General features: G+C 44.9%; 2 protein-coding genes and 1 long non-coding RNA gene across 3 annotated transcripts in view; all 3 read right to left on the bottom strand.

Moving 5' to 3' along the window:
* Positions 1-5282, bottom strand: part of LOC113408165 (E3 ubiquitin-protein ligase RNF213-like) — a 19919-nt gene extending 14637 nt beyond the window's left edge. The window contains exons 1-5 of the mRNA XM_029913785.1: positions 5141-5282; positions 4778-4943; positions 4146-4237; positions 2930-3178; positions 904-1045 (exon numbers count right to left, since the gene is read on the bottom strand). Coding sequence (XP_029769645.1) covers positions 904-1045; positions 2930-3178; positions 4146-4237; positions 4778-4943; positions 5141-5170 — 679 coding nt within the window. The 5' untranslated portion in view covers positions 5171-5282. The remainder of the gene's footprint in view (positions 1-903; positions 1046-2929; positions 3179-4145; positions 4238-4777; positions 4944-5140) is intronic.
* Positions 5283-5574: 292 nt separating this feature from the next.
* Positions 5575-11801, bottom strand: LOC115271397. Its single transcript, XR_003899949.1, has 4 exons — positions 11718-11801; positions 9440-9524; positions 8792-8826; positions 5575-5663 (listed from the first exon to the last, which is right to left on the bottom strand). It is a non-coding gene; the product is annotated as an uncharacterized LOC115271397 (long non-coding RNA).
* A 6827-nt stretch (positions 11802-18628) lies between these two features.
* LOC115271396 (E3 ubiquitin-protein ligase RNF213-like) lies at positions 18629-26921 on the bottom strand. Its single transcript, XM_029913784.1, has 5 exons — positions 26916-26921; positions 26196-26296; positions 24601-24774; positions 20706-20881; positions 18629-18804 (listed from the first exon to the last, which is right to left on the bottom strand). Exons 1-5 carry the CDS (start codon positions 26919-26921, stop codon positions 18629-18631), a joined length of 633 nt encoding a protein of 210 aa, XP_029769644.1.
* Between the last annotated feature and the right edge of the window lie 44949 nt (positions 26922-71870).

Raw genomic sequence — 71870 nt, 5'->3', positions numbered from 1 at the left:
AGCACTTTTGCTGGTTTGACTTATTCCTGCCTCCCTGAGCAAAATAAGTTGTCCCGGCTAAAGCACAGTGCAGCTGGTATAACTATCTCTGCACTAGGAGCTTTTGCCATCAAGCTCCGTCAATCACAAAATTGCACCTCATCACATCTGACCAGCCTGGCTATGCTGTCACAAGTCTGTAGTGTGGACCTGGCCACAGTCTTATTGAAAGCCAACGGCTCTTAGGCTCCTCAGACACTGAGGCATTTTGACTGATTGCTCTCATTGGCTTCTTTGACGGATGTTTACAATTTGCAAATAATTGCAGAACTGCAGGTGTTCTCCTTGGTCCACAGGCCGGATCCAAAGCCCACTGCAGCAAATGGGAGTTTTTCCCTTGATCGCCACAGTATCTGGCTCAAGCCCCAGGCATGTCAGTATTATTCCTTGTACAGAGACCATGCCTAGCTCAGCCATGAAGTTCCTTGGGTTCTTTATTGCTGCTCAAGAAACAGGGTCGTACAGATTCTTAAATAAATGGAGATATCCTATCTCCTAGAACTGGAAGAGACCTTGAAAAGTCATCGAGTCCAGCCCCCTGCCTTCACTAGCAGGCCCCAGATCCCTAAGTGGCCCTCTCAAGGATTGAACTCATAACCCTGAGTTTAGCAGGCCAATGCTCAAACCACTGAGCTATCCCTCCCCTCTAATTCTTGCATGCATTGAGGCTGCCAGGGGTTGTCCCCACAATGCAAAGCTGCCCTAAAGCCCCAAGAAGATCCCTACAGCACTGAGGGATCCACAGGTGTGTAGGATCAGTGCACAGTGATGATTCACACCAGCTGTAGATCTGGCCCCACTGACTCCAATACAGCTGCACCAAGAGTGGATTTGGTACCATAACCCTAGAAGCATGAAGTGTACCTGAGAGGTTGTCCCGTTCCAAGAACTTTCTCACAGAAAGCCTTTCACCTTCATGGATATCGCCATTTTGGAAAAAGTGGATCAGAGAGCGCTGCAAAGTGAGAATTTCAGGCAGGTGCCGTATGTGTCGGATATGCTGGTGCTGTAAGAGAAAAGTAACTACCTCTTTAACATGATGCCTATGTTCAGTGGGAGAGAAAAGATGCTATCAGGACAAAGGTTGCGTGGTTCTGATGTTCCTGCAAACTTTATAGTTATGTGGGTGTCTGGCTGCTTTGCATCACCGGAGCAATGCAAAGCAGCCAGCGGGAACTGGTCCATCTGTCTCCAAGCCCTTTTGGACTTTTTAATAGTTATCTACTTTATCCCTACAGTCCTCTATGGGACCCTAGGAAAGCTATGCAAAGATCCTGCTACCTGCCAAACCCCTGCCAACTGCCTAGCATTTCATACTGGTCATTGCTAGCACACCTGTTGTAATGCAAACTCAAATTGTCCATAGGCATGTGCTGCAATCAACTGAAGCTGCCTGACTGGAATGGAAGTAGCGGATCACACCTGCCTTGTTTCTTTGGGACAGATTAAGAGGTGTAAAAAATAATGGTGTAAATTAACCCCCTTGTGAGGATAGCTGTCCTATTTCTTTACATGTGTAGCAGGAAGCCTGTCAGAAGGGGAGGAGTTAAAAGCAGGAAAAAATGGTGCTTTTTAAAGTCAGCTAAAATGTATTGAATCATAGAATGTCATCTAGTCTAACCCCCTGCTCAAAGCAATCCCCAGACAGATTTTTACCCCACATCCCTAAATGGCCCCCTCAAGGATTGAATTCACAACCCTGGGTTTAGCAGGCCAATGCTCAAACCACTGAGCTATCCCTCCTCCCGCAAGTGCTGTTCATAAGACATGTGAAACTCTGCCTACACTAGGTTTTTTTCCTACTCTGGACAAAGAACTTTAGGATTAGAGAGAGACCGCGGGCTACAGGCAAACTATTATTTTCTTTATTCTAATAAAGTTCTTTGTTCCGTGTTTGGCGAAATCAGCCATCGTCACATGACTCCCTTGCACATTGGTCAGCGAGTGTGAGTCGGCATGAGAGAGTCCAAATGAGAGTAAGGGAGTAAATCTTACACATCATCTCGGAATCTGGCTTTATGGGCATAACTTAAACCTGAACGTTCATGTTTAAATACAGACATGATGGAAGACCTAGCATAATTATCTCCTGTCTTTAAATCAAGACCTTAACGTAACTGTAAGTAAAAGCCGCATCTAAGACAAAAGACACGTGTGAACCTGCCCAGGAGCTTTTGGCTGAGTATTGTTTTGAGTAGCTGTGTGTTAATGGGAAGAGAGATCACACTGGGCTACACCAGAAAATTAGGTCTGTTTAATTATATCAGCCAGAGGTACTGAAAATCCACCCCCCTGAGCGGTGTAGTTATAATGACCTAAGGCTCTGTGTAGACATTGCTAGGTTAACAGAAGAATTCTTCCATCAACCTAACTACAGCCTCTCGGGGAGGTGGATCACCTACACCACTGGGAGAAACACTCCCGTCAACGTAGGTAGCATCTATACTGAAGCGCTACAGTGGCACAGCATTGTAAGTGTAGACAAGCCCACAGAAACAGAGGTCAGACAAGAACAGGATAAGAGGGAGAGACTGCCAAAAGGAGGGAGCAGCTGCAAGATGGTGGGTGACCTGGGAAGAGGTCAGGGTGCAGACTCAAAGATTGCTCTTGGTGCTGTGAGCAACAAAAGCTGTTTCCTGCTAGTTGATTCCCCGTGTTCAGAGACATGAGTCTTTGTTCATTATTTGTAAATAAACAAAACTGCAGTAAAGAAAATACCAGACTCCATCAATTTCTATGTCCAACTGGAACATCCACAAGGCCCCAAACTGTGACTAGCCTGTTGGGCTGAAAAGGGGTTACAATGTATTCACATCTCTGTATATGTGTGTGCTGTTCTAACCCATGTGCTGTTTGTGTGTGCACATTACTTCAAAGCATCCCAGATCACCTTAGACAGTAGTTCCAGGAGCACAGGGAACGGGTTTGCTCCATTTTCTTGTTGCACCAGATGGGTCAGGCGCTGGACTGTCATCCTCTGTTCAAATCTCCACATGCAGGGCATGTTGATCGGCCCGCAGCTCGGCAGGTGGCTGAAAGGTGGGGACTGGCCGTAGGCTACTTTCAGGAGAACATTTGAACTGTGAGCTCCCTCCTCTACAATCTGCTGCTTTGCAGAAGCAAGTTTCTGCTCCAGCACCTGTGGAAGTGAGAAGTCAGTTAGGAATCGAGTCTGGTTATAAAGGGGCCTGGCTCTTCTCATTGGTCTGAGAGGCAGCCCGGGCTGGCTCAGGGTTAAGGCACCAGACTAGAGATCTGGGTTCAATTCTTGGCTCTGCCACCGACTCCTTGTGTGATCTCAGAGAAGCTATTTCATGATTCTGTGTCTCCATTTCTCATCTGTAAAAAGGGACAATAACCCTGCCCTTGTCTATTTAGACTGCGAGCTCTTTGGGGCAGGGACTGATTTCCACTGTGTGTCTGTGCAACACCCAGCTAGGGACTACGGAAACTCCATAAAAGTGGAGGGGCCACTGGCATCCGAAATATGGCTCCATTCTAACCCCTTCCCCCAAGGACCCGCGCCGAGCTGCCCATTCCCCCATGGCTACACCCCCTGCTCACTTCTCTCCACCCCCTCGCCCTTATAGCGAGTAAAAAGTGGGAGGACCATGGCCCCTTCACCCCACCCACAGACTTTGTGTGTGTCTGTGAATTGCCTGGCAAAATGGGGCCCTGATCTTGGTTTAAGCCAATAGGCCCTACCATTAATAATAATAATGAAATGCCACCAGAACTCTTGGAAATGTAGACTGGCAGGCAGTTTAATATCAGGTTCGTAGACACTCAAACACACAGGAGTTTCCTCTCTAGTGTGCTGAACACAATGAACAAGTTTTTGCATTGAAAAAATGAACCAGGCTTAATATAGTCTATGTTGTCCTATCAGGTTCTTATAACGCGCCCATCACTGTGGCATCTGAGCACCAAGGGGTTCTTTGGAGGCAAAACAATGGCATTTTAGAAATGTTTTGTGTGACTTCTGGTTTCATACAGTGGCATGGAAGTCTCAGGTGGGCTTTTTCTGTCTCTCTCTCTCTTACCCTGAGTAAACAGCTGGTTTATTTGTGATATTTACCATGTATAGAAAACTGGTTCTCACATACCTGGAAGAACGACTGAGTTACGGCTTTTAAGCAGCTTTCCCATTGTACTCTGTCTTCTTTTTCATGCATACATTTAATGGTCATCTTTGTGTCTGTAAGAAATATACAATTACACATCAGGTTTCATCATTTAACATACAATAACGTGCAGATCTAAAGTACAGCAATTGCAGTAAATATTGTTATTCATAATAGTGAAATGAATTACAGTGTTATCAGACAACTGGACTTTTTAATCATAAGATATAGGAGCCCATTCAAATATTAGCCAGTTAAAAATCAGTTTATTGATAGGTTCATAGAATAAGGCCAGAAGAGAGCGTTGTGATCATCTGGTCCTACCTCCTGCATAACTCTGGCCATAGAACCTCAGCCAGTGATTTCTACACCATGCCCATCACCTCTGTATGAGCTATAGCAGATCTTTTAGAAGAGATATCACATCTTAAGGTCAAGACTCCAAGTGCTGGAGAATCCACCTCATCCCTACATGAGGGGTCCTGATGGCTCATTCCCCTCTCTGATAAACATTTTGAACCTAATTTTAGTCTGAATTTGTCTCACTTTGTCATAAATACAGCAGCAAAAAACAAAACAAAAAAACCAGTCCCTAAAACGAGGCGTTTCTTTACCGGCTGTGCTGTCGAGGATGTATCCGAGGAATAGGTGGACTGTCATCGTTGCATCGTCTATGTTGCCACTAAGTGACTCCGCTAGGAACTGGATGTCTTTTTCAAGGTGGTCACAAAAGAACTTTACTGCATCCTGGGGCTTCACTTTCATTAGCTCCAAAATGGACTAGAAGGCAAAGTATTTCCATAGCTTAGCTCTGAGGAAGCATTTCCCCATATAATTGTACAGACACTTCTCTAAAGGCAATGTATAACTCAGTCAAAGTTACCATTACAAGTTATAGCTGGTTAGTGGTGTACAACCCTGATCAGTTACGAGAGACAGACAGACAGAAGTGTTATTGGGCATAATTGTTTTCCCACCTGTCTATCGGTAAAAGTCCCCAGGAGCATTGAAGAATGGAGCAGTGCTCTGGCGATGCAGACTGAGGTTGCGGGCAGATCCCTTTCTGTCTCATTGTTCCGTGAGGACGGACTCCCCAGCACGTAGCCTCTCTCTGTTCTATCCTTCGTGCTGTATTAAGAAACCATAATTTGACAGTCATAGAGGTCAGAGTTTTCTCCCAAACCTTGTATTTTTTTGGTGTTTCACCTTAACCAGTTCACAACTATAGTGACCGTGGGGTCACACTGGGGTGGGGAAAAGGATTGGAATTTTGAACTTTCAATGAAATTTCCCCTAAAATTGGCACCTATAGTTCACCCCAGTAGACAATTCCCAGCTGTGTGGGTTTAAGTTGACACAGTCTCATTCATTCCTTTTACATTACATGCAATGATTTTAAACTTACATATCTACTTCCTCAAATCCCTCCACGGGGTTGTGATTAGTCCCACCGACCTCGGAGCCACACCGACACTTGATAATAACCCAGGGCCGTCCACACTGTTGTCACAGGAATAATGTCAGCATTAGTCACTTCTTAAAGAACCAGCAGTGCAACAATTGTACAATGGTTTGCTCAGCTGCTAGCCAGACAGCATCACTCTCTCCAGCTGAGCAAGAAACAGACTTTGCACAAACCGCTGGAGGCAGAAATGTTCCGAAGAGTGAACAGGAAAGACAGTAAGTGTGCAACACACTGGCCTTGTGCATAGGATCATGTTCTCAAAGTAGCCTAGTGGAGTTAGGGCTTGTCTACACAGCCCCTCAGTGCACGGCAAGTCGAGGTGTGAATGTACACGAACCAACTGTCTGTGTGGCACCTGCTCCCGCACGCTAAAAGTGCTACTGAATCAGCAGTACGTCCAAGTGCAATACGGAACTTTAGTGCACAGGACGCAGCAGTGTCCACACAGTGATTTAGTGCACAAGACAGTGTGCTGTAGTTCACACCGTGGCTTGTCGCACACAAAGTGGCCATGTAGACAAGCCCAATGGCTCCCCAAACATGCTGAAGTTTGGGGGGGGATGGGTGCCCTAACTCGCTTTGTGTGTATAAACTTGTGGTCTCACGAAATGTATGCAGAATCAGTATGATTGATAATGGCAAGGCAAAACCACATCGGTCACTGTTTAAAACCACGTTGCTAGAACGGAGGAGGAGGATTAGGTGCAGGGTACTCAGACCTCCAGTTGGGAAGGCCCAGATCCACCAAGGTACTTCGTGGCTAAGCCCCAATTTCAGGCATCACTGCGAGCCACAAAACTCCTGCTCTGTTACCTCCTAACCCTGTAGCATCTACGCTCACTCCGCGCCTCTGTTTTCAGGGTACACGTTCCCTCAGTGCTGAAGTTTCTGCCTCTGGGCATGTGCATTGCTGCCTCCCTCTAGGTGTCCAAATGCCGATCTCTTGCCTCAGCCCCAGAGCAACCCACGAACCAGGGGAAGACAAGAAAAGGAGCCCGTTGAAAACCAAGCCAGAGGAGAAGGTTCCTTCACACCTTTCAGCCCAGTGGTTTGAGCACTCACCCCGGGTGTGGGAAGTTCAGGTTTCATTGCCCCCTTGGCCCAAGGGGGACTAAGAATTTGAACTGGGGGCTCCCAGGAGGGTGCCCTAGCTACAGAGCTATGGGATAATCTGATGGGGCTAACTTCATCTTGAAAGAAAGAGACGTAGGCATCTAAGCCCCCTGACTCTATGGGAGGGGTTCCCATTCGTGGATCACTAGGCAGAGCCAGCCACCTCCCTGGAGCCTGGACTCAGGTGCCTACCTCTCTGAAGGGGGCAGGGCTTAGCACATACCCCAGTGATTGGTATCTCCCATTGGCTAGCTTAAACAGCTCCCTGCCTAGTGTGCTGGCTTGGTGTGTCACATTGTCAAGTGCCTGTCTCTGCCCAGGCATTGGGCAATGGTGCCTAACTCAGGCTCTGTGGATCCCATTGCTGTTCCAGTGCTTTTCTAAGCAACTAGAAGTTAGGTGTTGCCATGTGCAGCGTCACAACGCCTATCTAAGCAGAGGCTGAATGAGCTCTCCCCTGACATCTAGTGGTGAGCTGTGGAAAAGGACTTCAGGAGCTGATCTCATTTGCATGGGCACACCCACCCTGCCTAGGTGCTCAGCATGATGGGATTGCTTGCCCAAATGATCACTTTTTGGCTGGTGTGGAATCCCCAGTCTCCTTGTCATTGGGGCCGGAGTTATAAAGACTTGTTATCCTTGTTGTGTGAATCCAGGGAAGCAGAACTGTACTTGGCATTTCCTGATTGAGGGACTCACTCTCAACTAAATGACACTCGTTAGGCAGGGGGACTTGTGTTCCAAAGCCCAATGAGTTGAGAGAGAGGGTGGGAATTGTCACTTGTACCTGGTAGTGTGGGCCTTACCTAAGGGCTCCAGACACCATTTGATCCTTCCTCTCTCTACTGTGTAATAAGAGAGAGTCTTATTACACAAGACAGGGTAATAAGCAGAGTGGTGCTGGGGCAGCAAAGCAAGTAAAGTGCCTTCTTACCCTCCACCCAGGGTGGGAGATGAACTCTGCAGATGCAACTCTGCCCCCTGGGTCTGCACGTACCAAGGACAACAACTGTGAATGGGGTGCAGAGAAGGGACGGGCATGTTAAAGGGACTTTTGGTTGCTGGACTTAAGAACTTGATGGAAGAGGACACTGCCCAACTTACTCATGCGTTGGTCTTTTGGGCATGGTTTATGTTTATGAACCCTGTTTGTGGTGTTTTCCCAAATTAATGCTGGGCTACTTCCCTCCTGTTATTAAGTTTCTTTTCTACATTCAGACTCTGTGCTGGTAAGAGGGGAAGTATTGCCTCTTAGAGGCGCCCAGAGGGTGGTGTGTCCCATGTCACTGGGTCGGGGCTTGAGCTGGTTTTGTGTTGTATTGTTGAAGAGGAACCCCTAGATATTGAACCCGGCCCTTGTTGCTGCCAATTCCAACAGGCAGAAGGGTTACACCTCACCCCTTTGTGAATCTGGGCCTAAGGCATTTGCAGTGGAAAACAACTACCTCTACAAATACCGCTCGCTTTACTCTTACAGGCCATGCCATGGAACTCTTCATATTCTGTAACTGTCTCCACAGACACATCTACACATGGAACCCACACTTACCAGTGTGGTGCCCAGCCCAGCTCTAGGGATGGCCAGGCCGTACATAGAGGTTGATGAGCCTGCTACAGCCTGGGCTAAGAGAGGTGGGTCTTTCGGCTCAGGCAGGAAAGAACTGTGCTCTTAGCTCTGGAGGAGGCAGGTTCAGCCCCCACCCAGGGGCTCTACCGCCCTTTCGGGGCTGTCCCAGGAAGGGGCTACATGCGGATACAGCTTCCGATATGAAACTTTCGTATCACAGGAGACTAGCATGGGGATGCACAGCAATGAAATTCTCAAGCCCAGACATTACATCTGCCCTAACGTGAAGGTTTAGGTGCAATTTAAGTGCATAGTTCTAGGTAGGGAGATCAGGTCTGGAGTCAGCTTGGGCCTCTGATCCTTGTGTCAGTGGCAGGTAATCCTGTCCTGAGAAATCCGACATGTACATTCCAGAGACATGGAGATGAAGCAAGAGGCTGAAGATACACCCGCAACGAACAACAGCTATGAAGAGACACTTACATTTTCAATGCTCCAGTACTGCCCGCATTGGCATCCTGTGTGAGAGGGAATCAGACCAATCAGCTACTGATACAGTCACAAAAACAACAGTAATGATAATACACCAGAACCTCAGCTCGGGTGGATCAGCACAGCCCCAGTGACTCCAATGGAGTGACAACCAATTCTCCCCAGCTGTGGATCTGGTCCAATCGAATTGGAGCTAGAGCCCATTTACATCAGCTGGGGACCTGGTCCCAAACTTCCTGCTTCCGTAAAAAATGACCTTGTGAATCAACATTCTAAACCAGATTTCTGGTCAGTCTGAAATGTAATCAGTGCAGGACCAGACTGGAGGGACATAGTTGGCTTTACGTAGCCTTTACTCATCCCTTGTACCAAGGCTGCCAGATCCTGCCCCAACCTTGCTTTAATTTAAGACCAGTTCCTACAGACTCGGGGTACCTTTCAGTCCAACAAAGTTCAGCTGGACTTGGCTGTGTCCCAGTCATGCCCCGTTTTTCTCAGCCACATCTCCACCCGGAGGCTTGGAAAGGAAGATTGTCTTTGTATGTATACACCACTAGGGGAAGCACACCTAGTATTATGATAGTGGGGTGTTTAAAAGCATCCAGAAAAATACTGATATAAAGTTTTTCTGACACTTACTCCACAGTGTATCTGCCGTGGCAGTGTTTTTCCAATTCGTCACATCAAAGAGAAGGTCGCTTGGCATGGTCGGAAGGTAGCTCGCCTGGTAAACAAACCACAGTTGGACACCTTTACTACAGCACCGGGGCAGAGCGGAAGGAAGGGCTTGTGCATAGAGCATTGGATGGGGATTTGGGAGATACAGGTTTGGTTCCTGGCAACTTCCAGACTAAGCTCAGAACCTCATTGCACCAAGTGCTGCACAGACACACAGTTACTGAGATCAGGGCCCCATCATGTCCCCATCAGAGTCCTGCACTTAGGAAGGAAGAATCCCATGCACCGCTACAGGCTGGGAACCAACTGGCTAAGCAGCAGTTCTGCAGAAAAAGACCTGGGGATTACAGTGGACGAGAAGCTGGATATGAGTCTGGAGTGTGCCGCTGTTGCCAAGAAAGCCAATGGCATATTGGGCTGTATTAGTAGGAGCATTGCCAGCAGATTGAGGGAAGTGATTATTCCCCTCTATTCGGCACTGATGAGGCCAGACCTGGAGTATTGCGTCCAGTTTTGATCCCCCCACTACAGAAAGGATGTGGACAAATTGGAGACAGTCCAGCGGAGGGCAACGAAAACAATTAGGGGGCTGGGACACATGACTTACGAGGAGAGGCTGAGGGAACTGGGCTTGTTTAGTCTGCAGAAGAGAAGAGTGAGGGGGGGATTTGATAGCAGCCTTCAACTACCTGAAGGGCGGTTCCAAAGAGGATGGAGCTAGGCTGTTCTCAGTGGTGGTAGATGACAGAACAAGGAGCAATGGTCTCAAGTTGCAGTGGGGGAGGTCTACGTTGGATATTAGGAAACACTATTTCACTAGGAGGGTGGTGAAGCACTGGAATGGGTTACCTAGGGAGGTGGTGGAATCTCTATCCTTAGAGGTTTTTAGGGCCCGACTTGACAAAGCCCTGGCTGGGATGATTTAGTTGGGGTTGGTCCTGCTTTGAGAAGGGGATTGGACTAGATGACCTCCTGAGGTCTCTTCCAACCCTAATATTCTATGATTCTATGCCAGGCACTGCTCGGACACACAGTGACCGAGATCAGGGTCCTGTTGTGCCCAGCACCATACAGACGCATAATGAGACAATCCCTGCCCCAACGAGTTACAATATAAATAGACAAGAGGTGGGAGGAGAAAGGTTCAGTGACTTGCCCAAGTCACCCAGGGAGAGGTGGGAACAGAACCCAGGAAACCTGAGTATTAGTCCAGTGCCTGATCCCCCCAAGGACACAGCCTCTCTAAATGAGTAATAAAATACTGGTACGGAATCATAAAGCCAAAATGGGCCTATAAAAGTGCTCAGCCTCCAAAGCAGGCTGCCAGCTAGGCCAGATCAATTCTCACATGAGGTGTTTGTGCTACGCCGACCCAGCTTCATGCCAAATTCTCCCCCTTCGTCCCAGGTACAGGTTTTCATTTCCTTGTGCTAGGTGGCTTTCTCTGCCTGAACAAAGACAGTATTCTTCCTCTGGGAATTTGGTGCTATAACTTGGGAAACTAGCCACATGAGCACAAAGGGAAAGAGTCATCGATGTCAAGGCCAGAAGGAACCTTTCTGACCATCTAGCCTGGTCTCCTGCATATCACAATCCAGAGAATCTCACCCAGCGATTCCTGCATCCAGCCCAATGACTTGTGGAAACTTTGATTTCCTTTTTGATTTCAACAGGAAAATCTAACTTTATCAGCTGACATTAAGATAACGAGTCACTGCAAACAGACACACACAGATGGACAGACAGCCAGGTGGATAATTCAGGGCTCCGAACAATGGTAACTGAGTGAGATTCTCTGGCCTGGGTTATGCAGGGGGTTATAATGGTTCTTCCCGGCCTTAAATTCTTTCGGTACTATTTCCCTGGAGCCCTCAGAACCTCAGGCAGGTGCTGTCGTGCACATATCCCCGGCATTCGTCACTGGAGAAAGGGGGAAAGTCAAATAGTGACTTGGGGGGTTTTGGACTAAAAAATCCAAAGTCTCTGGTTAGCAACTGAGTTAACAGAACGGGACGAGACCCAGAAGCAAAGTGCAGGTGGGATGTGGCACGATGGCCATGATTTTGGATTATTGTAAATATATCTGTATTTATAGGGACAGATCTTAAGTTCCTCCCACACCCAAAAGCTGCTGTAACTGACACTGCAGACAGAAAGGGGCATAAAGGGGATGATGTCAGTGGCACACAGAGCTGCTGGGGCCGAGGAGGAATACAATGGCTCTTTGCTTTAGACTCACCTTGACAGCACTGGGCTGGAAGCAGATGGATTTGAATAGCTCGGTGAGCGGGTTCTGGGACAGGGTCAGCGTGAGAGCAGTATGCAGCACCACTTCCAGCAAGGCTGCGTTTTCCTGGCTGCTCACGTCACTCATGATCTTTTCCAATTTGTTTTCCATGGATTCTTCTGATGGCCGCGATGCCTGTAGGAGCCTCTCCATGTGCTTTGTGATGGCCTAAATGACAATCAAATAAAACAGAGAGAGGTTTATGGTCTCCACTTTGCACATTTCACTCCAGAGGGTCACACCGATCTCTATTGTGTTTCATAATCAGAATGAAATTCACCCCTGTGCAGAGAAGCCAGTGCAAGACCGTGGTGTTCAGTGATGGCTCAGTGCATAGAAGCTTGCAAAGAGATCTGCTTTGTTCTGTTTCCAACTGGCTGTAATAACAAGAGATTCACAGCACCCCACCTGACTGTCTGTCTGGGAAGCTCAGACCTTAAAGGCACATTCCCTATAATTACAGTAGGCACCAGTTAAGTCCCATTAAGTCCCTTTGCCCACAAGAGCAAACTATCCCACTGCGTAGGAAAGACAGGAAGTGTGGCTAGAGACCACCCTGGCTTAACCAGGAGATCTTCAATGATCTAAAAAATAAAAAATAAAAGAGTCCTACAAAAAGTGGAAACGAGGTCAAATTACAAAGGATGAATATAAACAAATAACACAGGTATGTAGGGACAAAATTAGAAAGACCAGGTACAAAATGAGATCAAACTAGCTAGAGTCATAAAGGCTAACAACAAAACATTCTACAAATTTATCAGAAGCAAGAGGAAGACCAAGGACAGGGTAGGCCGGTTACTCAATGCGGGGTGATGGTGGGAGGGAAACAACAACAGAAAATGTGGAAATGGCAGAGGTGCTTAATGACTTCTTTGTTTCGGTTTTCACCAAGAAGGTTGGTGGTGATTGGGCACTTAACATAGTGAATGCCAGTGAAACTAAGGTAGGATCAGAAGAGGCTAAAATAGGGAAAAAACAAGTTAAAAATTACTTGGACAAATTATATGTCCTCTAGTCACCAGGGCCTGATGAAATGCGTCCTAGAATACTCAAGGAGCTGACTGAGTAGATATCTGAGCCATTAGCGATTATCTTTGAAAAGTCATGGAAGACGCGAGAGATTCCAGAAGATTGGAAAAGGGCAAATATAGTGGGAAATAAGGACAACCCGGGGAATTACAGACCAGTCAGCTTAACTTCTGTACCCGGAAAGATAATGGAGCAAATAATTAAGCAATCAGTTTGCAAACATCTAAAAGATAATAAGATGATAAGTAACAGCCAGCATGGATTTGTCAAAACCAAATTGTGTCAAACCAACCTGATAGCTTTGGTATATCTTGACTTTAATAAGGCTTTTGACACTGTCTCGCATGACCTTCTCATAAACAAAACTAGGGAAATGCAACCTAGATGTAGCTACTATAAGGTGGGTGCATAACTGATTGGAAAACCGTTCCCAGAGAATAGTTATCTGTGGTTCACAGTCATGCTGGAAGGGCATAACGAGTGGGGTCCCACAGAGAGCAGTTTTGGGTCCGGTTCTGTTCAATATCTTCATCAATGATTTAGATAATGGCATAGAGAGTATGCTTATAAAGTTTGTGGACGATACCAAGCTGGGAGGGGTTGCAAGTGCTTTGGAGGATAGGATTAAAATTCAAAATGATCTGGACAAACTGGAGAAATGGTCTGAGGTAAATAGGATGAAATTCAGTAAGGACAAATGCAAAGTACTCCACTTAGGAAGGAACAATCAGTTGCACACATACAGAATGGGAAATGACTGCCTAGGAAGGAGTACTGCGGAAAGGGATCTGGGGGTCATAGTGGACCACAAGCTAAATATGAGTCATTCAACAGTGTAACGCTGTTGCAAAAAAAGCAACCCCTTCTGGGCTGCATTAGCAGGAGTGCTGAAAGCAAGACACAAGAAGTAATTCTTCCGCTCTACTCCACGCTGATTAGGCCTCAACTGAAGTATTGTGTCCAGTTCTGGGCGCCACATTTCAGGAAGGATGTGGACAAATTAGAGAGAGTCCAGAGAAGAGCGAAAAAAATGATTAAAGGTCTAGAAAACATGACCTGTAACAGAAGATTGAAAAAATTGGGTTTGTTTAGTCTGGAGAAGAGAAGACTGAGATGGGACATGACAACAGTTTTCAAGTATCTAAAAGGTTGTTACAAGGAGGAGGAAGAAAAATTGCTTTTCTTAACCTCTGAGGATAGGTCAAGAAGCAAAGGGCTTAAATTGCAGCAAGGGAGGTTTAAGTTGGACATTAGGGAAAACTTCCTAACTGTCAGGGTGGTTAGGTACTGGAATAAATTACCTAGGGAGGTTGTGGAATCTCCATCACTGGAGATTTTTAAGAGCAGGTTTGACAGACACCTGTCAGGGATGGTCTAGATGGTGCATGGTCCTGCCATGAGTGGAGGGGGCTGGACTTGATGGCCTCTTGAGGTCCCTTCTAGTTCTCTGAGTCTCTGATTCAGGTCCTATGCGGCAGATCCTTAGCTGGTGTCAATTGTGCTGGCTCTCTGCACAGGGGTGAATTTCACTTGTACAGAATCACAAACCAAACCATGTTCCATTAAAATAGAAAACAGACACTCACTGTTATTTGCTTAGCTTCTTCGGAGTCTGTGTTTTTAATGAGGCCTCTTGCTCTGTCTAGCGTCACAAGCATCAAGGGTGTATTGGAGCTGATTTTCATGTCCTAAGGAAATAAAAATATTTATACTTTTGTTATAAAGAAGCTGTCTATGTATTATTTAAGGCACATCATTTTATAGCAAGAGGCCGCTAAAGAATCCTATCAGACCAGTTACATTTGAAGGTTAATGAAAATATTTTTCATGTATTTTATTATTAATTATTATTCTTATTTTATGTATTGTTTTATTATTTGTATTATGGCAGTGTCTAGAAGTCACAATCTTGATTGAGGCCCATAGTGCCAGGAACTGCACAGACACAAAGTGACTGACAACAGTCCTCCCTGAGAGATGTAGTTATACCAACCTAACCCACCGTGTAGATACTGCTATATCAGTGAGCGGGAGAACTTCACCTGCAGATGTAGCTACCGCCTGTCAGGGAGCTGGATTAACTACACCAACAGGAGAGCTCTCTCCTGTCAGCGTAGAGCATCTTCATTAATTCGCTACAGCGGGGCAGCTGTGCCAGTGCAGTACTTTAAGTGTAAACCTGCCCACAGTAACTAAGATCAGAGCCCCATTGCGCAAGGCGCTGCACCCATGTACTGAGAGACAGTCCCTGCCACAAAGAGCTCTCAATCGAAATACCAAAATCATTTTGAAAACAACACACAAAAGCCCAAAGGTCATGTTTTACCAATTCTGTGGTTTGCAGCACTTTTTGCTTATCAAGAACAAAACTGCTTTCAGCAGAGCCATTGGACGGTTCGGGGCAGTTGCCCCGGGCCCTGTACTTTGGGGGGTCCTGCACTTCAGGGAGACATGGGGCCTGGGAAGGGCAGAGGCTGGCGGCAGCGGGACTGGCCCTGCTTCGCTCTGCCTCGCTGGCTCCCGGCATTGCTCGGGAGAAGTGGGGCGGGGCCTTGGGGGAAGGGGAAGAACGGGGGAGGGAGCAGGAAGAGGCAGGGTGGGGGCAGGAGTTTGGGGGAAGGGGCAGAATGGGGGCGGGGCAGGAAGGGGTGGAGTGGAAGCAGAGTTGGTGTGGGAAGAGGCGGTGCAGGGGCAGGAAGAGTCATGGGGGTGGGGGGTTGTCCCAGGCCCTGCAACCCCCCTAGGGATGGCCCTGGCTTTCAGGTGAAAACAGGTCTCTTGAATTAACCATCCTGTAGAAAGGAGATGCAAACTATTCATACAGTTTCTGTAAGCATAAAATTCTGTCGCCTTTGGAAGCCACTTACCTGTGAAGTCTCAATTCCTCTGGGTAAAATCCACGACTCTTGCTGAAGAATCTTCTGCATTATGTTCAGCCCATAGAAATTACAAAGATTTCTAATAAGGAATATTTGAGGCCAAGGTGTTTGGGCCTTTTCAACCAGATTTTTCATGGAATTCACAAGTTGGGACTGTTTCTCTGCTGTTTCAGCACTGGTCCATGTATTCTGGTCTGCAGCTGCCAAGAAGAGTTCAGTATTAGCCTCAAAGCAATGCAGTATTGCTGCCTAGCTTCACAGCTGTTCAAACCTCATACGCAATGAAATTCCTGCAGTAAAGTTACCATAGTATTTAAGATAAAAGGGGAAAAAGGAGAAAGTCAAGAAAGACCCTATTTGAATACACTTCATCTGAACCAGAAGGAACAGTCCTTCCATTAACCCTTCTGAAGTGAAGATTTACAGATATAAAATGCAATGCCACCTCCCAGTGAAAACTGCTTCATGGATAAAATTCATCCTGTAGGACTAAATGTGGCCACCATTAATTTTGTGGCAACAGTGAGTTTGGTCTGGCAGAGCCTACAGCATTCAGAGAGGTCAGACATTTTTAGAGTCTCAGATTTTCAGGTCAAAAGGGCCCAATGTATTCACCCAGTCCAGCCTCCTACATAATCTTGTAAATCAAGATTGGATGTTTTTATAAAAAGTGCTGCTCTAGGAATTATTTGGGGGAAGTTCTGTGGCTTGTGCTGTAATAGATGATCACAATAATACCTTCTGATTTGGGAATCTATGAATAACCCAGGCCAGAGAATCTCCCCCAATGATTCCTGCATCTGGCCCAATAATTCCTGGCTGAGCTAGAGCAGAGCTTTGAGAAAGAGACTTAAATTCTTGACTTAAATACTTTAAAAACTCATTTAAAGAAGCTTTTAGCCTGTCTCTTTTAATTTGGTGACCTCATACCAAGTGAAATTTAGGGGAAAGATCATTTCACTAAAGTCAGCTGGGTAAATGTGCTGTCCATACAGAAGTGGGACATTTGTTTCTGTAGGTATCACACACTTTTGTACATCTTGTCCTTTAAAGTTGTATTTTCCAGTAATGATCAGAGCTGGCTGGAAAATGGAATTTCTGTTCTGTGGGAAATTCTGACATTTCTAAATTTGTGTTGGTCCCAAATGATGAGGAAAAGTCAAAATCTTGAAATATTTCATGTATGAAATATTCCGATTCAGAAAGAGCTGTAAGCAGAGTCTGAATGAGCTCTCCCCTGACATCTAGTGGTGAGCTGGGGGAGAAGATATCAGGAGCCGACCTAGTTTGCATAGACCTGCCCACTCTGCCTAGGTGCGCAGCATGATGGAGCCGCTTTGCCCAAATGATCACTTTTAGCTGGTGTTGGATTGCAAATCACTTTGGTATTGGGTGCAGGAGTGATAAAGTTTTATTATCCTTGTTGTGTGAATAGAGGGCAGCAGATCTGTGCTTGGCATACCCTGACTGAGAGGCTCAACCTCAACTGAACTCCACTCGCTAAGCAGAGGGTAGGAGCACTGAAGCCCAGTGGAGAAATGAGAGGGTGAGGATGGGTGTCTGTACATGGTGGTGTGAGCTCTGCCTAAGAGTTCTAGACACCATTTGTCCTTCCCCCTCCCCACTGTTTAATGACACAGCTGATTACGATTCAGTTGAGAGTCTTTTGTTTTGGATCACTAGAGCTGAAATCACTGATAACCAGGTCCAAGCATTGGAGATGCTATGGGACAGCGTCTCTGGTAAAAGTGACTGCCCAGCCTGCACTAGCAATGAGGCTCCCCCAGTAACAGCTGAAATCACTGAGAGCTGTGTTAAGTAATGGGACCTCAAGACATTCCAGAGCTTGCACTAGAGGGCAGTGGTGGCATGAGCGATGTCAGAGCAGCTGACACAGGAGTGAGCGGCTGCCAGAGCGACGGACAGCGGAGTGAGCTGGTGGAGCGAGTGGCAGCAGAGCAAGTGGCCGATAAAGTGGCTAATGGCACAGCGAGCAGTGGTGGAGCGTGTGGCCCACGGTGGAGTGGCAGCTGAGGCATTGCTGGGTGTCTTTCACCCCCTGGGTGGGAGGTGAACTCACACTGATGCACCTCTAAACTCTGGGTCTTCACTGACCAAGGACAACAACTGTGAGTGGGGTGCGGTGGCGGGACAGGAAAGTGGTGTGTTAAAGGGACATTTGTTTGTCAGACTTTCACACCACAAGGTGAGAGACTGAGGAAAAGGACACTTCCCGGTGTAATCTGGTGTGGGTGTTTGTTCATGGCCATCTGTTTTTGAATCAGGCTTGTGGTGTTTCCCCAAATTAATGCTGGGTTCCTTTCCCCTTTTACTAAAAGTTTTCTTTTCCATACACAGACTCAGTGCTTGCGAGGGGGAAGCATTGCCTGTTGGAGGCTCCCAGGGGTGGTGTGTAATTTTTCTAGGATACTGGGTGGGGGCTTGAACTGGTTCTGTGTTGTATTATCAAAAGGAACCGCTAGATACTGAACCTGGCCCTTGTTACTGCCAAGTCCACCTGGCAGAAGGGTGACACATAGAAACAACCCTATTGAAATGAAAGGTTTGATAATGTCAAAACATTTCATTTTGATCATATCATATATAATATATGAAAGTCAAAATGAGAAAATTGAACTGAAATGATAAAGTTAAAACAAAAAGTCAAAATGAAACAATGAAAAAGTCAATATCAAATAAAAGGCTCCATTTCAATTTCAAAATGTTTCAAAACTTTTCTGTTGAAAATTTCATCAAAATCGATGCGTTCCCACAAAACATTTCAGTTCGGAAGGGACAGCATTTTCGAATGGAAAACTGTTCAGCTGAAAATATTTTGCTCAGCTCTGGAAATTACTCTGGACAAACACAACCCTTAAAGCAAACAACATCCACGGAGCTGACTGGTTCTCTAACCAATCTCCCCTGATGTCCAGCATGACTGGAAAATGGTTAGAAACTCCACTCACCACTTGGCAGCTCTCTGCCAAGCACAGCTGCGACGTTACCGATGGCGAGTCGGAGCTTAGCAATGAACTGCAGGTCTTCAATGCTGGTGACGGCGGCAGAGCGGGGAGCAGACAGATCTGCAGTGGAGAGCACGTGCTCCGAATTCTGGCTGGCGTCTTCTTGAAAGGAGGAATACATAAAATCCTGTTCGAGAGAGAGAATTTTAAAAAATGTACAGTAGTGAACAGACAGTACCCCTGTGTAAAGGGGATGCAGTTGGTTGGGCAGGTTTTTTTTAATGACTCAACTCTTCCCTTCTCCCCACACCACACAGCAGACGTTAACCTTAAAGGCTACAAACAATAAAACTGTTCTGGTCATTTTGAAACCGAGCCACTGATTAAAAATAACAGCCTGGGGGTAAGAGTTCCTGTCTCTCTCCCCCGTCCACTTCTCCCCACCTTGGTTTCTATCCCCCCACATCTTCTGCCCCTCTCTGCTCCTGCCCTTCTCCCTGCTTCCCAGCTTCTATGAGCCTACAGGTAAAATTTTCAAAAGTGCCAAAGTGATTTAGGTGCTGAAAGTCCCTGAACATCTATGGGACTTAGACTCCTACGTGACTTGGGCACTGTTGAAAATTTTCCCCTAAGTCTCATTGAAAGTCAGTGAGATTTAGGCTCCTAAGTACCAAAGTTATTTCTGAAAATGGGAGAACTGGCCATTAATTGTGTGTTTCTCCTTTTCTGGGTGCCCAACGTGAGATACCTGGGTCTGACTTGTAGAAGTGCTGAGTATTCACAGCTGCAGCTGAGGTCAACGGGAGCTGTGCTATGAACACATAAAATGCTTTAAAAATGCTAAGTACTCTGCTTGTCAGGCCCTGGGGATCTCAAGTTGGGCACCCAAAATTAGTGGAGACTTCTGACAATTTGGCAGTAATCTCTGTGTCTCAGTGCAACAGCTGTAAAATGGGCATAATAATATCACCTAATCTCACAGGGGCATTGTGAAGATGAATTCATTAATGTTTGTGAGGCACTCTGATACTCTAGCAAGAGCACCATAGAATTAATACTTCTGTATTCGGTGCAGGGTCTGGGTGGTGTGCAGAGAATAAGGCGGGGGTCACACAAGTTTGTACAGCACCTAGCACAATGGGGGGTATGGCCCATGACTAGTATTCCTAAGTGCTACAATAATATAAATACATAAATAAATATTGAGTAACTTCATATACTGAATGAGGCAGGGATTCTGTGGAAAAAATAGTATCTGGTTATGTAATTTCAGACTGTATCGTAATGCATATGCCAGAGCACAACAAGTGAAGACTGCCCAGGTCACCTTAATTTTAGCATTTCCTAACATTGGAGTACTTGACTTTGCAACCTTAACTATTCTTTTAATATTGTTATTATGGATGTAATAAAATGTCTACATTTATCCACAGACTCTTCATGGGACTCACCTCAAAGCAGCACACTACCATGAAATAGAAATCATTGCGACTGCTTTGATTTAATGATAATACTTCCTCCATCCTGGAGAGATAGTCTTCCAGGTGTTCCTTCACATCGTCTAGTCTAGGAGGAAATGGATGTAAGTTATAAAACTGAATAGACCCAATGTGGATCTGTGAGTGAAATATAGTTAATATAGCCACTAGAAGCACTAGAACCAACCTGCATCGGAGCAACATTTTCAAAAGGGAGGACTTGACAGTAGGACTCGGATCCATGCATTCTTCAAAGGGCGACAAGTCACTCGTTGGTTTGTACACTTAAACCAAAGAGTAGAAAGGATTACTTTTTTTTTTTCTTCTGATCACGAGACCAGATCCCCAACTGGTGTGAACCAGCCATAGCTACACTGGAGTCAATGGGTCAGATCCCCAGCTGGTGTGAATTGCCCTAAAAGCTACAACACTAGAAGGCAAATAAAAAGAACCTCATATTTATTGCTTGAGTTTTTATCTCATGATTTTAAAGTCACTCTCATGAGTTCTGGGGCCTGACTCAGGATATCTGAACAACTGGGATTGGCGGGATCGAGCCGTTCCTGTATTACACACATCACTCACCCTTTCTAATCTCTTGATGTTCTGAGTTAGAAGGTTTGCAAGCCACGAACTTAATCAGTTGTTCGATGATCTCTGCAGATGGTGGGATTTTGTCCCCAAAACAGTAACTACTGACAAACTCCACAAAGAACGAGTTGCACTTCCTCCTGAATTTGTTGTGACTTGCAACTGCCTCCCTAGGGCGAGAAAAAGATTATTTTTTTTAAATGTCACTATTTTAATATACAAGGTAGCAGACAAAATCAGAATGGCTGGAAGCTGAAGTTAAATATATTGAGATTGGAAAAAAAAAGGCAAAAAAAATTAACAGTGAGGGTGAATAACCATTGGAACAAGTTACCAAGGGAAGTGGCGGTTTTGCCATCATCTGAAATCTTTAAATCAAGACGGAATATGTTTCTAAAAGATCTGCTATAGCTCAGGCCAAAGTGATGGGCATGATGTAGACATCACTGGGTGAGATTCTCTGGCCTCATGACCTAATGGTCCCTTCTGGCCTTAAAAATCTATGAATCTATAAATCTCTCTGTGCTGAAACATGCACATAGCTCCACTACTCTTGCTAAGGGTATGTCTTCACTACCCGCCGGATCAGTGGGCAGCGATCGATCCAGCGAGGGTCGATTTATCCTGTCTAGTCTAGACACGATAAATCGACCCCCAAGCGCTCTCCCGTCAACTCCTGTACTCCAGCGCCGCGAGAGGTGCAGGCAGAGTCGATGGGGGAACGGCAGCAGTCGACTCACCGCGGTGAAGACACCACGATAAATCGATCTAAGTACGTCGACTTCAGCTATGTTATTTACGTACCTGAAGTTGCGTAACTTAGATCGTTTCCTCCGCCCCCCTCCCCTCCTCCCCAGTGTAGACCAGGCCTAAGTTAAGAGGACTTGAGTGTGTACTGAGGGTAGACTTGATCCTGTAAAGTCAATAATAATTTCTGCCCGATATGAATTATTCCACATTCTGGGCAAAACAACTTTATTCACCGGGAGTTAATGTTGCCAAATTCTATCACTAATTTCAGCCCTTCTCCCAGGAATGTCAGCCCAAAGCCAATCACCCAGTAGCGTAGCTAGCGGGGTGCAGGAGAAGCAGCCGCTTCCCCCGCCTTTCCAAAAGCGGCCGGAGGAGCTGGACGGGGCGCGCGGCATGCGGCCCGGCAGCCGCGGCCGGAGGAGCGAGGGGGGTGCAGGCTGGCGACCCGCAGCGCGGCCGGCAGCCATGGAGAGGTGGCGGGCACGGCCGGAGGAGCGGGGGGGCGTAGCATGGCGACCGGCAGGCTCAGTGAGCGGCATGCCCTGTGCGTGTGCGTGTGCCTACGGGAGGGAGGGAGCCAGGCGCAGGCGCACCGCCCGCCCGTCTGCAGCCTGGGCGCTCTCAGTGCAGATCCCAGGGAGTTGATGGCAGCAGTGCGGTGCAGCCACCCGGCGGAGAGCGGAGCGGGGCGGAGCCCTGAGCCCAAAATGTGCGGGGAGGAAGACAGCGGCTGAAGCAGCTCCGGGAGCCTGAGGGACGGGGCCGGGCACCCGCTGGTTACACAGCTCTCCTGACCTGCATACCCCCTCCCCACACATCGCTCCCCCAAGAATGTCAGCCAAGTCCAAGGGGACCCCCGCCTTCTCCTCGCCACCCGAGGGGCCACCCGCAGCCTCCAAAGCCAAGGTGAAGGAACAGATCAAGATCATCGTGGAGGATTTGGAATTAGTCCTGGGGGACCTGAAAGACGTGGCCAAGGAACTCAAGGAGGTGAGAGGCGCTGCACCGGAGAGGCGTGGGGCCAGCCCCACGTTCCCGATAGGGTGGACAGACTTGCCAACTCTTTGGGAGACAGAGAGCGCTCCGCGAGCAGCGCACGGGGCTGGGCACAGGCTGGTTACACTTTGTCTTTGCCAAGGGGAAATCAACTAGTGTTTCTGCGCAGGGGGTGCAGAAAGCCAGGCAGCCCCTGGTGGTGGTGGCTGGCTCGGTGTGTCCCAGTCAGTTGCTCCCCGTGCTCTCCGGAGTGCAATGGAGACGGGAAGGCGTGGAAAAGGCACTGTTGTTTTTGTGAATGATGAATTCAAGGGAAATCTTTCTGGAGTGGGGTTTGCCACCCAGCAGCGGCTGAGAGGGGGGCTCTTAGGCACTTGCGGGGGGGCGGCGGGCGCAGCCGGAGGAGCGGGGGGGGCGCAGAATGGCGGCTGCGGCCGGAGGCCACATGGGTGGCACGGCACGGCCGGAGGAGCCATGTGGGGGAGGGGCGGGGCGGCCGGAGGAGGAGCCAAGGGGGCGTGGCCAGAGGAGGAGCCGAGGGGGGGCGCCTTTTTTATGTTTGCTCCCCCTCCTCTTAGAAGCTGGCTACGCCACTGCAATCACCCAGTCCCCAGGGAGACAGTCCGCTCTAAACAAGAGCCCAAGGCAGACAGCAAATTCTCCTGCTGCTCACACAACTCCCCCTGCATTACCACAAAATAACAACACACATTGTCTTCCCTAAAATTGAAACCTGCTCGCCTGCTGTGAAAAAACAGCGTAACAGCGCTACCTGGTGACAGCTGCCATAATGACCTAATTCCAGAAAAACGCTTAAAAAAATCATTTATGGCTCCTAAAAATGTATCTAAAAATAATTACCTAAAATCAGAAAAAGCTGACCCCTAACACTGGAGCCCTGGGCTCAAACCTCCAACGCGTGCTGTAATCACTGGGTGAAGGTAAGATGGAGAGCACAGAGGGGTCACTTGCAGCTTTCTGAACCTGGGACCAGCTAGTGGCCTTTGGGTCTCCAGCATAGCTTAGGGCTGCCTATGAACGGATCAGCTGGCTATGACGCTAAGGGCTGGATGTTCTGCAGCCAGTCGCCTGTCCCCCATACATGGCCTCTGCACCACTTGCAAGGCCAGGCTTGACACAGAACTGGCCACAGATACACAGGTGCTGACTTTTGTTTTTGACAACGGGTGTCTCACCCCCACTCTGCCCCCCCCAGGCTCCTCCCCTACTCTGCCCTCTCCTGAGGCCCCGCCCCCACTCTGCCTCTTCCTGCCCCCTGAGCACCTCCCACTCCCTCTTCTCTGCCTCTGCCCCCGCCCCCGAGGCTCCCCCTCAACCCTGCTGCCGCTCGCTCCTCTTCACCCCCTCCCCTAAGGCTCCCCCTGCTCGCTCCTCTCTGCCCCCTCCCCAAGGCTCCACCAACCTGCCCACCACTCACTCCTCTCCACCCCCACCGCCGAGCACCTCTTGCCTGATGCTTGGTCCTTTCTGCCCCCTCCTGCCTTAAGGGTGAGTGACGAGGGTTGAGGGTGAAGAGGAGCAAGCAGCGGGGACCACTGAAGCCGCGGCCAGCCCCAGGGGCCACCGAACAGCTGATCCATGGCCAGCCCCATGGGTGCCGAGCACCCCCAATTTTTTTCTGTCGGTGCTTGAGCCCCGGAGCACCCACAGAGTCAGTGCCTATGCACAGATACCATTTTCAAAAGCATGATTTTTAATGGGACTTAGGTTCCTAAATCCTAAAGCCACACTGGAAAATGCTACTCTACATCAGCTCTATCTGGGGAGATGCACCCGCTTTCAGTCCCCTTTTGTCACCAGAGCCCCCCTTTATAATCTGCAACTTCAGATATTTACAATCCTGGGCCCCAGTCCTGAAAAGGGACCAGTATGTGCAGACTCTGGATGCACAAAGTCCCATTAAAGTCATTGTTCACGGACAGACCTATCTCAGCAAATCCTTCAGCAGAACAAGGAGCTATGTCCGGTAACAGTCTGGGAGAGGGAGCTCACAGCAATGTAGTGGAGGGGTGTGGAAGAAAAGCAATCATTCTGGCCACGCTGTCAGTAACGGAGATTAGTGGGAATATTACCGCTAAACAAGTCTCCCAAATCACAGAGTCAGGCGACTGTGCAATACCTGGTGATCTGGGAGGCGGTGGGCACGTAATCCTCGGGGACGCTCTCCTTGCAGATCTTGCACTGCCTGATGTTCCACTCCCGGATGCACTGAGTGCAGAAAATGTGACCGCAGGGCAGCTCAGCCGGGTCAGTGATCTCGTTCTGGCAGCTTTTGCACTCGTTCACGCCCTTCCTGAAAGACACCACGAGAGCAAGATGCAATTCACGGGGTCTGATTCTCCGCTGCCTTGTGCCTTACAGAGTAAATAAATAATAAAGCCTTGCATAGCTGGGCCCAAGAGCCATGGCAATATACATAAGTCCGATTGCCATAGGATGTCTGGCTTCTTTAAATAAAGCAGGTCCTGCTCCCCTCTGCCAGAACAGGTGCTTTCAGTTTGGCCAATTAAAAGGCAGAGCAGCACCTGGGGCTATATAGGATCAGGGAGCATCAGAGAGGGAGGACGTCCCTGAAGAAGGCTGCAGGAGGTTCCTGGGGAAAGGCTGAAGGCAGAGGAGCAGTGGAAGGGTTCGCTGGCTGACCTCCCCAAGCCAAAGAGCCAGGGCCAGGAAGGGTTGAAGGCAAGGGGAGCAGCAGAGGGGATTACCCGCTGACATCACCACCCAGAAGAACTGGGAAACGTTAGTGTAACAGGAGGAGTGATGCATGTTCCCTGGTGAGGACAATCGCAGGGCTGCCCAGAGGATTCAGGGGGCCTGGGGTCTTCGGCGGCGGGGGCCCCCCGCCGCCGAATTTCCACCAAAGACCCAGCACTTCGGTGGCGGGTCCCGGAGCGGAAGGACCCCACGCCGCCGAATTGCTGCCGAAGACCCGGAGCGGAAGAAGCTCCGGGGGCCCGGGCCCTGCGAGAGTTTTCTGGGGCCCCCAGAGCGAGTGAAGGACCCCACTCCAGGGGCCCCGAAAAACTCTCGTGGGGGCCCCTGCGGGGCCCAGGGCAAATTGCCCCACTTGCCCCCCCCTCTGGGTGGCCCTGGACGATCACCCAGAAGGGAGGCTGGGGTAGTGGGGCTGGGCCTTGCCTCTGGGAAGAGTAGGGTTGCACCCCAGCTGGAAGGGCTGGGGTGGTTTTCCTGGGAGAAGGACAGGAGAGGACCGACAAAGAGCCGTGGTGTGGTGGAAGATGCCAGAGAGTGGTATGTGCTACACTGCTGCTGTCTTGTGATTTTAAGGACTATATGTGCTGCGGGTTATAAATGGACAATGTTTTGGGACTCTTGTTCTAGGTTCTTTGCACTAGATTTTTGTAATAAGTTGGCCCCAAGGAGGAGTATTTTTGAGGCAAGAGAACCTGTTGGGGAGGCCTAAGGGGCCCGAGAGGAGAAGTGGGACATTAGCCCTGGTGTGAAGGTGCCCAGCCACAAGGGGGCGCTCAGGGGAGGTGGAATTGTTCACACCCATGGTACATAATGCAAAATGTTTTCCATATGTGTGGGTACAGCACTGAATGGTGAGTTACATGGTACATGGAAATAAAAATATTGTCAGGAAATAAACTAACTTGCAAGCATAATTAATAGACACATTGCCTGCTAAAAATGCTCTTGCTGAAAATTTACCCACAATGGTCTTTTTTGCTTGTTTGCTCGACTTACACAAGGTAGACAGTAGCAGCATTGTTGCTGCATCTCTTCAGCACTTTTGTCACAACTTCAAAAATCTTTGCTGGTTTATGGTCTTCAATTTTGTACAGTAGCTACAGAAAATAAAGCAAGTGAATGTCATTACATTCTAAGTGACAAAAGAAGTGTTAAAAAAGTTACATTTGCAAAAGCAAGCACTCAAAAGTTAAGCTATGCCAGCATCAAGGTTCCCCATTCAACCTTAACTCTGCCCCTTTAGGGCATGCATTCTGATAGTCTTGTACAACACCACATAGGAAGTCTGGGGCAGAGCCCAGATTAGATCCCAAGTCTCCTGAGTCTCAGCCCTCACCCTTAAACATTCTCCCTCATTCACTGTTCATCCTGTGCACTGAATGAGGCTGGAGTCTGACAGAACACCTAGCATGTGATCATGTAATTAAAGACTGTATCATAATGCAGAAGCACAGGGGGGGTGAATTAAGGTTACAGAGGTTTTCAGAAAGACCTGGGGCCAAACTTTGAAAACTTGTGTGGCTGATGTTACGCACACATATCCATCGCTGGGCTCACCAGCTGAGAAAGGCTGGTCAAAACGTGTTGTTGACAGAAAACTGGGTTATTGACTAACAAAAACTTTAATGGATGTTGTCTGTGTTCCTGCAAAAACTTGTTTTTTGTCGAAAAAACAAAAACCCTGAAACATGGAAATTGTATTTTACACTACAATACCCACATATTTTGTATAATCTAATACCAAAATATTAAGAATCAAAACATTTATATAACCCAAAACTAATTGTTTCCCCCCAATTTTTCTTTGTGGAAATTTTGGAATTTTCAGTTTTTGTTCCAATTTGGAATGAAGCCAAATTTCCAAATCTCCTTATCCTTTGCCAAACAGATTTTCTGTCCTGTGTAAGGCTCTAATTCTGGGATAAGGATTGCAGGGGGCCCGGGTGCAGTATCACTGTGTAACAGGGGCAGGAGACGGTATGTAGGGGAGCTGTACAGGGTCAGTGCAGCTTGGGTCACCTGCAGGCTACCTCCTGATCTCTTGTGGGGACCTAGGGTGACCAGATCAGAGATATAAATATCGGGACGCGGGGAGGAAGGGGGGGGCGGGCAAAGGAAAAAAAAAAGGGCGGAGCAAAAAAAAAAAAGGAGTTTCAAAGGGGCCAGGGGCATTAGCAGGCCCCAGCCACGCGCGCTGCCCTCCCCGCGGAGCCTCCCGCCCCCCGGCCCGCCCCAGGCACATACGGTGCGTGGTGGGTCCGGGCGGGGGCAGCGCGGAGCAGGCAGGGGCCGGGTGGGCGGCGCGGGCCGAATCCCCGCTGCTGCCGGGGAGTCCCGCGCCTCTCCCTCCCGCTCGTGGCTGCGGCTCCTTCCCGGCGGGACGCGCCTCCCGCTGCCCCGGGCACATGCGGTGTGCGTCCCCCACGCCTAGTCTCCCTCCCGCCGGGAAGGAGCCGCTGGAGCGCAGCCGAGTGGGAGAGGTGCGGGGCTCCCCGGCAGCAGCGGGGATTCGGCCCACGCCCCCGCGCCACCCACCCGGAACCTGCCCGCTCCGCGCTGCCCCCACCCGGACCCACCGCGCTGCCCCGCGGGCTGCAGGCCTAGAGCAGCCTCTAGGCTGCACTCCCGGCCCCGGGCCCCCGTGTGCAGCAGCCCGGGGGCCAGGCAGGAGCCCTCTGGCGCGGCAGGGAGCTCAGAGCTGAGCCCCCCCGTCTCCCTCCCTTGCCAGCCCCCCTTTGCCCGCCCGCTCGGTGCCTGGGTGCCGGAGCTGACTCACCAGCTCCAGGATCCAGGCGCCGCCACCACCCCCTCCCTCCAGGCTTGCAGCTGCATGGCGGCGCAAGCCTGGGAGGGAGGAGGAATGCCGCATGGTGGGGGAAGAGGCGGGGCCAGGGCGGGGATTTGGGGAGGGAGCCAATGGGGGAAGGAGGGGTTGGAGCCGGGGTGGGGTGGGGGGGTGAGAGTCCCTCCAGGAGGGCAAAATTTCTTGTTTGTCCAGTGTCCCGACCAAACATTGGTCGGGACGCAGGACAAAGAAGCAAATATCGGGACAGTCCCGATAAAATCGGGATATCTGGTCACCCTATGGGGATCCCATGTCTCATGTGGGTGAAGGATGGGGGTGGTTGAATCCTCTGAGGACAGGAATCCTCTCTAGAGCTGGGTGAATAATGGATTTTTCGGTTCACTGACAATTCCAAAACAAAATGGGGGGAAAAACTAGCTTCATGTCAAATTTGTTTAGAATCGAACAAAACATTTTGGAAAAAGCCGAAACATTTTGTTTTGATTCCAACCATTTTTAATTTTTAAAAATTGTATGAAAAAGTAAAATTAAAGGAAATTTTGAAATGGAAAAGTCATTTTGAACCAAAAAATGGAAATGTTTTGATTTTTTCCCCTAATTTTTTTTTCTTTGTAGCTTTTTTCTGACGGAAACTGTTGGGATATATAATAGTATATGTTGTAAAATGCTATAAGCCATTTGGGCCTAGTATAAATGCTGTGTGCTTGACATGAGTACGTGAGTTGCGTGTTGGCAACTGAAGCAAGGATTTAAGGTTATGAGTGGTCAAGGATTGTCTGTGCAAAAACAACTTTGCCACATCCAAAACAGGTACGCTGACCCACTGGGCTACACATAAGAGGAAATGGAATGTCTTGGATTATGGCCGCTTGCCAGGAACCATTTTCCTGGAGTTATGGGTACAAGGCTTATAAACAAATGAAGAGCTGATGATGCAACGGATGGACTGGAATATTTAGAGTATTATATACCAACACTGTGTCTGGTATCTGCCTGCTCCCCCATCCCGTAGGGAGGCCTCTATCAGAGCCTAACAAAACAATTTGGCAAAACCAACACGTATTCAGGAAGCATTTTGGTATTGTCAAATCTGCATTTTTCTCCAAAACAAGTTTTGGATGAAAAATGTCTTCCAGCGGTCCTCCTTCCCAACTCTGCAAAGGGGGCAGTGGGGCGCTATTTTATACACCTACATTCCAGAGGAAGATAAACTGCTTCACAACGAGCTTTAGCAGCTTCTCATCCACATTGGTTTCATCGTGTAGCAGGTGATCGATGAGCAGGTAGACGATGTTCGTGCAATTCCATTGGTGTCTGAAAAAGAGACAGAACTGCCTCACTGCGAGAAGCTGCACCTTGTCTGCTGGGAAAAATAATTCTTCCCCACATTTTTGGACAAAACCAACCACCTGAATACTGGGCCCAGTCCTATTTAACATATTCATAAACGAACTGGAAAAAGGGGTAAACAGTGAGGTGGCAAAATTTGCAGATGATACAAAACTACTCAAGATAGTAAAGTCCCAGGCAGACTGCGAAGAGCTGCAAAAGGATCTCACAAAACTGGGTGACTGGGCAACAAAATGGCAGATTAAATTTAATGTTGATAAATGCAAAGTAATGCACATTGGAAAACATAATCCTAACTATACATATACAATGATGGGGTCTAAATTAGCTGTTACCACCCAAGAAAGAGATCTTGGAGTCATTGTGGATAGTTCTCTGAAATCATCCACTCAATGTGCAGCGGCAGTCAAAAAAGCAAACAGAATGTTGGGAATCATCAAGAAAGGGATAGATAATAAGACAGAAAATATCATATTGCCTCTATATAAATCCATGGTACGCCCACACCTTGAATACTGCATGCAGTTGTGGTCGCCCCATCTCAAAAATGATATATTGGAATTGGAAAAGGTTCAGAAAAGCGCAACAAAAATGATTAGGGGTATGGAACGGCTTCCATATGAGGAGAGATTAATAAGACCGGGACTTTTCAGATTGGAAAAGAGACAACTAAGGGGGGATATCATAGAGGTCTATAAAATCATGAGTGGTATAGAGAAAGTAAATAAGGAAGTGTTATTTACTCCTTCTCATAATACAAGAACAAGGGACCACCAAAGGAAATCAATAGGTAGCAGGTTTAAAATAAACACAAGAAAGTATTTTTTCATGCAACTCACTGTCAACCTCTGGAACTCCTTGCCAGGGGATGTTGTGAAGGCCAATACTATAACGGGGTTCAAAAGGGAGCTAGATAGCTTCATGGAAGATAGGTCCATCAATGGCTATTAGCTAGGATGGGCAGGAATGCTGTCCCTAGCCTCTATTTGCCAGAAGCTGGGATTGGGTGACAGGGGATGGATCACTACATGATTACCTGTCTGTTCATTCCCTTTGGGGCACCTGCCATTGGCCACTGTCAGAGGACAGGACACTGGGCTTGATGGACCTTTGGTCTGACCCAGTATGGCCGTTCTTATGTTCTTATGGATATAGGAACTGAACATGTAAACAGCTCCTTCAGCTCACAATCTCCTCAGGCTAGGTGTGATGACTTGCAATCAGGGACACCCCTTACCCGCTGCTCAGAGCAGTTTACAGAATGAAGGGGAAGCTGATACAATGGGGAAATCAAAGGGGAAAAAACCTTTGTCCTGTCCTCTGCTGTCTGCGTAAAGCTTGGAAACTCTCGGTGGGAATATGGCCCAAGGTTTCTAAGTGGATTTGCTCGATCTTTGTGGCTAGAACAAGCTCTGAAGAAAGGGCCATGGCAGGACTAATATCTGGGGTTTAATAGGAATGTAGGACTGGAAGGGACGACTTGGGCCGTGCAGTCCAGTCCCTGCTATCACTGGCAACCCCGTCAGATAATCCTGTTCATAAACGTATCAAGCTTCATCTTCAAACCAGTTAGGGTATGTGCCCCCCCCCATCCCGTCCCCTCCCCTCCCACTCCTATTGGAGGCTCTTCCAGACCCTCCCTGCCTCTGATGGTTAGAAACCTTCTTCTCATTTCCAGCCTAAATTCAGCCATGGGCTTTTTTTGTCTGTCACAGGCTTTTATTTGCTATGTAGACCAGCCACTAATGGGATCACAGCAAACACTGAGTCACCATCTAACAGAGAGTTGATTGGAACATGTAGGGGTTTTATTTTCCCCTTGGAAAATTATGACTTTTCATTGAGAAAACAAACCCCACATATTTTCCAGTAACTGAAGTTTTTGGTAAAAAAAAAAATAATGCAAAAAATCAAAACATATTTTCCAGCTGAAAACTCGCTGGAAAATTTTTAGTTTTCAAGTTTTTCTATATAAATTTGGAAAATTCTGAGGAAATCTGACACTGTCTGCAAAAAAATTTGTTTAAAGGAAATCCCATCTTTCTGTCTGGGGGAAAAAAAAGTTTTCACAGAAAAGTTTTGACTGTTACACGTTTTAAAAATGTTTATATTCTTTAAAATACACTGACGGTTTTTTGGGGGGATGGGTAACACTTACAATACGCTGTTCAATAATTCCTCTTTGTTATCGTAAAGTCTCATCTGGTAGTCGTCGGATGTGATCAGCTCCACAGTGTGCTTAATGGACTTGATCCTTTTCAGCCAGCTTAGGCAGGCGTTGAATGGCAGAAGCACCTTCTCTGTGGGCTGCAGCTGCTTCAGGATGATGCTCACGGCATCAAGAGCTACAAACTAAAATGACATTTAAAAACAATTCCCTTGAGTTTCTGAGCTAGCCATTGTGTTCCGGGGTGAGGGGCAAAGCGGAGAGAAAACAACAGGGCAGGGGTATCACTTGCTGAAGAGTTGAAGCAACAGAACTGGAGCAGGTTACGAAGGAAGGACCGGTGACTGCACACACATATACACACACACACATAGATACACACACACACACACATAGATACATGCACACACATGCACTCTCAGGAAAGATTTGCTCATCAGCAGGGACTGAGCTCTGGTGGTTCAGCATCAGCAGCAAAGACCCCCACCACCTGAGCTAAATGGATATCTCCATTAATGGCAAGACAGGAGCAGGAGTCGAGATACAGTCACAACTACTGCGCCAACGTGTTACACATCCAGCTGCCAAAGCAAAGGAACAAGGAAAGGAGGGAGAGAAATCCCATGTTTGCTTCCAAGCAGTGCAGACTGTAATAGTGCCACAGAACATCATTCCCCCTCCTCTTCAAGACCTAAGTGCCCTGAGTCGAGGATCTTGTCACCTAGTCAAGTTTTAAGCCTGATCTAACTCCCCATGAAATCAATCCATCTTCCCACTGATATCGACGGGAGTTGGAGCCAGCCCTTAACCACCATGGTATTAAATTGGTTCAGGCTGCCTTGGATTTAATCTGGTTTGGCTTGTTAATGTGGACAGGGCCATGGCAGCTATAAGCCATTTTTAAAGAATGGTTAAAACTGGTTTGGATAACACCGCTTCTGGTCCAGTGTAGACGGCACTTGGATCAAACAAAACCAGATGGCTTAAAATTGTAGTGACCATCTCCTAGTGCCAAGGACATCATGATACAAAGCACATGTGGCTTGGCAGCAGCACTGCTGAGAAGGATCTGGGAGTTGTGGTGGATGTGATGGTATACAATTAAAATGTAACCATGTATATCATGTTGTACCATTGTTATATAATTGCTACAAATATTACACAGAGTATATCATGTAAGGTGTGAATGGAAAAGTTATGATTTGCTGAATACAATTATCCTATTTGTATGCATGTGTCATTGTTGTATCAGTCATTATGAATATTGACTATGTACCAGTATTTCAAATCTGTTTGCTCCTGGGGTGACACCCACCAGGTAGTTTACAACCAGTCTAGCCAGCACATTGTGAATGGGTTATTCAAGTTGCTGGCCCATTTAGTAAAACAATAGGTCTAGAAGAAGCTTATACCCACCTGATGGGCTTTCCTGGGGACGTTTTAGCCAGAATATGAATAATGGCTCCTGCTGTGACTCATCGAAGCATGCACGGGCATGTGACTAGCAATGAGACCCTAAACTCCATCTTGTGCCTGTACTTTTCCACAAACTGTGCTGGGAGCTTTCCTTGGGACAATGAATTTCCCTCCACATGGCAGAAGCTATAGAAGGCCCTGGAAACACCTCCATTATCCTCTTTCCTGCCCTGATCTCTGGACTATGGACTTAGATTAAAAGGAGCAGTCTAACCAATGGACCTTCCAATCTTTTGGAAGTCACCAGAGATTTAACAAGCCAGCAGTTTATTCCATCACTGCTTCAAACCGGATACAAGAACTTTGCAAGGTGTGTATGTATTTGATTCCTTTGATCATTTTAACTCTCACCTCTTTCTTTTCTCTTATAAATAAATCTTTAGATATTACATACTAAAGGATTGGCAACAGCGTGATTATTGGGTAAGATCTGAATAATACATTGACCTGGGTATGTGACTGGTCCTTTGGGATCAGAACCACCTTTTTAAATAACCACTCATCATTACCTCTAGTGTCTGGGTGATGAAACAAGGACTGGTATACCTAAGGAGACTGCATTTCTGACTTCTTGTTAGCCAGTATGGTGAGACAGGAGTTTACTTTTGTTAGAGGTATGGTATATCTTATGGAAGAATAACCACCGGTTTGGGGTGAGTCTGCCCCATTTCTCAGCAATTTGTCCTGAATTTGGTATCCTCAGTTGTGACCCACTGAGACACAGTGACAATAGATTACAACCTCAACATAAGTCAACAATGCAATGGTGTTGCAAAAAAAGCAAATTCAATTTTGGGTTGCATTAACAGAGGCATATAATGCAAGTCATGGGAGGTGATAGTACTGCTCTTCTTGGTGCTGGTTAGGCCTCAACTGGAGTTCTGTGTATAGGATGTAGAGAAACTGGAAAGGATCCAGAGGCGAGTGACAAAGATGATCAATGGGATGGAATGCAAGCCATATGAACAAAGGCTGAAGGAACTGGGTATGTTTAGTTTGGAAAAGAGAAGATTAAGAGGGAACATGATTGTGGTCTTCAAACACTTGAAAGGCTGCTATAAAAATATAGAGAAAAATTGTTCTCTCTTGTCACAGAACAAGAGGCAGAATGAGAGGCAGTGGGTTCAAACTACAGCATGGCAGTTTAGGATTAAATCTCAGGAAAATCTTCCTAACGGTAAGAACAGCAAGACAATGGAACAAACTGCCTAGGGAGGTGGTGGAAGCTCCTTCACTGGAGGCTCTCAAAAGGAGGCTGGAGAGTCATCTGTCTTGGATGATTTAGACACAACAAATCCTGCATCTTGGCAGGGGGCTAGACTAGATGACCCTTGTGGTGCCTTCTAACCCTGTGGTTCTACAGATTCTATCATTGGAAGCAGGGAAATACATGGAGGATTCCTAGAATCAGAGATTCTAAGGCCAGGAGGAACCACTGTGATCACCTAGTCTGACCTCCTGCAAAACACAGGTCATAGGATCTTGCTGAATTCGTTCCTGTTTGAACCAGAGCAGATGTTTTAGAAAAACGTCCAATCTTGATTTATAAATTCCCAGTGATGGAGAATCACCACGACCCTTAGTAAATGGTTCCAATGGTTAATTCCCCTCACTGTTAAAAATATGCACCTTATTTTCCTACCAGCCACAGGACCTTGTTATTCCTTTGTTTCCTAGACTGCAGAAGCTTTTATCAAATATTTGTTCCCCACATTGGTACTTATAGACTATGATCAACTCACCCTTTAGCTTTCCTTTTATTAAGCTAAGTAGATTGAGCTCTGTGAGTCTGTCACCATAAGGCAGGTTTTCTAATCCGTTAATCATTCTCATGGGTCTTCTCTGACCTCTCTCCAATTTATCAACATCCCTCTGGACTTGTGGGCGCCAGAACTGGACACTACTCCAGCAGCAGCCACCCCAGTGCCAAATATAAAGGTAATGCAACCTCCCCACTCCTATTCGAGTTCCCCCTATTTATGCATCCCAGGATCGCATTAGCCCTTTTGGCCACAGTGTCGCACTGGGAGCTCATGATCAGCTGATTAACTGCCATGACCCCCAGTCTTTTTCAGAGTCACTGCCCCCATCCCGTAAGTGTGGAGGACAATCTTTGTTCCCATACATATACATTTAGCCATATTAAAACACATATTGTTTTCTTGTACTGAGCTTACCAAGCGATCTAGATCGCTCTATATCAGTGACTGTTCCCTTCATTATTTACCACTCCCCCAATCTTTGCGTTAGCTGCAAACTTTATCAGTGATGATTTTATGTTTTCTTCCAGACCATCAATAAACATTTTAAATAGCGTAGGGCCAAAACCCAGTCCCTGTGGGATCCAGAAGAAAAACACCCTCTCGATGATGATTCCCATTTACAATTACAGGTTGAAAAGAGCAACAATGAACCACTGTTCAGGTAACCTCACTCACCATTTTAGTTGTGTCTTCTTTATAAACTTTCTGCAGCTCATTGGCCAGAGTCTCCTCATTCTTTACTAAATTGATGAACAGCTGATAATTCTCTTGTAGGTAGAAATATTCAATGTGCAGCCAAATCAGGGAAAACCCCAAGTCATCCTGCGCCAAAGAGGTGCAGAGCTGCTTCGCACCAGTTATGAGAACATTAGACAAAATCTGGTGATAAAATAAAAGGTATTATTTCTACTCATCGTCAACCACAGGAACAGCGATTGACCCATAGAATTAAGTTCTCTGTTGCTGCCATGTTTAATGAAAGATGTATGAAATTTTCATCATCACTAATTCTAACCCAAGTCAAAAAAACAATGTTAAAATGCAGATAAAGTTTGAGAGCACCTAGAAGTAATTTAAGAGCAAATACAGGGTTTCAGTAAAGTATGTTTATCAAAATACAGAACAGTTGGACAGGAAGTGGTTTTATTTTTGGCAGAAAATTTTGACTGTTAAAAATCAAAACCAAAAATGTTTCCCAAAAAACTTAATATAAAAAAAATCTACACAAAATTGAAGTTTTTTTAAGGAAATCGGACACTTTCTGCATTAACTGGGGATCTGGCCCCATTGACTCCAATGTTCTTATGGCTGACTGACACCAGCTGGGGATCTGCCCCCATTGACTCCAATGGAGTGAGGGCCGATTTACACCAGTTGGAGATCTGGCTGTAAGCTTTTTATTTTTTCTGCATTAAGTCTAATATGTCTGCTGTACCGTTGGTAATCTCACCCCAACCATTCAGACTGATGATGTTTAAAAGTGCTTTTCTGCAGAAACCCATTTACCTCATAAACCTGAGCATCTTGCCCTGGAAAAGCCATCCTCACAAAATCACTGGCATAACGCTGAACCATTTCTGGACTATTGCCATCTGGCACTGGCATATTCAAGATAGAGCTTTGAAACATCTCAGCAGAGTCCACAGTAGGGTCCTTTGGATAATCTAGGATGTCACAGAATGAACAAAGGAGGGGGGCTTATTCAATTATAGCAGATCATTATAAATATTATTTATTAATTATTAATATACAAGTGAATGGGGGGGCAAGAGTATAAGCATGGGGGGGGCAATGGGAATCCTTTTTTCCCTCCAATATAAATGGCTACTTGTTAGAATTATGATGTGGTGTTCTAGGTCATTCTAGTTGGGTGGGGAGGTTCTAGGTTATTCTAGCTGGGTGGGGAGTGGAGCAACCTTTTCAAGGAATGAAGGACTGGGTTTGCAAAGGACAAAAAGGCTCACACGGTCCTACAGGGCAATCTTCAATGAGGAACTCTTCCCGCCCCCACCAGCAAGACTCCTCTAAACAGCAGAAGATTAAGCACAGACCCTACTGATCTGCAAGTGTGAGACCCAGTCTGAGAGTACCTAGCTCCCCAAATCTATCTACAGATTTCTTTCCCAAGTCACTGATTTCCAGGATACCGTCCGCCATCTGGTAAGAGTGACCTACATTCTTTGATCCTTGCATTTGGCTGAATTAAAAGTAGAGCTGGTCAGAAAACTTGATTTTTGTCCCATGAAAAATTTTGACATTTTGCATTTTTTGGTCACAAATCATGACAAAGAGACAAATTCTGAAAATTTTCACAAAATTAAGTTACGATTTTTTTGTTTGGGTCAATCAAAATTATTAATTTTGATAAATTTGAAATGGTTTATTTTGATTTGACCATTTTTTATTTAATTTTGTATGTATCAAATAAACTTCAAAACAATGTCCTTTAGAAACAAAAAAATTGAAACTTTTATCGTGAAAATGTTGAAATAAGATGTTTCGACATTTTCTGAACATTTCTTCCCAATTCGTTTTCTAACAGAATGTCATCTAAATCACAAAATATCATGAAAAGTTTCAGTTTTCTGATACCAAACTGTTTTGACTAAAATTTTTGAACCAACTTTAGTTAAGCACAACCAAGACTCCAAGTGATGCGGATTCCACCCCATACCTAGGTGAGCTGGGCCAATGGCTCCTCCCTGTTAATTATGTACTACTTATTTCCTGTGTGAATTTGTCTCCCTTCAGCTCCCACCCAGTGGATCTCGTTCTGCTTCTCTCTGCTCGATCACAGAGCTCTCTATTACGAGACATCTCCTCCCCATACAGCTCTTCTATAAACCTGTTCTGGATTTACTCTGGCAAAAGCAAGAGGAGAACTGGGTCCCGTATTTTCTTCCACTGCAGTTAATTTCAATAGACGCAGAAAGTGTGAAGTTACCTTTCACCCGATGGACTGTCTCCCATATCTCATCCAGGCGAGCTTTCAGAACCCAGCTGAATGGAAAGCAGCACTGTGTGGACCTGCTGGGGTCTTCGCTCATTGATAACACAGAAATCTTAGCATCAGGGGCCCTTGAGTGTTTAAAACAAACAAATATATATATATATATAATATCCATATAATCTTGCTAAGTTCTCAGCCTCAATGACTTAATGTGGCAGTAGGTTCCAGAGGATAATTACGTGTTGTGTGGGAAAAAAAACATTTCCTTCGACTGGTTTTGAATTTGCTGCCTTTCAATTTCATCAATTGTCCCCTTTGTAAAAGGGTGGTCTGCCCCTTTAGGGGCCATAGGCCTGGGGCCAGCCAGCCTATTCGTCTATCAGACCCGACTAGGAAGGGGTTAAGTGTTCTCTCTCAGGGGCTGAGAGTGCTCAGTTGGGGAAGAGCTGCAGGGTGGAGGCTGGCTCCTGTGACTGGCTCTGCAGCAGGCAGATGCAGAGTGAAAGGCCCTCTGGGCCACTACAGCCTGTGATGGGCTGGGGAATAACTTTGTTTTGTGTTAGTTTGTGAGTTTTTGTTTGTGTCCAGAGGTAAGGGCCTGAAAGAGATCGGGCATAGAGTAAGACCTTCCTGAGGTAGGGAACAAACTAGCAGCCTACACCCTTGTTCCTGCATTATGACAGAGAACAAGATGATCCCTTCTCTACATCAGTCACTACTTTATACACTTTTGTCATGTCTCTTCTCTCAGGTGACAAACCTAGTGTGTTAAGTCTTTCCCATGTATTTTTTTTCCAGGCCCTGGATTACTTCCTCCACCCTTCCCTGAACATGCCCACAAAACGATTCCTTACAGTGACAATTTATGGGAGGTAAATGAGTCTAGTGGTTGAGGGCTTGGACTGGGACTGAGGAGATCTGGGCTCTTGTTCCCAGCTCTGCCAGTGTGTGACTTTAGACAAGTCACCTACTCATGCCTCAGTTTCTCCATCTATAATGTGGTATTATGATCCTTTCTTTCCTCCCAGGGTGTTGTGAGGAACTCTGATGGAAGACTTGCACTCATTCTGGTGTATTGAAAACGCTGATCAAATTGTGGGCTGTCACTTAAATTTTTTTTTCCTGATCCTTCTTGCAGGTTAGGGGGCTCTGTAGGGAAGTGTGTGATCTGGGCTTAGTAGCAGTCAGTCTACAGACAGGCAGCCTAGAGAAAGGTGGGCTAGAGTTTTGTATCTCTGTTTTAGGGAGCAGCCTGCTTTGTCTATCTCTGTCTTTGGGGGTATTGTATGTTATCACTCTGATTTCTAAGAAATAAAGTAGTGTCTAACGCCTCTCTGTGTATGCCAGGAACATAATAGTCACAACTCAGGTACTTTTGAAAATCTTACAATTCGGATGACCAGACATCCCATTTTTAAAGGGACAGTCCTGTATTTAAGCCCTCCTGCAGGTGTCCTGACTTTTTCTTAAAAGCAGGCAAATTGTTCCATATTTTCTGTCTTCTCCCTCCCCCCACATCAGTACTGGCAGGTCCTATTGATGGCTGGATCCCTGCTCGCCAGCTGCCTGCCCACCAGCGGAGAGTAGGGGATCCACTGGCTGATGATGGGGATGAGTGTGCAGGGCTGGTGGCGGGGCAAAGATGCAGCGTGTGGGGCCAGCCATTCCCCCTGCTGGTCCATCAGAGCAGCCCCCTCTGCGTGTGGGCTCTCAGCCAACAGGGCCCTGTCCCCTGTCCCATTTCCGGCCAGCACTTGCTGCGAGCTGCGGTGGCTGGTGAGGCAGGGGCTTAGCACCTGCATAGTTCTGACTCATTGCCGTTGAACTTGCTTGAATACGAGTAATTTTACCTGTATTCAGCACAGGGAAATATGGTCACCCTACTTACAATACCGTCATACTACGCATATAAGTACTTTGACAGATAAAGTAGCATTATCTTTACAATAAGACTCCAGGAGTGTCACTCTGTGTGTCACCCTGGAGTACAGAATGCCTGTTGAGTCAGTGTGAAGCAATTGAAACAGTTACAAGCATGGCTGAGGGCTCTTTTTTTTTATCAGCATATTACTAGATTCAATCATCAAGGGGATTTGCCATCTGTTACCATCCAATTTTTAAGTTCTCAGCCAATCTAACTTTACAAATTACACCCATGCAGGTTACAGCTACAGTAAAGCATCTATCTATGCCATGCCAAGCATCTTAGACCATTGTGATATCAGAGGTAACTCAACGAATCATCACCCTTACTTTACAGCTAATTTGCATGCAACAGTTTCATTGGCTGTGCAGCTGATGGATTACTTGGCCCAAGTATCAGATCCGGGAGACAGCACCGACTTTCAGCTACTAGTTCTTCAATAACAGTCTAACACAGGAGTCCCTGCCCATGTTCACTGGGACTGATCATTTACATTTAAGCCTACGTTTCCAAAAATAGCCTTTCATATAAGCAGGTGCCATTAAACACATGTGTAAAAAAATTTACAGGCACAATAATTTGCATCACCAATTGCACCCACTTCAACATCAAGCTGTCTGAATGTACCTGAAAAAAATCAGGTAATTAGATATCTAGAGCAGAAGTGGGCAAAGTACGGCCCTCCTGCCCGGCCCCTGAGCTCCTGGCCCGGGAGGCTAGCCCCCGGCCTCTCCCCTGCTGTTCATGAGAATCAACAATGCAATGCTGTTGCAAAAAAAGCAAATGCAATTTTGGGTTTCATTAACAGAGGCATAGTATGTAAGTCATGGGAGGTGACAGTACCGCTCGACTCAGCACTGGTTACATCTCAGCTGGAGTACTGTGTCCAATTTTGGTCCCCGTTGTATAGACAGGATGTGGAGAAACTGGAAAGGATCCAGAGGGGAGTGACAATGATGATCAAAGGGATGGAATGCAAGCCCATATGAGCAAAGGCTGAAGGAACTGGCTATGTGTAATTTGGAAAAGAGAAGATTGGGGGGGACATGATAGCAGTCTTCAAACACTTACTAGAATGGCTGCCATAAAAAAAGATGGAGAAAAAATTGTTCTCTCTTGCTTCAGGGCAAGAGGCAGTGGGTTCAAACTACAGCATGGCAATTTAGGATTAAATCTCAGGAAAATCTTCCTAACTGTAAGAACAGTAGGACAACAGAACGAACTGCCTAGGGAAGTCGTGGAAGCTTCTTCACTGGAGGTTTTCAAAAGGAGCCATCTGTCTTTAGACACAACAAACCTGCATCTTGGCAGGGGGTTAGACTAGATGGCTCTTGCGGTCCCTTCTAACTCTATGATTCCAACACTCCCTTCTGGTCTTATAATCTAAGGATCTATAAATAAATAATAAGAACAATAACAACAAGTATAATAATGATGCATATAAAAGCTGGCACAAATGACTTTGCCTGTAATTCTGTGCCCATAGTTGTCTGACTAAACTTTTGACTTCCGATACAGTGAGTTCCATACAGTTCTGATACAGTGAGTTCCATGGCTTAATCTTCTATACATCTGTTGCCTTCCCACTTCACTATGCATCTACTTGTCTACTGAACGCACTCTCCACCATCCCAGACTCTCTCACTGTTATAGCACTGTACCTTTGCAGATCTGGAGAGAGGTTGGTTTTCACAATCCTGAATAGAGATTGGTCAGGAATTTTCTGATTAAACATTATTTCATCGGAAAATCACGACTCACTGAAACCGAAACACTTTGCAAGAAAAGCGTCGGTTTCAACAAGCCTCCTGATTTGAGCAATTTTTTGAAAAAGCTTTCAAAACCATTAAAACATCCTGTTTTGACATTTTTGGAAAAAAAAAACCAAACAGTTTTGGTTTATAATTTGAAATGACTTTCCACTTAGCAACTGTAGTTAATTTATACTAAAAAAAGGTAAAACCTTTTTTTAAAAAGGTCAAAATCTAAATTCAACTTTACGATGGAGCCAAGATTATTTTCGGACTCTCAGTTTGTGAAAATGTTCAAGATTTCAACTTTTTATTCCAATTCAGGATGGGGAAAAATGTTGAAATCTCAAAAACGCTTGCAGTATTGGAAAAGTGTTTCCCACTCAGATCTAATTCTGAGAGTCTGAGCTTTCCTAGTGGTTTCTTACTTGCTGGTATACTTAATCTTCAGAAATGATTCATCTTTGAACATCTGGAGCCAGAGGTCAGAGACAGGAGTTTCTTGAGAGATATGATCCAAGTTGTTGTTTGCATCAATTACTGCTAGAATTTGAGCAAACATATTTGCCACAATGTCTTCCAAATGAATCCAGACAACATGCCTTAAAAAAAAGGAAAAACATGTCTTATAAAATAATTCTTTCAACTCCCCCCCTCAACCAGCTCATTCTGTGTGTCTGTAACATGAGAGTTGCTTTGCAGGGCTGGGCCCTAAAATACAACTATGTAAACATCCAACAATCATAATTGTCATCCACACAGGACAAAACAGGGAGCAAATTTAGCATTGGCTGGGTGATGTCTCTTAAGCAGGTTAGGAGTCAGCTGTCTGCAGTGACTGAATACCATAAATATGAATTTCCAAAACTTTCAAGTTATTTATCTGTAGGGTTCGGCACATTTCATACAGCTGATCAATTTTGTTCTTGTTCTTTGTTCTTGTTACAAACAAGACCCTTTAACTGTACAATGACCTAAGATTTTGTTGCCAATACCCTGATTAATTGTGATTTTTAAAACATATGCTAGTCTTCTATATAAGTTCTTATACCACCCTCATCACTGTTGTATCCGAGTCCCTTCCATTCATGCTTTAAGTGACATGATACAAACATATCACTTCTTGTTGGTATTCCAAAAATTTGAGCTATTTGAAATTCAAATGGCCAACATGATGCAACTATACAAGAATATACAACATTACCTGAATGAAGTGCCTTCAAGTATGAACTCGCTAGACAGAGCTCTGCGGAAAATCCACTCTCTAGGCTTATGGCTCACCATCTCTCGTTCTTGTAAAAGGTTACAAATTCGCCTTTTCAACACTTCCATAAAATGACAGGCAACTAGCCATAAAAGAAAAAGAAATCACTTTATCCCACAATAGGGCTGGTCAACATTTTCTTAATGGAAAATTGTTTTCTACTAAATGAAAAGTGGGGTAGAAAGTCTTTGCTTTCCTCAAATTTTTGATTTTTTTTTGTCAGAAAACCCCAACCTGAAAAATTTCAACTGAAAGCCAAAAATTTTGGATTTCAGCAGTTTTGGGCCAAAAAAATTTGGGTTTTCAGGTGTTTGGTTTCTGGAAAAAAAAGTTGAAAATTTCCATGAGGGAGGGGAGAAAAACATTTTCCAAGCAGTGTGTGACATTGTGCAGTCTATATGGTTTTATAAAAATATGATAAGTGAATATAATGTAACTGGGATAATGTAAAAGGTCTCTTGTAAGGTATCATTACAAAACTTATAATCTATTGAGTGTGATCATCCTATTTGTATAAATGTACCACTCTTGTATCTGAAACTAGAAATATGAAATATAACTCTGAGGTCCTATTGTAATTATGCAAAGTGTGGGCCATTAATGGTGGTTTGGAATATTGATGACTCCCATTAACCAGGACCATCGTCTGCAGATGGTTGTGTTTTACCTGTGAGTCTTAATGTATATGTGTGTGCTGGCAAGTGGATAATGAAGTCTTGAAGTGACATGTGATCATGTCACCTGAACTGGAATCCATCTTTAACCTGGTGCTTTTCCAGTGAGGGGGGGTGGAAACCCAGAGGGACAAAGGGTTCCCGCCTTATGCAAAAGATATATAAAGGGGTGGAACAGAACAAAGAGAGGAGAGGAGCCATCATGAAGAATCCCCTAGCTACCACCTGAGCTGGAACAAGAGCTGTACCAGGGGAAAGAATTGTGCCCAGACCTGGAAGGTGTCCAGTCTGAGGAAAAAACTTACTGAAGCATCTCTGAGGGTGAGATTATTCAGTTTAATTAGACATAGATGTGCACATTTTATTTTATTTTGCTTGGTGACTTACTTTGTTCTGTCTGTTATTACTTGGAACCACTTAAATCCTACTTTCTGTATTTAATAAAATCACTTTTTACTTATTCATTAACTCAGAGTATGTATTAATACCTGGGGGAGCAAACAACTGTGCATATCTCTCTATCAGTGTTATAGAGGGCAAACAATTTATGAGTTTACCCTGTGTAAGCTTTATACAGGGTAAAACAGATTTATTTGGGTTTAGACCCCATTGGGAGTTGGGCATCTGAGCATTAAAGATAGGAACACTTCTGTGAGCTGCTTTCAGGTAAACCTGCAGCTTTGAGGCACGTAATTCAGACCCTGGGTCTGTGTTGGAGCAGATGGGAGTGTCTGGCTCAGCAAGATAGGGTGTTGGAGTTCTGAGCTGGCAGGGAAAACAGGGATAGAAGTAGTCTTGGCACATCGGGTGGCTGCTCCCAGGACGGTTTCTGTGATCCAACCTGCCGACTATGCCTCTGTGACGGGTTGGATCACAGAAACCAAAGCTGCAGGTTTTCCATTGAAAGTTTTCACAGTAAATTTTTGACGAGTTATGTGACTCCTTCCATTAGTTTTGGCAATGAAGATTAGACAAATCAGACTAGACGTGCCATTAGACCGTAGTTTCCCTCCCTAAAAAAGCACCTTCCATTTACTTAGTTTGAAATATTTACACATTCGTTTGATTAAAGTTGGATCCCATTTAATCACTAAGGATGATAGCACTGCACAGTTGCCTTGAATAATTGTATAGAACTTAACAAATGTTGACAGCACAGGAGCATGAAAGACCTCCACACACATTTTTCATTTGCATTTGATGTCTAAATGGGAATTTTTTTATCCAGGAATCCACAGCTGTAATGCTAGTGCCCTAGCTGACTGTACCACTAATCCATCCAATTTGTTCTTAGAACATCTTGTAATAGCCAGTCACACACAAATACAAGGCCTTTTCTTTATACTCACATATATTCTTGCTCTGAGACTGAAAAAGTGCATCATAGAGAATCTGTATCCTTTCTGTAGCTCGCTGGCTGTTGTCTTTCTTATCCTCCAGCTGGATCACAGCTTTCTGGACACTTTGTTTGATCATGAATTCAGTGTTGATCAGTTGCAGCTGGAAAAATATTTGGCAGGGCAATGCTTTTATCCCCATTGGGAAGATGGGAACTGAGACATGGAGACTAAGGGATTGACTCAGGGTCACACAGGAAGTCAGCAGCAAAGCAAGGAATTGGAACACAGGTCTTCTGAGCCCCAGGCTACTGCCCAAACTACTATAGACCATCATCCTTCCTCTTCATTTTCATGGCCACCAGCAGAATAGCGTCTGAGCTGTACCCTGGCAATCTCAGTAGCAGTTTCGGGAGGCACGTGCCGCATCTCAGGGCTGCAGTTCCTGTATCTGTCTCATATGGCCCCATCTCTGCAGTATCTGAGCACCTCACAAACACCGATGAGTTTATCCCTGTGAGGTTGGCAGCGCTATTCCCCCTCCCAGTCACAGGGGGGAGCTGAGGCCCAGAGACATTCAGTGACTTTCCCAAGGTCACACAGGAAGTCAGTGACAGAGCCAGAAATGGAACCCAGAAGTCCTGAAACTCACTCCTAGTGCCTTACCACAGGGCCAACTTCCCCACACTACTTAACAAGGGAGAATGGCTGATGATCTCCTCTAAAACGCCAGGCGTGATGCCCTGCAACCTTTCCTCCCTTGAGCAGCGAAACCGGAGAAGCAGGGACCTCCCCAATTTGGACCTGTTATATTTGAATAGCTGAGACTGGATTTGATAGTTCTCACTTATGTCAGGCAAGATAGATAAGACACTTACATTTTCGTCTGGGGAGTCACTGGCTTTTTCAGCATCTTCAGGGGCAACAGAATCCTCTGGACAACCTTGAATGATGGGCAATTGCATGTTACTTATCTGTTGCATCAAAACCTTCAGATATTAGATACTTAAGGATTGGCAACAGTGTGATTACTGGGTAAAATCTGAGTAATATATTGATCTGGGAATGTGGCTGGTCCGTTGGATCAGAAGAACCCTTTGTTTGATTAAACTGGTTTTAAGTAACCACTATCATTAACTCCAGTGGTGAAACAAGGGCTGGAGTAACTAAGGAGACTGCATTTCTGACTTCTTGTTAGCCTGTGTGGTGAGACTGAAGTTACCAAACCACTCACAAAAGTATCTCTCAGGGAAAAATAACCACCGGTGTGGAGTGAGTCTGCCCCATGTCTCAGCAGTCTGGTATTCTAAGTTGTGACCCACTGAGGCACAGTGACAGCTCCTTCCAAGCGTGGGCCCAGTGCGATGGCGCCATTGCCGCCATAGTAAACCCAGCACTGCCTCTGACTCCTGTGCACATGGACCCGTGGACTGGATGACCCAGGCAGGAGCATTACGGGATTCCCTACCCCCCTCTTACTTCTCTGTGTGGGGGTGTAGCCTAAATCAAAACTGAGTCTTCAGAGGGAATGTGCATGGAACACCACAGCTCCATTTGCACAGTCGCTTTTTAGCGTATGGTGACGTCTCCTTATCTGATTAAACTTCAATCCCTTATGGAACAGGGAAATGGCAGAAGGTAAAACAACACATCAGAGATGGGTTTAAAGCAAGAAGTCGGTTACTTGTGTCGGTTCTCTGCTGGGTGCTGTTCATGAAAATCTCAGCGACTGTCATTTTGGAGAGCTGTCCCAGATTGGCTGCAAAGGTCTCAGGAGGAAGCAAGTCATCCAAGTGAACAGTGCGCCACTCACCTGCAGAGACAAAATTGGAATAAATGACAAAATGTCATTGAGTCACAGAGTTTAAGGCCAGAAGGGACCATTAGATCACCAGTCTGGCCTCCTGTATAACACAGGCCATTAAATTGCACCAAGTTACCCCGTACTGAGCCCAATAACTTGCACATCTTTCCAGCCAGGCATGTAATCTGGATTTGAAGATATCAATGAATGGAGAGTCCACCACTTCCCTCGGTAGTTTGTTCCAGTGGTTAAGTCTCGCACTATAAGGCATTTTCTCCAGCCTTCACATCATTTTTGTATCTTTTCTCTGCACCTTCTCCAATTTAGCATCCTTTTAAAAACTTAAATATTAGAACTGGACACAGTATTCTAGTGTTTGCCTCACCAACGCCATATACAGGGGTAAAATCATCTCCCTACTGCTACTCACTCCTCCTGTTTATACCTCCCAGGATTGCATTAGCCCTTGTTGTCACAGCATTGCACTGGGAGCTCATGTTGAGCTACTTTGTCCACTGTGACCCCTAGATCCTTGCAGAGTCACTGCTTTCTCGTCTAGCGTCTGCCATTCTGTCCGTGTGTGAGTTTTATCATTTGGGGGAAAAGCTCACTTTCTTGAACATCCAGCACCACCAGCCTTTTCCTCTAAGAGTTCCCAACTACAGCTAACAATTTTTTTTTTTGGACATTTTTGTGACATTTTTCATCAAAACTTCAAATTTTGATCAAAAACGGGAGTGGGCAATTCCCAACAAAAAGAATAAAAAAATTATTGTTTTTGTTGAAATTCCAGTTTTTGGTTGAATTTTGATAGCTCTCCCTCATGTGACTTAGGAACCCAAGTTCCATGGAAACAGGACTTATGCTTCTAAGTCACTTAGGCCCAGATCTTTAAAGTTATTTAGGTGTTGCTGTGCTCAGCATTGCAACACCTAACTGATTTAGGAGCCTAAGTCTCAATTTCAAACATGATTTAATCCCCTAAGGTCTAAATCCCATTGACTGTCAATGGGATTTTGGCTCCTAAGTGCCTAAATCCCTTTTTGAAAATGGGACTGAGATGGTGCAATGCTGAGCACAGCAATGCCTAAATAATAAAAATCGGGGCCTTACGCGCTACTGAAAATTCCACCCTAAAACAGTGATTAAGACAGTTAAAATGATTCAAATGTTGCAATAATGTTAACAATCCCTCTTGCTTTCCTCTTCTTTCAAGCCTTTCCAAATCAAGGCACGTTCTTACCAGCACTGAATGCCAGGTAGTTGCACCCCCCAAGTATCCTTGGGACTTTGGTTATGATGACGACGTGTGATGGACTGGTCGTTCCTGGTTTTCTTCTCTCATCCACTATGCAGTACCTGAAAACACAACAGAAGGAAGATTCATAGCTTCATAGATCTTCAGGTCAGAAGAGACCTTCTGACCATCCAGTCTGACCTCCTGCATGATAGCACAGGCGGAAAAAATCTCACTTGGTGATTCCTGCATCCAGCCCAATAACTTCTGTGTGACCTAGAGTGGAGCTTTTACAAAGAGACGCACAGCCATGATTTACAGACTCCCAGTGATGGAAAATTCACCCCATCCCTAGGGGAGCTGTTCCAATGGCTAATTTCCCTCCCTGTCAACAATTAGTTCTAGTCTGAATTTGTCTCATTTCAAAGCTCCCGGCCACTGGATCTCGTTCTGCCTTTTTTTGCCCTCAGAAATCTCCTCCCCATGTAGGTTCTTTAGGCCACAATCAAGACAGAAGATGTGTTATTTGTCTCTCCATCCGTCTCTTCCCTCTGGGTGAAATCCTGATATCCTGGAGTCAATGGCAAAGCTCTCATTGACTTCAGTGAAGCCAGAATTTCACCCTGTTTCCATTCTCCACTGTAAGGTCTGAGAGTAGGGCTATGTCTATGCTTAAACCGCTACTGCAGCTGCACCACTATAGCGCTCCAGTGTAGACACTCACTGCAGCAATGGGAGGGGGTCTCCTGACGCTATAGGTAATCCACCTCCCCGAGAGGCGGTAGCTAGTTTGACAGAAGCAGTCTTTCATCAACCTACTACTGTCTACACTAGGACTTAGGTTGGCTTAACTACATCCCTCAGGGGAGTGAGTTTTTCACACCCCTGAGACTTGTAGCTGGGTTGATCTAAGTTTTAGACCAGCCTTGAGTCTGCTTTTGACTTTTTGCCATGAGGTGATACCAGCACAATCAGCCGTCCCTGCTGTTTGCAACGGGTACTGACTGTTGCCAAGTCTGGTGATTTTTCTCCAAGCCCCGGCTCCCAAAACGGCTGGATTATGGGAAAACCTGCTTTTGTTTAAGGTTAGGTGCCGAACTGGCCTCCGAGATTCTTTTGACAGCCTTATTTTTCCCATTCAGCCTCCCTCAGACACTGCAGTGGAGTGGAGGGCTGGAAATTCCATCAGCAGGAAGATCTACTAGCACAGAACCACCATGGTTATTTTATAACGCCCCGGTTCAGCAAATCACTGAAGCACATGCTTAACTCCTCCACTGTACTGGGCCCTAAAACGATAAGAAAAGTTGCTTACTTTGCACAGGCAAGAAGCCTTTTGCTGCTCTGTGGCTCGTCAAAGTTGAACTGGACAAAAAGCAGTTTCTCTTCTGTCGATTCTCTGAAGAACTTACTGCAGATGATAAAGTCTCTTTAGATACTTTTAAAAAATTCACACTGAAGACATTAAAAAAAAATCACATACAAGACTAAACAACAAGAAAAGAAGTAGGACCAAAAAAACTCGTTACCTAAGTTCCTGGCGGAATGCATGTTCTGTATCAAACTGACTTAGAAAAAGACAGCGGATTTTATTTTGGAGGTTCAGTCTCTTTCTTACCACTTCCAAATCTCTCTGGTTTAGAAGTCTTGCATGTGTAGAAACCTATGAAAAAGAAGTCAATTTAGGCAAGATTTTTGCGCCTGATTTTGCTATTGTAAAGACATAGGAAAACTGCAATAAAAATAATTCCTTACAGGACTTTTGAACGGCTGCCCAATAGAACTGATGTGAAAATGTTTTTTTTCCCCCCTCATAAAAAATGTTGATTCTTTTGTTGAAAAACCAGAGCCACGAACCACCCCATTTCCTGCAGCACAGCACTCCCCAGCACTGCACCGGGGCATTGGAATCAACACTGACAGAGGAGAGAGCCCCCCTACAGAGCCCCCACCCCACTCCCTGCAGCACAGCGCCCTCTAGCACCACAACTGGTGCATTGGAGTCAGCACTGACTGGGAGGGGAGACAGCCCTGTTCTGAAACATGTCCCCTCCACAGACATGCTGTATGGGTTTTGACAAGACCATAGCATGAGGTACCAACCCCAAACATTAGTGGATCATATGAGTTTCCTTGCAATGGACACAATAATAATGACTCTCATTGACTTTCTGGGCTTTGGGTCAGTGAAAAAGGCTGGAGGATCTTAGGCCAGGTTGGGACAGCTGGGTAAGATGCAGACACTGTTAGGCAAATAGGCACTTAGCAGAAACCCACCTACATATGAATTCAAAGTGGAGCAGGTGCAGAGAAGAGCTACTAGGATGCTCATGGGGATGGAGAGCTGATCTTGCAAGATGGCACTGGAAGAGCGGTTTAGTCTAACAAAATAAAGACTGAGAGGGATCCTATTGCTCTCTATAAATACATCAGGGGGTAAAAACCATGGAGGGAGAAGAGCTATTGAAGCTAAAGGACAATATTGGCACAAAACTAAATGTGGATAAATTGGCCATGGATAAATTTAGAAGAAGGTTTCTAACCATCAGGCAAGGGAAGTTCTGGAAGTCTCCCAATAGGAGCAGTGGGGGCAAGAAACCAAACTGGTTTTAAGAGGCAACTTGATAAATTTATTAAGGGAATTATCTGAGGGAGTTGCCTATGTGAGCAAGGATGGAACTAGATGTTCCAGAAGGTCCCTTCCACACCGATGTTCTTATATATAGAACTAACCTCTTAGTTTCTCAAAACCACAAACTTTTTAGCTGTAATGACAAAGTCAAAGAACCTAGAAAAACACTGCTCTGTATAAAGACTGAAGGAGTGGGATTGTTACCACAGAAAGGAGATGAATAAAAGAGGGCTGGATCCAAATCTTTAAAATACTCACTGTTCTAGAGAAGGGAGATAAGGAGCATCTGTTCTCCCTGTCTCATAACACAGGAACAAGGGGACAGTCAATGAAAATAAAAGGTGGGGAATTCAAAACTGATAAAAATAAATCATTTTTCACACATGTAATTAGCCTGTGGAACTCACTGCCACAAGAATTTGTTGAAGCCAAGAACTTCAGTTCATAGATTCCAAGGCCAGAAGTGACCATTTAGTCTGGCCTCCTGTCTAACAGTGGCTATAGGATTTCCCCAAAATAATTCCTGTTTGAAGCAGAATAGAACTTTAAAAAAAATCCAACCTCGAAGTTAAGACTGCCACTAATAGAGCCCAAACACAGCCCTTGGTAAGTTATTCCAATAGTTAATTATCCTCACTGTTAAAAATGTATGCTTCATTTCCAATCTGAATTTTGACTTGCTTCAACTTCCAGCCATGGGATCATGTTATACCAAGCAGACTGAAGAACCCATTATCAAATATTTGTTCCCACTTATAGACTGTCAGCAAGTCAGCTTTGGACCTTCTCTTTGTTAAGCTAAATAGATTGAGCTCCTTAAATCTCTCGCTATAAGGCTTGTGTTCTAATCCTTTAATCATTCTTGTGTCTCTTCTCTGAACCCTCTCCAATTTATCAACATCCTTCCATGTTTGTACAGTGCCTAGCATAATGGGGCTCCGATTGTGACTGGGGTCTATCGGTGCTACCTCAATATGAATGATAAATAATAATCGTAATAGTAGTCGTCTAATACTGTATTTTCAGGGGTGCTGTGCACCTGCAGCTATCACGGGAATCAACTGGAGTTCTGGTTGCCCCCACCTCTGAGCATCAGGCCCATTATAACAACACTGAAATAAAACATCTCACCTCCAGGCACAGTCCATTGGTGCCATCTGCATTTGACTCTTGATTCACTGCCCCCCACAGAATGTCAATCAGGCCATTGTGCTTCTGCTTTCCAAAATACAGGTCCTGAACCTGCTCTGCATCCTCCAGTGAAGAATATTTGAGGCGCAGGATGGAATCAGGGGTTGCACACTCGATGAGTTTGCTTTTAGAAGCTGAGAGGACTGACTCTTCATCGGGCAGACAGATCCCCTGAAAACCACTCGGAGAGCACTGCAGAACAACAGTGGCAGAAGTGTCGTCGCTGAAACCAATGAAAATATCACGTTCCTGGGGAGCCAGGTCTGCCGGCCTCGTGTAGCAGAAATTCGTGTTCTTGATAGTGACAAACAACTTGGCCCAGTCATTCAGCTGTTCCATCAGCCCCTTCTGCTGCCAGTTCAGAATGGTGTTCATCTCCAAGCAGTGCTTCTCCAGCCTGTTCAACAGCGGGGTGGGGAACTGCGTGTAAACCACGTTCTTCTCCTCAATCACAATCAACCTAAACTCCTCCTTCACGCGGCATTTAACCCTGTGAGTTCCAAGGCCAAGGTCGACATAATAGTTTCCTCCTAACCTGACGAAGCACTGGTTCAGCGCATCATAAAGGCTTTCGTACAGGTTGTGAATGTTTAAGAGAATGACGGGCCTGCCTGTCTCCATGCAGATTTTCACTCTGTTAACAGAGCGGCACACTTGTGAATATTCTTGGTCCCGTGGGAAACCCGAGCCAAATATAATATCACAGTTCTCTATGTCCATGAGTTTGGTCATCTGTATGATCTGGAAAGCCGCATGGTTTGTTGTTAACAGCAACAAGTATCTAGATACAAACCCCATCTGTTTCTTGTCTAAATTTTCCTGTAACAAATGAACTGTATGGATGGTTTCTAAGTTGGAAGGCAGAGAGATGGGTGAGCTCTTTCTGAACAGATCTAATGTATTCAGATCTTTTGAACCTCCAAAGTTTCTCAGAATTGCTTTTGCAATGAACTGTTCTACTTGAGAGATGCTTTTTATTTTCTTTGCGTAGGACAGTATCATTTTGATGAGGCTGTAGAAGTCACGGAGCCCAAAAAATTCCATGGACTGTTTCTTTAACACATCACAATAGAAGTCAGCCAGGGAGGGGAACAAATGTTCAATCTTGGTAACATGCCTCTCATCAGCACAGATCCCCTTGGCGGTCTTCACCAGCTCGTCTTTGTTGAGGTCGGTCCGGAACACAAGGAGGCCCCGGTTCATTTTAGCAGGGTCCAGGGCCCAGTTCGAAATGCCAACAAAGCCAACTTTTTTGTACGGTTCTGGGGCTTCATCATCAACACAACCATCTTCAAGAAGAGGGTGCAGTGTCTTCAGGGGCATCTCAGGTGAGTCTTCTGCAAGGCCTATCTCATCCAGGATAACCACAGAGGCAAACTCCTCCAGTTTCTGGCCCCTTTGGAACTGTGCACATTGTTTGAAAGTGGAGATGATTCCTTCGGGCTTGGAATGAGGGCTGCACTGGAATGACACCAGTTGGATCTGCTTGCACTGTTTGAACAATTCTGTTTTAGATAATCTGCCCTGCATTGCATCAGCGGCTATGGTCTTAGACAAGGATTTGGAGCTACCTGGCTTCCCGACAAGGAAGAGCGGCACTCTCAGGTCCATGCATATGACCATCATGAAGATGTTTTCCCTTAGGGCATCGTTCCGTGCTGTTGTCTTGGGAACAGAGAGGTTATCCAGGAACACTTCTTGGCAAAGTACAATCTCTAGCTGAAGCAGGGATTCAGGCACAGAGAAGCATTTCGCTATCTCTTTCAGATAATCTTGGCGACTCTCGAGAGATACATAATAGCAAACCCCAACTGCAAGAACCAGAGATCTTTGTGCTGCATTTAATGCAGATATCTGATCTTTCTCACACTCCTTTGCAATGGCATGAATGGATGGGTCATCGTCCTTTGACTGATGAGCCTCACTCTTTTTTTTGTCGATAAGAGGAAAAAGCAGGTCTCTTAAGTTATAAAACCACAGCAGCACCCCCATGCAGCGCTCTATGTCCCGGAGACTGGCGATTCTGCATTCCTCTTTCTTTTCTCTTAAAAACTTCTGGGAGGTGGAAATGACAGAGGTAAAAACATCCATGTTCTCTTCGGGAAGCTTATCTTTCACAATGGATTTAACAATCTGTCTGATGTACAGACTCTGAGTCTTTTCATTTAGTTCCCCAAAGTCCCAGACAAGAGGCAACATGCTCGGTGGAAGAGGCTGCACCCGATACACCAGCTGCCTCAAAGGGATGAAGCCCAGCTTTTCTAGGGTGTCTTCACTCCGAACTCTGTACCCCAAGCCGGCTTTCTCTAGCTTCTCAATGGTTTCCTTGGTGTGCCTTTTGTAAGGGTTGCAAGCAGCCACCACTTTTAAACGAGTGGTGGAGATTGGCTCTCCATTCACACTTTGGTCACACAGGATCTCTTTAATTGCAAACACGGCTTCGGTGGTGTTGGCTTCATCAAAGAACAGCACCGTGTCCATGTTGTGTGTCTCTTCATTGACGCGTGCCAGCTCGATGGCTTCCTTGACTTTCTGGTGGATGATTTTGGAGCTGGTGCCTCCATGAACACGCACCAGCATCATATTCTGAACATCCCTTCCTGCTCTCTGCAAGCTGCACATGAACTGCACCAACTTGGTCTTCCCACAGCCTGTTTCGCCCATGACGATCACGGGGATCCCACACTGGAACCTCAGGTGAATGGCCAGCATTTTCATGGTATTGTCCAGGGTCAGTTGGTAGGATTCATCTGGGTCTTGGGAGCTTCTCACACCGAATACGCTGCGGAGAGTTTCTAGCTGCTCTTGTCTGGACAGATCTTCAAACTTTTTATTGAAAGGGACTTTCTGAAACTCAAGGGTGCGATATAAATGTCGGTCAATAACCTTCTTCTCTAGAACAGCCTGTGAATGTGCATCAACAGCATCAAAACTCTGATTGATATGGAAACCCAAGAACTCCATGGAGTGGTTGTCAGCATGGAAAATTATGTAGGGGTGAGACTCTTGCTCCCACTTGCGTCTTAACTGGTACCCTCTCAATACACTGTCCTCGTCCATTTTCTCCTCTTCACTGGGTGAGCTTTCATCTGCCATGGCTAGGGAAGGCAAGGCAAAGTCCTTGGACATGGTGATCATAAATTTTATCACAAACGCCTTGAACCCCTGAAATCCCTCTTCCACTAATTCGCTGCTGCAGAACACTGAGTTTTCACACTTCATCAGCTGGAGGTTTAGGAAGCGCGTGAAGTTGCTGAGCTCAGTCCAGGAAGGGTTCTTTCTCCCACAGGACTCCAACAAGAGCCTCAGACACTCTTCCTGGGTCCCTTCAACCCTCCCAGGGGTGAAACAGAAGCTGTCAAGATTGGCCTTTCGCTGGTATCTGCTGATGTACTGGTATGACCTTTGGAAGGCATCACCCCTGAATGTGTCACTGTCCAGTAGCTGTTGTTCCACTTCAGCAGCAGCTCCAGAACTGTTGTTTTTAAGCATCTCTAGTACTTCTATTGGTGACATGCATTTCACAGCTGGAAGGAGACCTAGAAATCCTTTCTCCATTTCACTGGTCATCTAAAAGCCAAATGACAAGGAGTTAAAGCTTTATAAACACTGAAGTTACCCAAACAAACTGAAGAAATCATCTACACATTGACACTAATATTATTCATGAGGACGTGGCTTAATGAGCAGAGCACAAAGAATTTGGATAAGGTAGCACCATGTTACACAGTGCAAATCATTCACTGATACAGCCAAATTTAGATTTATGAAGTAACTTACCCAATCCTCAAATATAAACGATACCATCTCATCTTCCTAGATGATAGTGTTTAATTCACGGGACTTTAAAGATGAGAAGTAGCCAATTTAGGTAAACTATAAGCCCTGCTATGAAAAAAGCCTTACTCTAATATAGTCCAGTGGTCTTGCCTCTTGCACACTTCTGTGTGTAGTTGATGCTCTAAACAAGCTAAGTACCAATCTTGGGGTCTGATTTTCCATTGGTTGGCACCTTGTGCTGTCATTTGTACAACAGTATTAGATCAGAATGGTAGCATCGTATAGGTATAAACAGCTTCACAAGAGTCAAGGCAAGCTGCTTAACTGTAACCTATACATATACAATGTGGACAGCCTAATGCTCCTCTGGATACTGACTAGAGTTGGCCACATTTTTTGACTGAAAAAGTTTCCTGACAGAAAATGTGGTTTCACTGAAATTTTCTGCAGGAAAGGGTCGGTTTTGATTACAGTTTGATTACATTTTTCAATTTGCCATAAAAAAAACAAACACATTTTTTGTTTTGAATCACCTGTCAAAAAAATGGTTTTGATTTGGTAATGTTAAAATGAAAATAATTCCTTTTGACATGTCTGAACATTTTCTTTCTGTCAAAAATGTTGCCATTTTTAATTTTGATATTTCTGAATCAAAACTTTTCAGAACTTTCCAAAGTTCGGATAAAAAGTTGAAAGAGCAGATTTTTCCACAGGATGGAAGTTCCATTTTCCAAACAGCGCTAGTACTGACAATATGTGTCTCCTCCAACAGCAATGATTTTATACAGCTCACTCATTTTTCTCTATTTTTGGACGGTACAATACTGGCCAAAGATCTGTAGTTCCATCAAGGTTTTCTCACTTTGAATTTTAACATGCTGCTATCACATGCACGTTGCTAGGTTCCAGAGAAAACCTGACATTCACTATCACTTGGAGAATACCTCTTGTTTTCTTGTGCTGCTTATGCCTTTTCCTCTCACCAGGTATTCAATCAAATAAAGATGGGACTCTCTGCACTTCCAGACCATGCCATCAGGGCTTTGGATGTGTCTCAGAATGCACAGCTCAATCAGTAACTTGTAAAGACCCTTCGAGACCTGTCAAGAAAGATGCAGGGTTGGTCAGTTTTGCTTCATCAAAATGTCAACTGTTCATTGCTTCCCATTGTTACTAAATTTTCTGAGTTATTGAAGAATCAATAAATTAACAAGAGAGAAGAGATGCTCCATGAAAGTACACCCCAGGTAGAACCTCAGCTGGTGTAAAACAGGCATAGCGCCATTGACTTCAAGCAAGCTACATTGATTTACACCAGCCAAGGATTTGACCCATTGTTTGGTCTCCCTGCTGATGTGACAGTAAATGCTGGGCTGTCGCTGTGACAGTGACAGAGACAATGGCAATACGAAGAGATTTGCGGGCATTGTGACAGAGTAGCAGGTGCTGGGACACCGCACAGTGATGCAGAGTTAAAATCTACTGTGAGCATCATCTTCTTCTGGCATCACAAGCGGGTGAGTAGAGTTTGGTTTGTGGTGGAACTTCTGGTAAGTCAACTACATTTTTGTGACACCCCTGTTCACAGTTTAACCCTTTGTTACAGAAATTGGATGGTACTAACTGCTTTCCATAACTACCAGTGGAAGGGGTTTATTTATCTGACACTGAAAGGCACATTCACACTTTGAATGAGAGAATCCATCTTCGCTGTATATCATGGCCTGGAGATTGCTCTCGGTAAAGAGACACTTACCACAGGGGATACGTCAATGTGGAAGATCCTGGGCCCAGCCTCAGTTGGTTTCTGTTCCAGTGAGCGAAGCTCCTCCAGGAGAAATCCAAAATCTATTTCCGACTCGGTCAGCCTAATGGTTTTGTGTCTCAGCTCCGCAGTCTCTGGACGGGTTTTGGCTTTTCTGGTGGTATTTGCTATAAACAAAGACTTCCCTAAAATGAGAGAGAAGGTCAAGATTCAATTTCTACAGTGCTCTGCCTTCTCATACTCTGTCTTTATGTTTCCATTTCTTCACCTGAAGCAGAGAAGGCCAGACCCCCAGCTGGTGTAAACCAGCCATAGCTCCATTGGCGTCAATGGGCCAGATTCCCAGCTGGTGTGAACGGGTGTGGCGCCATTGGAGTGAGTGGAGCTACGCTCACGTACACAGGCTGAAGATCTGGCCTTTTTGTATAATTCTTCTTCAGCTGGGGAGCTAGGAAAGAAGTTTCTGCACTGGAGAAATCTCACCTTCGCTCCACAGGGCAGGCATGGCACAACTTGCTGTAACATGAGCTTTCTAAATGGTAAAGGCCCACTGACTGTGATACCAGTTCAGGTTCTGAATCCCCACCCTTTTAATCCAGATCATAAACTGAGCTAAAACTAAGGGCAGATTTTCTGCTCCACTCTGATGTAGATTCTCTTCAGCCGGCTCCTTAGCCACCCCCTGGAGCCCCAGAGCCGAGTCTGGACCCAACAGCCTATTTGATTAACAGTATCAAAAGATACGCAAGAGCCTCACAGGGAAAGTGTGCCCATAGCTACACCTCTAGGTAGACTATGGGTCTACCTGTTCCCTATGTTCTCTGGGGCACCATGAGAGGAGCTGGGACAGAGAAGACTGATTCTGCTCCATCTCCCAGTGCCTAAGGGCTAAACAGATTCTAGCCGTTAATCTGTATTCAATTCATACTCATCAGGACAATGATAATCCAGATTAAATCTCTACTAAAACCTACCCATGCCAGCTCGCTCTGAAAATACAAACTTCACGTTCTGTTGAAAGGGCTCTTCAAAAACCTGAGCAACAGGTGCCACCCCACTGGGCACTCTCAGGTGTGTCTTCAGGTATTTCTGAATGTCTACTCCCGAATCACAGGAAAAGGAGACTTTGTATGTGTCGAAGGCCGTCATAACATAAGAATTGTGAGCTTTGGCATCACAGAAGATAAGAAACCTGTAATCGGCATTGCTGCAAGATTGTGCAAAGTGGAAGAAGAGGGACTCTAGGTTCTTGGAGACTTTGTAAACTAATTTTTCTGCACCAAGCAAGCAATAGATCTTTTTGTGTCTGGGGTCTGGAGAAAGAGCTCTCCTCACAATCAGCTCAATGTCTTCTTCCTCTGTCTCAGGGGTACAGACCAGCACCTCATCATACGTTGGAAGAGGTGCCCTCTTGGAGTGCGTATAGACTGACAACAAGGAGAGTAACATCTGCTCTTCTTTACATGTGACAAGGCAAGGCTTTCCTGCTTCCAAACCCACTGGTAAATTCCTCTCAATGACAGCGGTTTCAGGAGATGTCAGGTATTTCAGCATTTCACCGAAAACATCCAGGCTGATGTACTTGTCTGACACCAAGCCAGTGAGCTTGCTACAGTAAGCGTTCCAGAGCAAATGCACCTTGGCATGGATAGACGGCAAACTCTCAAAGGAAGTGGCCACTTCATCTTTTGCAAGGCTTTGGAAGGTGGATGGATCCACATCTCTGTTCCTGTTTTTAAACTTCATGGACTTCTGCAGAAAGGCTTCTCTCTGCTCGTCGTATAATTTGCTCAGCTCTTCAATCTTTTCCTCTTCATCAGCGTAGTCTAAGGCGAATTCCATGAGCATTTGCTCAGTGATGGCTGAGTTTGGCAGATAACTCTGGAGAGCTGCCTTACCCACTGATTCGTCATACCCAGACTCAACCAGATCTTGGATGAGCTGAGGAAATTTAACGATGTAGTCATTCCAGGACACGGACTGATCATCTTTCTCTGATATATCAACGGATTCTGCAGGAGTTTCAAATGCTCTCTTTAATGCCTCTCTGATATCCTCTGCTTTAACATCATGCTTGAAAACCGAAAGCATATTGAGAGCCTGGGGGTCTGTTTGTCCTTCATGCAGTTGGGCTAACTTGCTACACAAGTAGAAGAGTTGGCGTGCAGTGAACATGTTTAGATGGCAATAATTGTTCCTTTGAGTCTCCAGATATTTTTTCCACTCTACAAGGCAATGCTCCATGACTTTGCAAATGCCGTCTAATTCTTCCAGGATGGGTTTGTTGCTCTGAACAAGGATTCCGGCTATTCCAAACTCTGCGTAGATTGTTACTTTGCGTTTGGGGTCACAATAAATTTCAGCTTTCCAGTCTATGAAAAGGATGTTGCCAACGCTCAGAAGTTGCAAGTAGAGCTTCCCAACCATTTCAATTTTTTCCAGGATCTGTATTGTGTCAAATACACAATGGGAAAATAGAATTTATAAAATACTGCTTGTTTTTCAAGATCATTAGGACACTATGAATGTTATACTTTCTTTTAAGGATCTTTACAACTCAACCTCAGTAATTAATCATTTGATTAAGTGGGGATTCGTCTTGGGACACCCAACTTCTCTCTTTTTACATCAGGTAACCAGAAAGCTGACATGAAAAGGACCTGCTTTCTGTGGAATATTTTGATTTTTCATCAAAAACCTAAATATCTGGAAATCACAATATTTCTATTCGGGTATCCTTCTACAGTGCCTCATGGGAGTTGTAGTTCAATTGTTGTCTCATGTCCCCGTTCTCCTCTATGGGCTGGGCTCCTCCTCTTCCATGATGCAACCATTTCTCTTTGCCATGGGAGATGTAGTCCAAGAAGGGAGCCCAACCTATAGAGGAGAATGGGAACACAAATCACCCAAACTTCAACTCCCATGAGGCAGTACGGTGGCATTTTGAGAGGAAGGATGGTTCAGTGGTTTGGGCACTAGTTTAGGACTTAAAAGACCCAGGTGCAATTCCCTGGTGTACCTCAGACTTTCAGTGTGACCTTGGGCAAACCATTCAGCCTCTCAGTTCCCCCTCTGTACAGTGGGGATAACTGCCCTGTCTCACAGGAGAGTTTTGGGGATAAATACCTTAAAAACTACATTCTTTAAGATCTACTGATTAAAAGGTGCTATATATTATTTCAGAATCAAAATATTTGGGTTTTCAGCTGAAAATTTTTGGTTTTTGATTTTTCACCAAAAAGTCAAACTTTTCCCTGAAAATTTTCAGTGAAAACAATTCCCCCTCCCATTGTTGTTGAAATTTTCCATGAGGAAAAAATTGTTTTTCCACCAGCTCCACTCAAGAATCTCTGCTGATCTCAACACAGCACTAAGATAACTTCTAAGATAGCCAAGACCCAACCTTTTAGGGCCTAATTTTGGTAGGTGCTGAGCATGGACTACACAACTGAGTTAGTGACAACTAAAGGTGGGAAAAGAAACATTTTGGCTGAAGCTTTTTTCACCAAAAAAGCACTTTCAGGACAACTAAAACCTTCCATGAATTTATGTCAAATTCATCAAATTGTTTTGGTCAATCCCCCCGCAAAAAAACCCTAAAAGCGAATTCCAAAAAATTTGGAACATTTGGTTTAGATATTTTCTAAATGAAACTTTTCTATTTTTCAATTCAAAACAACTTTTTGTTTTGAAATTAACTTCAATTTTATTTTAAAAACTCAGAAAACATGTTTGAAAGCTCAAAAATAAAATGAAATGTTTTATTTTGGGTGAATCATAATATTTTGTTCAACCCAAAATGAATTTTTCTTCAACTTTTTGGTGGGCTGAAAATTAAAAATAAATCATTTTAGGTTGACTTGAAAGATGTCTCTTTTTAATATTATTTTTCGGAACAGCCAGTGGACAACAAAATCAGTCATTCACGTTGCTCTTGTGAGCCCTTCTGACAATCAGAGCCTCAGTGCTCTGTTGATCAAACCCAACATAGCTCCCATTGACGTCAATGGAACTGAATCAAAACTTCTCTCCCTTTCTTAAGGTGCTTAAATGCCGTCATTTTTCATTCATTGCCACAATGTATAACTGAGGTCAAGAGTGCGCAGGATTAAAAGAAGAAAAGTTGGAATGGTTGGTATAACAGAAGGAGGCAGGTTCGTACCAAGTTATGCCTTGCTTTTTGCTTGCCTGTATCAAACTATGCCGCGCATGCGGCAATGCCAAGACATGGGCCCTACCTAGGAGGGGGTATTGGGGAACTGTCAGGGAACATGCCACCCTGGCCCATCCCCAGTGAACAGGTGAGCCCTGCATGGGTGAAGGATGGAGCTTGGCAATACGAATACATGGTTGAGGGAAGAATGTCTCAGGCTGGGATTTTATTTAAAAACAGGGGGTTTCTCTGCCCCTTCCTACAGACTGACGTGGTGGAGGGGGATTGACGTGGTGGAAGGGCTTGAGTGCTCATGACCCTGAGAGCTGAGCCAGCGGTAGCTTTGCCACCAACAGAGTCTGCCACACTGAATAGGATAGGTGCCAGACCATGGAGCAATCCATTGGTTGTCCATGTTGGGGGTTGGAATAAGGCTAACAACCGCATCCCATATAAAGTACATCTGTTAAGGATTTCTCAAATAAACCTGGAAAAAACACAAATGATGATAACGAGGGGTCCTGTGGCACCTTAAAGACTAACAAATTCATTGGGCATAAGCTTTCATGGGCTGGTGGATGTGGCCCACTCCTAACAGTTGATGAGAAACTGTGAATATGAAAAGAGGGGAAATCATTTTACTCTAGCTCACTACAAAAAGTAATTTTCCCTTTTCTGGTATTCACACCTTCTCATCAACTGTTAGGAGTGGGCCAAATCCACCCTGACTGAATTGACCTCGTTAGCACTGATCCTCCGCATAGTAATGTAACACACCCATCTTTGCATGCATATATATACCTGCCAAACTGAAGTTTCCACTTCATGCATCTGATGAAGTGGGTTCCAGCCCATGAAAGCTCATGCCCAAACAAATGTGTTAGCCTTAAGGTGCCACAGGACTCCTCGTTGCTTTTGCTGAAACAGACTAACAAGGCTACCCCTTTGAAACAACTGATGATGATATGGATAAATGACCTCAGTGATGGAAGAAGGACTGGATACTAGGAACATGGAATGTTTTGAGCTTATATAGGCCAGGAGAGCTCTCCAAGATATGGCAAATACACATGACAGCCCATTAGATGGCTGGGAAATAGATCAGTGAGGTGGGCATGTAGTTAGGATGACAGGAGACAGACCAGCTAAACATCTCTTGGAAGGACGTCCTTATGGTGTTTGACCAAGGAGAAGATGGAGGGATAATACTGAACTAGACCTAAGACCTCTTAATGAGAATCACCATCAATGGGAAAAACATGCCCCTGACAGAAAGAAGTGGGGCAAACAGTGAGAGCAGCCATGGACCTCCATGGTCTTTACAGTCAGGCAGTACTAAGAGAGTTTCCCTGGGCAAAAGGCTGAACATCGCCAAATGTAAGCAGCATGAACTGCAGAGGGGAGAAGTCAGAAGAGACCATGCTAGCCTGTCATGCTGACAAGCCTCCGGCTCGCAAAAGCCTACACTACAAGCGGGTGGAGGCATTTCAGAACTTTAGTTGTTTCCACAGATCTGTAATTCTCACACTGCTCTTTAAGGTGAAAGGATCTGTTAAGAATTTCCTTTTGCCTAGAATCATAGAACCATAGGGCTAAAAGGGATCACAGGGGTCATCTACTCTAACCCCCTGTCAAGATGCAGGGTTTGTTGTGTCTAAGCCACCCAAGACAGCTGGCTCCAGCCTCTTTTTGAAAACCTCTAGTGAAGGCACTTCCACAACCTCCCTAGGCACATCTGTTCCATTGTCCTACTGCTCTTACAGCTAGGAAGTTTTTCCTGAGATTTAATCTAAATCCGCTATGCTGTAGCTTGAACCCTTCGCCTCTTGTTCTGTCCTCTGTGGCAAAAGAAAACAACTTTCTCCATCTTTTTTTATTTCAGCATTCTAAGTATTTGAAGAGTGCTATCATAACCTCCCTTAATCTCCTCTTTTCCAAACTAAACATACCCAGTTCCTTCAGCCTTTGCTCGTGTGACTTGCATTCCATCCCTGTGATCATCTTTGTCACTCACCTCCGGATCCTCTCCAATTTCTCCACGACCTTTCTATACATTGGAGACCAAAACTGGACACAGAACTCCAGCTGAGGCCTAACCAGCACCGAATAGAGCAGTACTATCACCTCCTGTGACTTGCATGCTACACCGCTGTTAATGCAACCCAAAATTGCATTTGCTTTTTTTGCAATAGCTTCATATTGCTGACTCATGTTGAGGTTGTGATCCACCACAAGTCCCAGATTCTTAGTAGTGCTGCTGCCGAGCCAGTTATCCCCCATTCTGTATTTGTGCATTTGCTTTTTCTATCCTAAGTGTAGCTCCTTACGTTTGTCTTTGTTGAATTTCATTTGGTTGTCTATAGCCCAGTTCTCCAATTTATCAAGATCCCTCTGAATCTGTCCTCCAAAGTGTTGGCAATCCCCTCAGCTTTGTGTCATCTGCAAATTTGATCAGCATGCTCTCTATTCCTACATCCAGATCATTAATAAAGACGTTTGGTTTGGTAAATGCACTGATTGTCTCGATGGTATATTCCTGAGGTGCAAGGCTGGGATCTGGGGAGATTCAGCTGGTGCCTTTCTCTGTGTGATTCATGAGTGGCTCTGGGAGCATTCATGCAATCTAGCTGGGTGTGGGGCTCCATATATGGAGGGGTTTGCTGCTGGTCACTAGCAAAGCATTGTGTGAGAGAGCCCAGGCTGGAGAGTTAAGGGGACTCAGTTGTCCCACAGTCCCAGGCTGCACCCTGGGGATCTCGTCACATTGGGCTCCGCAGTTCAGCTGCCCTGGACCTAGAAATAAGTGCTGAGAACTTTCAAGAAATCAGGTAAGACATTTTTTTACAAAAAAAAATTTCACTAAAAAATGCCAATTTGTCAAAATCAAAACTGTTCACAAAACAGAGATGGTTGTGACAAATTTCCCAACTCAAAAAATGTAGAGAAAAAAATGTTCAAAATTACTGAAACATCCCATTTTTATATTTTTGAAACAAAAAGTTCCAATTTTTTACTTCAAAAAGATTTTTTGTTTTGAAATTTAACTTAATTTACACTAAAAAAAATGAAAATGAAAAAGATAAAAATCAGAACAAATTGTTTTGACAGTATTGCAAGAATACATTTTAATTGACCTGAACTTAAAAAATGCTTTGGATTTTCAGTTAGTGAAAAATTTTGACATTTGGACTTTTTGTCCCAATTCCTGTAGGGAAAATTCTCTAAGGATGGGAAAATTACTTCCCACTCAGCCCTCCCCCCAAGTTCCCCCAGCTTCCTGCTTGCAACCTCAGAGCTGCACCTGGTCTATGGCAACTCTGAGTTTGTGTTTCAAAAATTTAATTTAATCTGATATTTCCTTTTTTGTTATTGTTTTTGATTCTATTTGGAATGAAAACAAATGTCAAAATATCAGAATTTCCCATGGAATGGAAATTCCAGTTCCTACCTTGGCCTCCTGACACTGAACTAAAGGCATGAGACAGTCTCCTCCAAAACATCAGTTCTGGAACAGGAAGGCATGTTGCTGGAGAAATGGAGCTTCCCGTCAAAAGGGAGCACAATTAGAAAGGAGTACAAAAAGTCACATTTCCTGGTTAATGCAGAGATCGGGATTTACCTCCAGGAACCTGTTCACCTCTTCTCTGCCCTGCTCAGCCTTTGTGGCTATCAGCATGAGCTTGTTCTGCAGCTCCGTGAGCTGAGCCAGGCTGTACATTCTAGAGTCCGTCTTGTCTGTCTGGTCTCCTTGAGCAGCCTTTTCCGCGACATCCCCTGGCAGCAGCAGTGAAATGCAATTATCCAGAGAAGGCTGGAGGGAAAACAGAATTAAAAAGATAAATGCTGCTGTGTCTTTATTCTGTGGAACCAACATGTGCACCCATCGAGGCCAATACAAAGCATTTCAGAATCTGTTATTCTGCAAGGGTTTTAATCTTAGAAATCTACTCATTTCATTTTACCTGTGCAAGACAGGAAAGGGGGAAGAATCATTCTAGATCTTTGAAGGTGTTATGTACAGTGGACCAAAGATATGCAGAAGCAAAATGAATTATTTGGGGTGCTATGATTTTTTGGGACCAACTTGAAACATCTTAAAGGAGCCTGATTTTCAGACATATCTGAGCACCCATTGTTAAGGTGCTTCCAACTGGATATTCAAAATCATTGGTCGCTTCTGAAAATCATGGCCAGATTCCAACTCTTGGGTCTGGAGCTTCTAGTATGAACCAGGCCTGAATGGGGAAAAGGGATGATCTTAAGTCCGTAGACTCAGTGACTAGTGATTTTGGGGGCCCAGAGTGGCTCCTAAAATCAGCACTGGCTGATTTTCAGACAGTGCTGAGCTCCTGTTATGTTCACGGCACACACAGAGAAGTTAAATAAATATATAATACTCTTGCTGGAAGTTTGCATCATGACACTACTTTATTTCTTAGAATTCATAACAATAACACGCAAGGATCCTGACAGAGAGAGAGAGAGAACAGGCTGCTCCGTAAGGCAGAGAGGCACAACTCACTCCACCTTGCTCCAGGTTGGCTCTTTCCAGACTGACTCTGATTACATGTTTCCCTAGAGCCTGCAAGCAGGATCAGGAAAAACTTAACTTTTAAAGTGACAGCCTCCCATTTTAACAGAGCTTTTAATATACCACAGCCCCCACCCTTGAAAAATAGGCCTCTTTCAGGCAGCTCAATTTGGGCAGCCAGGATCACTTTGAAAATACGGGCCTTGTATTAAATGCTGCTGAACTTTTACCTTGAATTTCTGAGGTGTGGAGATGATAAAAATCCCGTTGCCATTGATGGCCCTGGCCTGAGACATCGAGGAGCGCTCCACAGACCCATGACAATCATGGACCGTTTGCAGCCACTCTCTGTTGTGACAGGAATCTTTCTATTAAAAAAAATTAATGTATTAGTTCTAGAAGAAGGAATAAAGCCACACACACCAGAACGCTCGCTGAGATACCTATAGTACCCAGTGACTGTAGTGTTCACTCCCCTCACAACCTCCCTGAGAAAAAGAGTTAGCATCATTTCCATTGGCAAAGATGGCAAAGGAAGTGGTGGCACATAGGAGTTCTGAAGGGCCCAAATGATAGACAGAAACACATTTGGGGTGAGGGGCTAGAGGAATGCTGAGGTAACATTATATATAACTATTGCACTCCTCTTTTTCCCTCACCTCAGCTTAACTCCCTACCAAAGTTTTCTCTTTTCAGCACGTCATTTAAAAAAATAAAGGATGACACCACATTAAACCTACCACTCTCCTAGTGAGAATACAGTTAAATTGATGTAATTGTGCTTATACCAGCATAGCTATTCCTGTATTGGAAGGGGAATAAGTGTAGGGCACCAGTATAACTATGTGCATGCTAGGGGCTATGCGGAGTTAAATATTTTGGTTAAAAAAAAAATCACTCCTATGACCGAAACAATTATAAAGAACAAAAATGGTGTGGAGAGCAAGAGTATCATTTTCAAGGGACCAAGAATTTACCTGTGTCCATACTCTACACCAGTGGTCTCCAAACTTTTTTGATCGCACACCCCTATCAGTAAAAAAAATTTCAGCATACACCCCCTGCCGCGCCAGCTCTACCATTTTTGCCAAAGCAAAAAAAAAAAAAAAAAAAAAAACTCGGACTCCCGCCTGAACTGCTGAAGACGCCCCTCCTGCCACACACCTCCAACGATCCTCTTGTGCACCCCCTGGGGGTGACTACTTGGAGACCACTACTCTACACACTATTGTAATAATCTTTCTACAAAGGATGCCTTGCGATGTATCATCTGAAAACTCATAATTTGCAGGTCAATATTCTCCTAATAAAATATGTGTGGCAACACTGTATGTGAAGTTACAAGATTTCATTATATAATGTTACTAATACATGTTCCAAACCACAGCAGAAGTTGGCAAACAGGCCTGTCTCAAACAAAAGAATGGATGCTCTGTTTAATCTGCATTTCAGTGGTAAAGAGAGTCATCAAGCGGGAAGGGTAGACATAGAAACCTCAAACAGGTGAGGGAAAGCAGCAGGGAACATCCTTCTCCATAGACTCTTTGTCTCCTGAATCTCCACTGGAAATGTTTCTCAAGAGGGGGACTGACACTATAAAAAGGAGGGACAAGCACCCCAAGACACCCCTTGCCCCCTGCCCATCGATTCACTGCACCAGAAAGGACAAAGGAAGCAGCCATTGAACTGGAAAAGGGGTTCTGACCTAAGAAGTGTGGTCAGTAATACTGCTGACAGCATGCGGTGAAAAAAGTTTGCTTTGAATTTAACACAATTTATTAAGTTAAGCACTAGTAGCGTTTTTATCTTTATTATTCTCATAACCATTTCTGACTTTTATGCTTTATTACTTGTACTCTTTAAAATCTCTCTCTTTGTAGTTAATAAACTTATTTTTTTGTTTGTTTCTAATCCAGTGTGTTTAAATTAAAGTGTCTGGGAAACTCCTTTGGGGGTGACATGCATGCATGTTATTTCTTTTAGGGCTGTCAAGCGATTAAAAAAATTAATCGTGATTAATCATGCTGTTAAACAATAATACCAATTATTTAAATATTTTGGATGTTTTCTACATTTTTAAATATATTGATTTCAGTTACAACACAGAATAGAAAGTGTACAGTGCTCACTTTATATTTATTTTTCATTACAAATATTTGCACCGTAAAAAACAAAAGAAATACTTTTTTTCAATTCACCTAATGCAAGTACTGAAGTGCAATCCTTTATCATGAAAGTTGAACTTACAAATGTAGAATTATGTACAAAAATATAACTGCATTCAAAAATTAAAAAATGTAAAACTTTAGAGCCTACAAGTCCACTCAGTCCTACTTCTTGTTCAGCCAATTGCTCAGACAATCAAGTCTGTTTACATTTGCAGGAGATAATGCTGCCCCCTTGTTGTTTACAATGTCACCTGAAAGCCAGAACAGGCGTTCGCATGGCACTGTTTTAGCCAGCGTTGCAAGATATTTATATGCCAGATGCACTAATTGAATTTCAATGAGGCATTAGGCTCCTAAGTGCCTAAATCACTTCTAAAAATGTGACAGGCTCCTAAGTCAATGACACATTTCTGAAAATTTTACCCCAGCCCTTAATAATAGAATCAGAGAAATGTAGGGCTGGAAGGGACCTCAAGGGTTCATAAAGTCCACCCTCCTGTGCCGAGGCAGGACCATCCCTGACAAATGTTTGCTCAACCTGCTCCATCCTCCAAAGATGGCCTCCCTTGGAAGCCTATTCCAGAGCTTAAATATCCTTGTAGCTAGAAAGTTTTTCCTAATATCTAACCTAAATCTCCCTTGCTGCAGATTAAGCCCATTACTTCTTGTCCTACCTCCAGCAGACATTGAGGACAGCTGATTACAGTCCTCTTTATAACATATTTGAAGACCACCAGGTCCCCCCTCAATCTTATTTTCTCAAGATTAAACATGCCCAGGTTTTTTTTAACCGTTCCTCACAGGTCAGGTTTTCTAACCCTTTTGTCATTTTTGTTGCTGTCCTCTGGACTCTCTCCAATTTGTCCACATCTCTCCTAAAATGTAGCGCCCAGACCTGGACACAGTATCCAGCTGAGGCCTTACCAGCGCCGAGTACAGCAAGACAATTACCTCCCATGTCTTACATACAACACTCCTGGAAATACACCCCTGAATGATATTAGCCTTTTTTCCAACTGCATCACACTGTTGACTCACACTGTTTGTGATTCACTATAACCCCCAGATCCTTTTCAGCAGTACTCCACCTTGTTATAAAGAGGGATAGCTCAGTGGTTTGCGCATTGGCCTGCTAAACGCAGGGTTGTGAGTTCAATCCTTGAGGGGGCCACTTAGGGATCTGGGGTAAAATCAGTACTTGGTCCTGCTGGTGAAGGCAGGGGGCTAGACTCAATGACCTTTCAAGGTCCCTTCCAGTTCTAGGAGATAGGATATCTCCATTAATTTAAAAATAATAATTTGCCAGCTATTCCCCGCTTTATAGTTGCACATTTGATATTTCCTTCCTAAGTGTTGTACTTTGCACTTGTCTTCACTGAATTTCATCTTGTTGATTTCAGACCAATTCTCCGATTTGTCAAGGTTATTTTGAATTCTAATCCTGCCCTCCAATGTGCTTGCAACCCTTCTCCGCTTGGTATCATCTGTAAATTTTATAAGCACACTCTCCACTCCATTATCCAAGTCATTAATGAAAATATTGACTAGTACTGAACCTGCAGGACCTCATTAGATACGTCCTCCCAGTGTGACAGTGAACCATTGATAACTACTTTTTGAGTACGATCTTTCAACCGATTGTGCACCCACCCAACTTGTAATGATTTCAGCCAACATTACTTGTTTTAAAATTCCACGTCACAATGTGTCTTTAAGATATTTATTTTGAGCAGAAAACAGCAAAACTTACTAGCTTCTTTGGAAGTTTATTGTCATTTTCTACAGCGTCTCTGATGGGACTTAGAGCTGAGGAAAAAGCTTCAAACCCTGATTCCGGAGTCAAGTCGAATAAGATGGGCACAGAGGCAGAGACAGCGTCTCGGAAGAACCTCACTTTGTCAATGTCCATGTCATTTTCTCCTGCAGAAATGGATGCCAGCTCCACAAATGTAGGAAGTTCCGTTTTGTCTGCAAGAAAAAAAAATCCAACAATGAGTGTGAAACAAGTAATCTAAGAATGCTCAGGAATCTACAAATAGTTTCAGTCAAAAGCTGCAATGTCTTTGCCCTCCAACGCTGAAAAATCCCTGTTGTTGCTCCGTTTGGATATGCCAATTAAATCAAATGAATAAAATCTCAAATCTAGGAATGGTCAGAAATTTTCCATCAAAACTTTTTTTAGAAATAAAAATGTGTTTTTGACTAAAAAAATTTTTTGTAGAAAGTCTCTGTTTTCCTCAGAATTTTTTTATTTTTGATTGGAAAACCAGAAACTTGGAACAATGATTTTTTTTTCCATTTTTTAGATTTTTGGCAGTTTTCAACCACAAGTTTTTGGTTGCCAAAAGTCAAGATTTTTTCCGGGTTTTGAAGCTGATTTTTTTTCCCCTGGAGGAAAAAACCCAACACTTTTTCAAACATTTCTGCTCATTTCCACCAATAGTAAAAGTATCAGGGGGGTAGCCGGGTTAGTCTATATCCACAAAAACAATGAGGAGTCCGGTGGCACTTGATGAGGAGATGTCAATACCAAGAGAGGGGAAATTGCTTTTGTAGTGAGTCCCTATTTAACCCCAAATTAATGGTGTTAAGTTTGCAAATGAATTGCAGCTCTGCAGTTTCTCTTTGAAGTCTGTTTCTGAAGGTTTTTTTGTTGAAGGATGGCTACTTTTAAATCTGTTACTGAGTGTCCAGGGAGACTGAAGTGCTCCCCTACTGGTTTTTGTATGTTACCATTCCTGAGGTCTGATTTGTGTCCATTTATTCTTTCATGTAGAGACTGTTCGGTTTGGCCAATGTACATGGTAGAGGGGCATTGCTGGCACATGATGGCATATATCACATTATTGGTATTGACACCTCCTCACAACTATTGGGAGTGGGCCACATCCACCCTGACTGAATTGGCCTTGTCAACACTGGTTCTCCACTTGTAAGGTAACTCCCTTCTTTTCATGTGCCAGTATATTTATGCCTGTATCTGTAACTTCCACTCCATGCATCTGACAAAGGGGGTTTTTTGCCCACGAAAGCTTATGCCTAAATAAATCTGTTAGTCTTTAAGGTGCCACTGGACTCCTTATTGTTTTTTTTACCCACAGTACAGTCACCTTCTCTGGCAGTTCACCTCTTAATGTGCTCAGAAAGTGCAACATTACAAGTGCAACATGTAACCTCTTTCCTACTGACCTTACAAAGCGCTCTGCTACTGGACACCTTATGACATACGTGGGAGAAAAATATTTTGCTCCATTTCATAATTCCCTACCCCAAACCAATGCCTGTCCAAATGTTCTTCACTACACATATAAATGTCCAGCAACAACCCCCGTGGCAGAGAGTTCCACTGTCTCATTATTAGTTTCCTTTACTAAAAAAAGAAGGAAATTGCTGCAGAAAGATCTTGATTTTTTTCTAGCTACAGTCACAGAACTTTTGTGAGAACAGAACTCCAGAATTATCTTTAACATAATCTGATCTTCAGAAAGACAATGAAGGACCAATTATAAAATATTGCTGAAAATTTCCCTAACTGTTACAATTCAAACACTTGAAAACTCACCATATGCATTACAATAACAAACCTATCTCCGACCCACTATGAACTTATGAACTCAAGCAAGTAAGGGCTACACCATTGGCCCTAAATTCTTACTTAGCTTATAAATACTGGTCTAAAGTGCACCTTTTATGACGGTTGTGATCCAAGAGATAAAGTCTTTCTTTGCACACTCAAGAAGTTCCTTCAAGAAGTCAAGCACACTCTCAGGGATGTTACTCAGAGTATCTTTAACCTTTACAATATCATGAGTTATATAACCAAGAGTCTTGTCCTTGAAGTCCTCGTCTTCCTGTTAAAATACAGGATAAAGAACTGTTTTTCTTAGCAAAGAAATGAGACAAGCATTCATTTTAATTAACTTATTGTTTATGTTGCACTAGGAGCTG

This window comes from Terrapene carolina, unplaced genomic scaffold (assembly GCF_002925995.2).
Source record: "Terrapene carolina triunguis isolate 2854851 unplaced genomic scaffold, T_m_triunguis-2.0 Scaffold926, whole genome shotgun sequence".
Classification (NCBI taxonomy): Eukaryota; Metazoa; Chordata; order Testudines; family Emydidae; genus Terrapene; species Terrapene triunguis.
The sequence above is the reverse complement of the archived record's forward strand: the minus strand, read 5'-3'. Positions and strand labels throughout refer to the sequence as shown.

Bases quoted from the DNA above. Each gene is read 5' to 3' on its own strand.
- LOC115271396 (XM_029913784.1), bottom strand. The intron at 24,775-26,195 runs GTAAGTCGAGCA...GGTGTCTTTCAG, and splicing joins GCTGCTACTGTCTACCTTGT to GAAGGGCGTGAACGAGTGCA. The intron at 18,805-20,705 runs GTGAGTGATGTG...CCTCCTTTCAAG, and splicing joins ACATCAAGAGATTAGAAAGG to AAGACGCCAGCCAGAATTCG.